Source organism: Nicotiana sylvestris, chromosome 3 (genome assembly GCF_000393655.2).
Source record: "Nicotiana sylvestris chromosome 3, ASM39365v2, whole genome shotgun sequence".
NCBI lineage: Eukaryota > Viridiplantae > Streptophyta > Magnoliopsida > Solanales > Solanaceae > Nicotiana > Nicotiana sylvestris.
The window spans coordinates 96,794,120-96,866,208 of record NC_091059.1 but is presented as its reverse complement, the minus strand read 5'-3'; the positions used below and the strand labels follow the sequence as shown (position 1 = coordinate 96,866,208).

The following is a 72,089-nucleotide window of genomic DNA, read 5'->3' as shown; positions in this document are numbered from 1 at the left end:
TTTTTTTTTGGGGATTTATAGTATGTTAATGACTTAAATTGAATTATTAAATCTGTTTAAATGAATTGGGTGTTGTGTCGGCTGGCCTTGTTTCATGATAGGTGTCATCATGATCGGGTCTGGGTTTAGGGTCGTGACACTTCTGCGGCTTGCTTCCGCATCTGCGGGAGTCGCACATGTGGCCTCCCAACCGCAAATGCGGTTATGACAGCAACCATAAAACTTCAGCTGCCAAACTCAACTCCAAACCTCCCGGCAACTCACAATAGCAGAAACAAACACGGAGAATGCAGTTAACAGGAGATCGGGGCGTTAATTCTTAAAATGACTGGCCGGGTCGTTACACGAACGTTGCAGCAGGTTTACCTTGAGTCTCCACCGTAACGACCGGCACGGCTACTACCGATCAAATACCTGGATCTGTACACAAAAATGTATAGAAGTGTAGTATGAGTACACCACAGCGGTGCCCAGTAAGTATCAAGACTAACCTCGATAGGCTAGTGACGAGTTACATTCAAGACACCTACTGGTTAGACAGATTAAACAGGATATGATAACAAATATCAAGATAAATGTAACGAAATAATAGCGACAGCAGGGATAAATCAATCTACAAACAATTGAAATAATAAAAGAAAACTCGGATGGAAACGAAAGATAACCAAATAAATCAACACAAACATAGTTGGAACATAGAGAAGTAGAATGAACTCAAGTAAGGAAAACAATGTCAACTCAATCAATCATATCGTTTTTGATGCACAACCCCAGCCATCTCAGAACTCGATGTCTCATATCATAACCTCAACTTCCAAACCTTTAGCACACCCGGCACCTTGTGTATTTTGTCTCAATTTGTACAACAACGTTCTCATATTACTCAGTACATAGGACCCATAACTAATGCAATTAAGATGTTCCATGAGTCTCATTTACATAACATAAAGTAGAGTAAAGTTTCTAAACCAATTAGGAACTCAACAAGAAAAGATGAAGTTATTTTTAGAAATCATTTGAATAAAGAAAGTACCATATTCAATTTAAAATACAGCATCGAATGAATTATTACCTTTAACATGTGATTTAATAAATTAACTTAGTAGAAATTCTCTTTTAAGTAAATTACAGCTTCAGACGGTTTAAGGGAATTTAATTGAGTAACTAATTGAATTAAAAATGTGACAAATTTTGAAATTTGAAGTATTAAAATATGTATATATAAATACGGCGAGGTATTGAAAACACTATGAATTCCAACACAAAGGATCACAGTAGTAAAGGAATCTAAACAGTTAAAACACTTGAATCTATAATAACAAATAAACACAGCAAACAGAAAGTGCACGACATCAACCTTCGTGCTTTATCTCTCGTGCTTTTACTCTCGTTCTCACCATAAGAATCAATATTCACTTTTATTCTTTCTTGTTGCGGCGTGCAACCCGATCCCAATCATATAATACTGTTGCGGCGTGCAACCCGATCCAAATCATATAATGATGTTGCGGCGTGCAACCCGATCCAAATCATATAATATTGTTACGGCGTGCAACCCGATCCAAATCATATAATGATATTGTGGCGTGCAACCCGATCCCATATAATATTGTTGTGGGGTGCAACCCGATCCCAATATACAAATCAACACCAATCACAAAAAAATCCCGGCAAGGGAACAATAGTATAACAACAACATCCCAGCAAGGGAAACAATATCATAAGCAATAACATCCCGACAAGGAAAACAATATCATAAACAATACATCCCGTAAGGGAATCAACAATAACCAATCTCGTTCCAACAATTAACTTCACAAAATGAATCCCAACTTGAGTCAATACTCAACAACGGTCAAATACCAAGGAATTACCTTAAGCCTGATCCAACATGAATACTCATCAAGTCAAGCATGAATAGTACATAATAAGGATCACGAAAAGAAAACCAAGAAGCAAACGAACCTTAACAAAGCAACAAGACATAATAAGCACGTGATAATTACACTGGTAACCACAACAAATGGACATGTAACATATTTGCACGAAGTCATAGAGGAACTCACAATCAAGAAGTATCAAAACAATAAGGAAGGCTTCACTTCGATTAAGGCAATTAGGGGTTAAGTAACACGTAAGAATTAGAGGAATGCTAGCAACATCATATGGAGCATATAGAGATAATTTAAGCAATTAGTAAACTCAAGCATGACGGAGTACTTTGCACATAATGAACATAAGGACCTAAGAACCCTAGAGGCAAATTTCCCACAAATAAGTCCGAGCACACACTCGTCACCTCGCGTGCACAGACTACAATTAGCATAGAAGACTCAAACCCTAAGGGGAAGTCCCCCACACAAGGTTAGGCAAGATACTTACCTCAATCTGGCCAATTCAATACTCAATTTAGCTTTTTCTTTACCGATTCATCAACGCTCGGCTCAATCTAGCCAAAAATGACTTGAATACATCAAACAATGCAAGAAAAAATAATTTCAATTGACAAAACTATGATTCTTATACAATTTGTAAAAAGTCAACAAAAGTCAACTCCCTGGGCCCGCACCTCGGAACCCGACAAAATTTATTAAAACCGAATACTCATTCCGCTACGAGTTCACCCATACAAAAATTATATAATTCTGATACCATTTGGTCATTCAAATCATCATTTTATATTTTTGCAAAATTTCACAATTTTTCCCAAATTTTCCTTTAGATTCTCATGAATTTGATATTAAATCTAAGATATAATCATAAAATATAGTTGAAAATTGATTAGAGACACTTACCCAATGATTTGGAGAAGTTTGGGTCTTTGAAAAATCGCCTATGGAGGTTTAGGGATTGAGAAAATTGAAAAATGAGTGAAAATCTCGTCAAAAATCTCACTTAACAGGCCTCAAATGTCGCATTTGCGACTTGCGAACCCTCGCAATTGCAAACAAGGCAGGGCTGGCAGAAGTCACATTTGCGACAAAAAGTTCGCATTTGCGAACTAGGCATCGCAATTTCGATGAAAAAGTTCGCATTTGCGACCACACCAGAAACCAGCAATTTTTCCCGACACAAAAATAAGCATAACTTCCTCATACGATATCCAAGTTCGTTGATTCTTTTTCCTATGGCTCCGTAATTTCGAAATGGATCTAATGGTTCAATAAAAACTGAATCTGGATCTTATTTGCTCAATGTCGTATCATTTTTGCTTGAAGAAATGACGATGAAGCATCCAAAACAAGCGCAACATAGCCTAAACCTATCAGAAACTCAACCAAGCCCTCGGGGCTCCAAACAAAACATGCACGCAAGTCTAAAAATATCATATGGACTTGCTCGTGCGATCAAATCATCAAAATAATATCAAAAACTATAAATTTAGCCTCAAAATTCATGATTTTCTAACTTTTCAACCGGACGTCCAAATCACGTCAAATCAATTCCGATCCTCACCAAATTTCACAGATAGGACTTAAATATCATAACAAACTTGTACCAGGCTCCCGAACCAAAATACGGGTCCGATACCAACCAGTTCAAACATTAAGTTATTTATTTATTTCCTATAAAAACCAGCACAATAATTTTCTTCAAAAATTATTTTCTAAGGCTAGGGACCTCGGAATTCAATTCCAGGCATACGCCCAAGTCCCATATTTTACTGCGGACCTTCCGGGATCATTGGAACACATATCCGGGTCCGTTCACCAAAAATATTGACCAAAGTCAACTAAAAATTAAATTTTAACTCTAGAAATTACTATATTTTTTATATTTTCACATAAAAGCTTTCCGGTTTCACGCCCATACTGCGGATGCAAGTGAATACACATAATTTGAAGCTACTCGTGACCTCAAACTGCCGAACCGGACGAAATTGCTCAAAACGACCAATCGGATCGTTACAGTTCGGGGGCGCAAGCCTCACATAACTAAGCCTCATACATGAGTCTCAGGGCGTTTTAATAGTGTCCCACCTTGAGGCGAGTCCCAGAAAAGCCTTTAAAACAGTGTATGAAATATGTTGAAACAGTAGAAGATCGAGTGGGTCTGCCAATAAGAGGTAAATAAACTCGAAGTAAAGATTATTTAATTTTATAGGATACAAAATTTTGGGAGCATTCTTTAGTTGGCCTAAAAATTTAAGTGATATATATGCATTCCAACTTACTTCGAATAAAGGCATAGCAATAAATAGTTGTTGTTCTAAGTATTTTAGCTGATGTGCACTTTCATCATTTTTTCATGACTTCTTAAGATATTTTAAAGAGCCTCGTTATGATAAGGCAATATACTATCCTATGTATGAAATGTGGAGCATAACATACTATTGTTATTCCTAAAAGAATTTATTTTGTTTGACTAAAGATTGAAGTAACTGTTCGTTTAGTAAAAATATTAAGATAGTTTTATTTCATTTGTTTATTAGTATTGGTGCATAGTTAATACACGTGAGTAAATTTTTTGGCCGATTTGCGTAGAGTAATAAATTGATGAGATGCAGGGAAGGATGCTATGTTGGGGATTTTAAGAATAATGAGGTTTAAAATAGGGTGAATGGGAAATGGAGGGAAATGAATTTTTTAAGTGAAATTTTAAGTTCTCCTGGACAAAGGGACATTGTCCCATATTGGAAGAGGAAGAGGTTTTTTATGGGTATATAAGCAATTGCTCTTCTTCTAGCTCTTAAAGAGTTGAGAAGAAGGCAAGTCTCGCGTCGTCGTCGTCGCTCGCTAGGCTTAGCGTTGGCTTTGGCTTCGGTCAATTGATTGATTGATTTTTTAGACCAAATTTATTTGTTAATAGTAAAATATTAACAGAAATGTTATTAAATATTCGTTTTAATAACAAAATATTAATATTAAATCCAATCCGTTTTTCAGTTATGTAAGTGAAAATTAAACTACCCTCTTTAATTTTTCCTCTTTATTTTCCCTCTTTATTGTTGAGTAAATAGTCATTTATGTTATGGCACTTATGCTATGACTGTTTTGCATAAACAGCCATTTTGAAGAGTTGCACCTCTTCAGATTTCAGCCTAACTTTGGCTATAAATACAAGTGTATTCTCTCAGAAATTCCATACGATTTTCTGAGTTTCTCTTCCTTCTTCTGCATTGTTTTAACTTCAAAAAAAGCAACAGTAAGTGTGATTTGCTATCGAACTTTATGTTCGCTGAACATTGGGGTTTGAATTATCACTACACCAGTGTGTAATTCGTTCTATCCTGGGAGGAAATAATTTATAACTTTGGGTACTAGGAGGGGATTAAATTCCTTAAGGAAACACTATTAAATTAGTGGGCTCGGATTAAATTCGATTTCCGTTTTTCATTTATGTTTATACGTTATTTTCATATTCTCCAGAATTATTTTACAAATATAATCTTGCTTATATAAGCACGCACACACAATTGGTGAAAATGTATGTGGTTGATCACATCAACTTATTTAAAAATTTAAATATATTCCGATTGAAAAATAACTTTATATAATTTAAACAAATGCTCTTGGAACATGTATACAGTTAAAAACTTATCATTTTTTATATGAAATTTAAGATAATCGACGATATAGAATCACGTGCGATGCACGTATTCAAAAATTAGGTTATATAAAATAACTCATAGGACAAGTTACAAAAGTATGAAATTGTAAAGAGATAAAAAATCACTTAAAGCTAAAATCACAAAAATGAAAAGTGTGTCTCGCAAGAGCTTCAAAGAACTTAAATATTATTATTTGACCTTAAGTGATCACATGGATTAGAAAGTTAGTCTTTCTTCTATAGTTTGTTCTTATACGAGGAAGAAAAATCTTCATTCTCTTGCAAAATAACTCACTGGAGTAAGAAATTGAAAACAGATAGAAAATTGCTTAAGGGTGTGTTTGGTACGACAGAAAATATTTTCCGGAAAATGTTTTCCGAAAAATGTTTTCCAATTTTTTCATGTTTGGTTGGCTTAAATGTTTTGGAAAACATTTTTCTTATTAACACATTTTCCTTATAAAGAGAAGGAAAAACATTTTCCAAAACTCCTTCTCAACCTTCCCCACCCTCACCAACCCACCCCACCCCTCTCGCTTTTTTTTTTTTAATTTCAGTTTTTCCGTTACCACCCACCCTACTACCCCTCCATCCCCGCAAAAAAAATATTATTTTTACCTTAATTTTTTTTTTACAATTTCAAATTTCTGTTTTTTTCGTTTTTCTGCACCACCCAACAGCCACCCCATCCCACTTCCTCCCCCACCCGCACAAAAAAAATTTACTTTTTGTTGTAATTTAAATTTTAAATTTTTTTCGTTTTACCCTGCCTCCCCCCCCCCCCCCCGAAAAAAAATTTATAAATATATTTTTCAATTTTAATTTCTTTGTTTATCGGTTTAAAGGTTTAAAATTTTACAAGTTCCAAAATTATGAGTTCGGAGGTTTATGTGTTTGGAAGTTTAAGGGTTTAGAAAATATAAAGTTTACGGGTTCGAAATTCCGCGGTTTTAAAAGTTTAGCGGTTCGAAAGTTTATGAAATTTGTGGATTCAGAAGGTTGTTGGTTTGAAAGTTTATAACTTCATGTTTATTATATCTAAATTATTTATGAATGCTCTTGATAAGTCATTTTCCTTAATTTACGTACCAAACACCGGAAAATGAATAAGATTACTACTCCCTCCATTCCAATTTATGTGAACCTGTTTGACTGGGCACAGAGTTTAAGAAAAAAAGAAGACTTTTGGAATTTGTGGTCCTAAACAAGTTAAAAAGGGGCCCAGAGTATTTGTGTGGTTATAAAGGATTCTCATTAAAGGTAGAATTGTAAGTTTAAGCTAAACTGTTTCCAAATTTAGAAAGGGGTCATTCTTTTTGGAACGGACCAAAAAGGAAATAGGTTCACATAAACTGAAACGAAGGCAGTACTTGTTTTCCAAGAAAACATTTTCTTGAAAAACCTTTTCCAAGGAAAACATTTTTCGTTATACCAAACACACCCTAAAGCTAAAATTACAAAAATGAATAGCGTGTCTTATAAGAGCTTCAAAGAAACTTAAATACTTTTGTTTGATATTCTCAATTAGCTTTTATAGTAATGTATTGCGGTGTTTTACTTACGTGTTGTATGTGTGTTTCTCTTATAATATGTGTAGACATATGTGAGCACGTGATTTTTGTTTCGCACGACAATCGCTCCAAAAGGAAATAAAAAAAAATAATTGGCCCTGCTGTACAATTTTCGGATTTCTGTGCTGCACTTTGTTGATTTATTCATGACTTTTACCCATTTTTATTTTTTCTTATTTATTTATTTAAAATACAAAATGTGTGTGTCAGGCGTAATTCGAACCGTAATCCGGTCGTTAAAAAAGAGAGAAATCATAAATAGGCATCTTCGTCTGTGATTTTGATTTGTTTGATTTTACCTGTTTTGAAATATTTTAGTGTGTGTGCAAATAATTGTATTGAGTGTGTATTTAATTTTAATTTTGATTTTTTTTGCTTAGTTTTGTTTTAAAAAAAAAAAAAAGAAGAAGAAAAAAAATCAGCAATTATTCCGGATTGGGCCAATTTTAATAAATTGGCCCAAACAAACAACGTTCAAACCAAGCCTGCCCGGTCCAGGCCACTTGATGCCCAGGACGTCCAAACGACGTCGTTTGAGTCATACCTGATCTGGGCCGTTGATCTCAGAATGATCAACGGCCAAGATCAATTCCCCGTAACTCACCAATAAACCCGACCCGTCTCACCCGGACCGACCCCAACCCTTTACCCTTGAAACGACACTGTTCCACTTAAGCTATCAGATCCAGACCGTAGATCTAGATTGATCTAACGGTCGAGATCAATCCACCCATTAACTATATAAAGCCATAATCCTACCCTGCCCCCCCCCCCTATCCGAACCCCAGCCTTCGTCTTCAACCTCATCCCCTTCAAACCCTAGAGCCGCCCTTGTATCCCCCACCATGAAAACCGGCGGCATGAACGCCGGTGACCTCGCCATGAACACCATAGAACCCCCTCACCACCCTGAACATAGACCTGTTAACCGTTTGGTTCGAATCACCCCCAGGTCCTCGAATCTTCATTTGAAGATTCGAGTCAAAACTCGATCTACACCAAACAACCCCAGCTTCATACCAGACACTCCCCGGACCTTCCTCGTGACCAAACCATACTTGGTTTGGTCCGAATCTAACCAGGGAAGCACGAATATTAGATCTGAGTTTTGAAACCACAAGGTCCCTCGTCACTGGTTCAAACCGGTTCAAACCAAAGAGTTTAAGGTCTGATGGACTTTAATCAAAGTGTTTCTCATTTGAGAAACACTTCGATTAAAGCCCGTTCAGCCTTAAGAAAGTTGTCCGAGTCCGAGTTTGAGGTTTTGATTTTTCAAGATTTAAGGTGAGTTTCTTTCTCTTCTTTATTTGTTTTGGCCCATTTGATTGTGTTAAAGTCTGTTCATGCTTTGATTTTGTGTCTTTGAATTTTGTCAACTGTGCCCCGTCCATTTGCCTGAACTTCTGTTTGTTTGAATAAGTCTTTCCATTTGCTCTGATAATGTATATAAATGTTGTGCAAGTAGCGGATTTTCAAGTTTGGACTGACTAATGACTCCTCGAGTGTATTTCTGCTTAGTCAGTATAATTCGAACCATGTTTAAATGTCTGATTTTGGCTACGATTGTGTATGTTAATGCTAATATAGTCGAGTCGACATGTGTCGTCAATTAGTTTCAACTGTTTGAGCAAAGTTAAATCGATTTGCTTCTATTGAACATTTGCATGAATCAATTAAGAGCCAGTTTAGTTCACTTATAGCTGTTTGATTGTTTGTGTTTAGATTCTGAATTGGAAGGCATGTGCATTCGTGCACAGCATGTGCATTAATGCACCTCATGTGCTTTGTGCATAGCCTGTGGCCTGCATAAAGGCCTTTGTTAAGTTTTAAACAATTTGACAGCATATGCTGTCAGATACATTCCACTGCCCATACTTGGCTTTAGTTTAAAGAAGTATTTAAACCTTTTAAAAGTGAAATCTGCCAGGGAATGTTGATGGGGTTTAATACTTAATTAGCTAAAGTTGGAAATGGAAGGCACATGGGAAGGGTACTGTGATTTCTGAAAACATGCTGTTTAAAAAGAGTAGGATAGAGGCTTATAAAAAGGGGGGATAGACATACAGAAAGAGCACGGGAACTTGGAGGGTTGTAAAAGAAAAATACTGTGAGGAGTTTGAAAAGGAGAGCTGAAATACATACAAAATAGATACACATAGATAGAGGGAGATTAAGGGATAGAAGGGATACAACCAACAATCAGAAACTTTCTTCCTCCTATTGTTATTGGGTTTTCAGTTGTTTCAATTTGTTCAAGCCAATTCTGATCCTTTGAAATCCCAGTTGTGTCTATTAGTTGAGTGCTTTCATTGGTTTACTACTGTTTTGATCTATCTGGAATTCTGATTCTACTCCACTGGGTGTTGCTGTTATTTGGCTATTGCTTTCTATTGGCCATAGTTGCATCACTGCACTCGAGCTTGTTTCTTGCTGTATTGCTTTGTCTGCTGCTATTCTGCCCTGCTGCTACTGATAGTGCTGTGATTGCTGCTGCATTTTGTTGTCATTATACTCTGCTGACTCCCCCCTTTCCTTCAATTGTCAAATATTTCCCCAGGTACACAACCTCTGAAACTTTGTATTGTTGAAAGTTTGAAGTTGAAGTAGAAATAAAGAAAAGAACAGTTGTTCATGTTATAACATTGGTGTTAAAAAATAGGTCGAATGTTATTTGGGATTGTATTTTTTACTGCAAACTGCAAACACTTTGTATAAACTAGCATACATTCTATTTGAGATGGACTGTCAGATAGCATTGCTCAATAGTAATGACAGTATGTCATAGACAGCATGTTTTGATTTAGTATATATTCAGTTCAGTATAACACTTGTTTGGTTTAGTTATGACTGTATAACATAGAGTCATGATAGGCACTTGTATGTATTTTGCCTAGACCACTGAATCAACAAAATTGTGGTACTGGGTCCGGGATAAATGTATCCCAAACAAACTCCCATACAGTCACATTAAGAGTCTGGCTATGAATGCCAGTTCTTCTGTCAGTTTATTCGCTCCAATGCAGGTTCGATACTGGGTTTCGGTATAGATTGTTTGTTTCGAAATAATGTGATGATTGTTGAGAAAAACTAATAACCATTTTTGAGTTCAATTAGTAGTAATTCCCCTGATAAAACAGTCGATTTCGTTTATCAATTTCAAATAGGTTAAAGTGTTAAAAAATAGAACTTGGAGGTCGTTAAACATAACTCAATATATGTTGTTAGTTTGTTTGCAATCTCACTTAGCGAATTAATAAGTTATCCACTCGATGAAGACAAAGCATGCGGTAACCCTCACCTTATGAACAATCAATCAGGTAATCAAACAAGTTTAGTTTCGGCAAACATAATAAGGATTCAGTCCGTATTTGTCCAAACCCGCAAAATTCGGCATCATCCTTCTCTTTAAAGATAAATGTAGTAGAAATGTAGTCATTGTAGGGTACCCTTCTAAAATAATGAGACGAGCCTCGCCGAATAAAAAATGCAAACTGCGGGGCCCTCAATAATTGATCACGATAAATACTTAGAATTTGGGAGGGACTGTTTAGAGAATTCCACTGCCTTCCCCAAAGATAATAACGCGTTTAGATTCTTTAGGCGCGACTTTAAGTTAAATTATATTCTTAAAATTCGGGTGCACATTGATGTGACCCAAATCCAAATCTCAGCGAAGTCAAAATGTGTTGACGATCACGGGTGCATTGATTGTGACGTGGTTCGAGACGCATCTTCACGACGTTGCAATTCTATAAAAATAAATGATAATGATAAAAGCGGTTTAAACTTAATAAAAGCACATAAGTCACAACATGTATTTAAATCAGATATTTAGCCATTATAACAATTTAAGCGACCGTGCTAGAACCACGAGATTCGAGGGTGCCTAACACCTTCCCTCGGGTCAACAGAATTCCTTACTTAGAATTTCTGGTTCGCAGACTTCATTTGGAAAAGTCGAAAATTTCCTCGATTTGGGATTCAAGATAAACCGGTGACTTGGGACACCAAAAGCCAAACCTTTCCCAAGTGGCGACTCTGAATTAAACAAATAATCCCATTTCGAATATTGTCACTTAAATTGGAAAAACTCCACCCGCGCATCTAACCCTTTGGGGCGGGGCGCGCAAAAAGGAGGTGTGACAGCTCTGGCGACTCTGCTGGGGAAAAACCCAGAACCACTGGTTCAGGGTCCAAGAATTCGAGCTTAGAATAATTGTTATATCTGGCTTTATTAGCTGATCTTTATTACATGTTTTGCATAAAAGTGCTAAATGTTGTCTTTTACCGCTTTTGATATTATCTGAACTGTATATAAACTGTGCCGAAACCCTTCTCTTCTTACCTCCGGGGAGAAGCTCGCTGGTCGAGACTCCCTTTTTCTGTTAGTGTCAATACCTGAAATAAGAAAGAAGTCGGACAAGTTACAAAGTCGGACGATCTCGCGGGTCCCTGGTACGTAGCCCCCTCCTCGACTCGAGCTGTCCGCTCGGGTACACAGTCTAGAACAAATACCAGGGTTTAAACCTAGTATAACGAAACTTCATGCCGGATCCCTAGTAGGAACGCTTATTTGCATCATATTGCATTTGACTTAGGGGACTCAACACAGGGGTTGGGTCCGTCTAGGACAGGCAGCCTGAAACGAAAAAGACCACCCTGGTGCATCCTATTTGTGTTGTGCATTTATTTGCTTCGGTTCCGCATGTCGACCGGTTCCTAAAAAGGGGAAAATAGCAGCGTAGGGGAGATAATTACTTATTTTTGGAAAATAAAACCAATGTCCAAGTAGTGTCAAAACCTCGCCGGAATTTTTTCTAAAAAAAACTGTCTTTTATTGAGAGTTATTAAAAAAAAATATAAAATCACTTTCAAAATCAAAAAAAAAAGAAAAAGTATTTATTTCAAAAGTAAAAAAAAATGGAAAATCCATAATTCAAAAAGTGTGTTGTTTCTTTTGTAGTACCCCTTTTATAAATTCAGACTAATGGTCCAAATATTGCAAAAAAAAAATATTTTTTCTTTAGCCTTTATCTTTTTTCAATACTTATTCTTGATTTCTAGGTTTTCTCTATTCATGATATGCCCGAACTACGCCGGTTTGATTCTCACCGGATGTGAGATACGTAGGCAACCCTCGTCGGGTTCAACCCCATTTTTCTAAATAGCCAAAAATCAGTAAATAAATAAATAAAAGATGTGTCAAATTTTTAATAGAGTCGTAAATAAGTCAGGTGACATTGTTTTATCATAAATAGCCGAATGTTCCCGAAAGGGACGCCGGAAGGCTGACTTTGCATAAACAGCCACCTTTGGGTCTTGTTCAGCGTTTTTTTTAGACCCGCACAGCCTTAAAATCTTTGTCTCTGAAGTGTTTAAAGGCCGTGGGCAAAGCTTGATCCTCTCTAAAAAAATATATATTTTTTGAGTCAGTCAATTTTGTTAAAATCACCTTAATAAATGTGCAGGATGAGCACGATGCAAAATGAACATTTTTCAATAATGACCAAAATCCCTGTCAAGTTACGGCTATGGTGGAATGATCTAGGTGTTGAAGGACAAAATGAGGTTAAGAAATATTTGAAAGGTCTTGTGGGTCTGTTGGAAATCCAGCCTCGGGGAGATATCATAAGAGCTTTGGTTACCTATTGGGACCCGGCGCACAATGTTTTCCATTTCTCTGATTTTGAGCTCACCCCAACTTTGGAAGAAATGGCCGGATACATCGGGAATACTGAACTTCCGTTGAGGGAAAAATACTTGGTCGCCCCAAGAGTCGTCACGGTACATCGGTTCCTGGATTCATTGAAAATACCTAGAACAGTCCACAACCCGGATCTAGCAGCCGGATTCTGTACTCCATGCTTCATATATGATAGATACGGTCACGAGGGGGGATTCAATAATCCAATCAACAAACTGTGCAGCAAAGGAGTTCGTCAGAAGTGGGACGAGCACAGACGGGTGGCGTTCATGATAATGTTTCTGGGTCTTCTGGTATTTCCGAGAAAAGATGGAAACATTGATTTGAAGATATCTGGGGTCGTCAGCACTTTACTCACGCAAAGTGGCAGCACTCTCGCGCCAATGGTGGTATCTGACATCTTTCGAGCTCTCACAGCTTGTAAAGCTGGGGGAAATTTCTTCGAAGGTTGTAACTTGCTCCTACAGATATGGATGACCGAGCACCTCTGCCATCATTCCGGGGTATTGAGCCATGGTTCCCCGGAAAAAACCCGCATAGAAGAATCTTACACGAGAACCAGAGAGATCATTTGGCCCAAAGGAGTCCTGGCATGGACCTCGTTCTTGCAAGCTCTTACTGCCAGCCAAATACAATGGACGTTGGGATGGTTGCCTGTTGATGAGATCTTATATATGTCGGCGGCTAAAACTCATTTCTTGCTGATGGGGCTTAAGAGAATTCAACCTTACGCACCCGGCCGAGTTTTGAGACAGTTCGGAAGGTGCCAGACAGTACCTCATGAGGAAGATCTTAGCACTCAAACAGTTGAGATAAGTCCTAACGGACAGTTCCCAGAAGCGAAGATTCGCCAAATCTGGAATGAGGGTCAATATTTGAAATCAGATACTTGCGTGCGGGATCGAGCCAAGGGAGAAACGGCGCCAGGTTACCTTGCATGGTATAGAAGGGAACTCGAGCATGAAAGGCCAGCTAAGAGACCCCACATCCGGGATTTCACCGAGTCATCGCAAAGGCATTGGGATTGGTTAGCAAAGGAAAGAGGTTATTGTGCCGAAATCAGCAGATTAAAGCAACAGGTAGAAGGCATGAAATACGAGCACAGCGTGCAAATTGCTACCGACCTGGGAGAGCGGAACAGGTTAACTCAAGAAAACGAGATGCTCAGAGCTCAGATCAAACAAATAAGGTTGGATGCAGATAGACAACCAAGGCGTCGATCGGACGAGCAGCTGATAAAAGGGCTAAAAGGTGAAATCAGGGAATGGCGAGATGGCTTGGAGAAATCTGAAAACATCATAGCAGAGTTCAGGGCACAGTGGGATACAAGAGCAGATAAGCATCGCAGATACCTGAATCAATTGGAAGGCGACCACGAGAAGACTGTTGCTAAAATAAAGAGAGAGATGACAGCACTTGAGATCAAAGCAGCCAGTCAGGCCAAGGATTTCCAAATTGAGAGCAGATACTGGTATGACTCAATAGCCCAGATGAAGTTGGAAGTACGGCGATTGAAGCATCAACACGTACAAGATGTTCAAATCTTCAAGATATGCAGCGATCAGATGAAGCACCTGCTTGTAGAGAAGAAGCAAACCAGAGATAGGATCAAAGACATTGCCCACGCCATCACCAGACGATGTCTACGATGTGAGAACATGTCCAGTGTTACTTTCCTCTCGGCAGTAATGGTTTATGTCAAGCAAACTATGCACGAGCTGGAGCAACTTGAGAGGGATCTCACGCCTAGGACCGCGGCAAGGCCGAACGATGCCCCGCGGAAACCAATTTTTAAAACCATTCATAGGTCAAATCTGTATCTTAGCATCTTCTGCCTGTTTTCCATCAGGGTGATTTTCAGTCTATTTTGAGACTAGGTTTATTTTCAAAGTTTGCTCTTTCTTTTGCAAATGTAGCTTGTAATAGAACGTTTCAACAATAAAGAGGTTGTTTCTTTTACGCTCATTCGTGTTTTTCGAACTACGTAATGATCTGATTCACGTAAGCATCGTGATACGTAGGCAATCCTCATCGGATCCGGTCGCATTTTCTTTTACTACAATAATAATAATAATAATAATAATAATAATAATAATAATAATAATAATAATAATAATAATAATAATAATAATAAAATAAAAGGAAAACAAAAGAGAAAAAGAAAAGAAAAGAAAAAGAAAGAGGGAAATAAGAGGAAAAATACTGGAATGACGCATGCTCTCGTAGCAGACATATAGTAATTCACTTAACTGTATAGGTGCATCATGCCCAACGTGAGATTAACTATCTGTTATTTGCTGCAAATTAACTGTGCGTTTGTCATTGAGCATTTTTCTAGGGTTTTTGAAAAGACGGTTGGTTTGGTGAAAGTCTGGCCTCGCACTCATACTTCACGAGGTCAAAGAGAGGTGTTCAACTACCTGTTGTTAGGACCAGAAGCAGTACTCACACTTACTTCACCAGGTCAAAAGGAAGTGTGGAAATGTCTTCGGAAATTCCATTGCAAACAGTCCCCGTCTCTGAGGAGAGCTCAATCTCAGCCGTCCTCACACCTGAATCCGCAACTGCGGAGGAAAATAGAATCCTACGGCTCCGCATGTTGGAAATGCTGGATGACTGGAACAATGGGAAAGAGCCGCCAAGTGTCGTCCCCGGCTTCCCTGAATTATTCTCCAGGTCAAGTGGGACTTCTAATGTCCCCATAAGTTACCCTGCTACCCCATTTGGGTACCCAGTCAACTCCGCCTTCTCCGTAGGATCACCTTCTGAGCCTCATCCCCGAATGTCGGCCACTGATGCAAGCATGAACATCTTTACTGCATCGCCTTGCCCAGCTACGGCACAGCCTGCCACATACAAGCCAAGCTTTGACTCATCCTCTTTTACATTCCAAGCACCATCGTTCTCAATGGAACCAACCAGGTTCGCTACCAACAATAATCCTCTACCGCCTCAGTGCGAACTCGCACCGGGACAGGATCAGAACCCCAGGATTGCAGAACAAAATGAGATTGCTAAGAGAATGAGAAGCCTTGAACAAAGTTTGAAGAATATGCAAGGGTTGAGCGGACAAAAGAGCGTCTCTTACGCCGACCTGTGCATGTTCCCTCACGTGCACCTGCCAACGGGTTTCAAGACCCCCAAATTCGAGAAATACGATGGGCACGGTGACCCCATTGCACATCTTAAGAAATACTGCAACCAATTGCGGGGAGCCGGCGGAAAAGAAGAACTGCTAATGGCATATTTTGGGGAAAGCTTAGTAGGGATAGCTTCGGAATGGTATATGGATCAAGAAATGTCCCGATGGCATATATGGGATGATCTCGCCCGAGATTTTGTAAAGCAATTCCAGTATAACATCGACATTGCGCCAGACCGAAACTCTCTGTCGAATTTGAAGAAGAAGCCTTCGGAAAGCTTTAGAGAGTATGCTATTAAGTGGCGAGAACAGGCGTCGAGAGTGAAGCCTCCCATGGATGAAGTGGAAATGGTCACTACCTTTCTCCAGGCTCAAGAGTCTGACTATTTCCAAAACATGATGTCGGCCATGGGTAAGCCATTCGCGGAAGCGATCAAGATAGGAGAGATGGTAGAGAATGGGCTGAAAACGGGTCGAATTCTGAGTCAAGCAGCCATAAGGGCAACCTCTCAGGCCGTCCAAAGCGGGTCTGGAGGGACGACAAGGGGGAAGAAGAAGGAAGAAACGGCTATGGCAGCCTCTGAAGCAAGGGAGTATCGTCATCCCAGGCCCCATTTTCCGGAAAGGGCCCCACAACACTACTACCCCCACTCAAATGTGGCATATGCTCATCAACCTTATATGGTCATGAATGCCCAACCTTATAACCATCCACCACAACAAGCCAACCGAGGCCCAGCTCCACCTCCCAGAAATCAGCCTCCTTACCGCAACCACTATAACCCACAACCCCCGCAGAATAACTACCGCCCCCAGGAGCCACCTCGACGGCGGACTTTCACGCCCATCGGTGAACAATACTCTACATTGTTCCCTAAGCTAGTCCAGTTGGGTTTCTTGCAACCAATTCCCCAAACGAGGCAAAACCCGACATCTCCTTCTTATAAAGCCGGAGTCAGATGCGCCTATCATTCAGGGGCCGAAGGACATGATACAAACGACTGCTGGTCATTGAAAAGAGTGGTCGAAAATTTGATAGAGCAGGGGAAAATAGTGCTAAGGGACGAAGAGATCCCAAATGTGACTAACAATCCATTGCCCGCTCACAATAATGGGCCGCTGATCGGCATGATTTGTGAAGACAAAGAGTTCGACCCTGCCTTGAAAGCCATAATTGCCATTGTCGACACAGGGAGGAGGCCTGAAATAGACCAGAAATCAGAAAGGGGGGAGGAGGCCAAGGCTGCAGAAAGCAAGCCTGAAAAGAAGGTGGAGAAGAAAGTGGTACCGGCAAAGGGTGGAGTTCTTTACATACCGCGAGGTCAAGCCAAGAAGACGCAGAACTTCGGGATCAAAAAGACAAAACCTATGTATGTGCCAAAAGGGGCCTATGTGGTCCGGGGGACGATTCAACCACCTCGGCTGAATGAGCCAGTGGTTATCGGACGCGTGCCACAAAAGCCAATGACCAACCCGTCCACAGTGCCGTGGAATTATCAAAAGACTTTGGTAACATACAAAGGTAAGGAGGTCATGGAAGAACTTCCAGAAAATACTTTCGTTGGAGGGTACTCAAATACCCAAGAACTGAACAACGCCACACAAAGGCGCTTCCCTCCAAAGGAGCCCGTGAGTGTTGAAGAAGCGGAAGTGTTCTTCCAACAGATGAAGATGCCGGATTACGAAGTGATAGATCAGCTGCGCAAGCACCCTGAGCAAGTATCCATGCTGTCATTATTAATGAGGTCAACCGAGCATCAAAAGATCCTGCTGAAAACCCTGAATGAAGCATATGTACCAGTTGAAACCTCGGTGGAGCAACTAGAGCGGATGACAGAAAGATTCTTCGCCGTCAACCAAATCTCTTTCAGCAAGAATGATTTACCCCCGGAAGGAGCAGCACACAACAAGGCCTTGCACTTAACAGTTAAATGCAAGGATTACTATGTCAAGCGGGTAATGCTGGATGGAGGATCAGGTGTTGACATTTGCCCGCTCTCCACGCTACAAAGAATGGAAATTGGGGCGGGAAGAATCCGACCCAACAACGTCTGCGTGAGAGCTTTCGACGGCATCAAGAGAGATACCATGGGAGAAATAGACCTGTTGTTGGTCATAGGACCAGTCGAATTTCGAGTAACCTTCCAGGTGATCGACATGGACACATCCTACAATTTCCTCCTTGGCAGACCTTGGATCCATGCGGCAGGAGCCGTGCCTTCCACTCTTCACCAGATGGTGAAATTCGAGTACGAAGACCAAGAAATCGTGGTCCATGGGGAAGACGAACATGCCATTTACCGGGACCCATCCATCCCGTATCTTGAACCGAGAGAAGGGAGCGAACATACGGTCTATCAAGCTTTCGAGGTGGTACTGGCAGAGCAGCACGAAGAGGGAGTACCTTGCCCCCAGCCTTTCTTGTCTAACGCTTCGGTCATGGTGGCCAAAGAGATGATCCGGCACGGATTTAGGCCAGGGAAGGGACTTGGACGAACCCTTCAGGGAGTAACAGAACCCATTACTTTACCAGTCGTCAAGAAACCTTTTGGACTAGGTTTCAAACCTACTTCAATAGACGAAAAATGGGCAAAGAAAAGGAGAAATGAGGGCTGGAAGTTGCCTCAACCACTGCCAGATTTATATGCGACTTTCGTCAGGCCAAGGTACGTTGAAGAAGAAGATGATGAGGTCTTCACAGCTGAGGAAATCGAGGAAATATGTGGGGCGATGAGAGAAATGCTTTACGAGGTCCACATGGTTCAACCGGGTGAAGGCACAAGCACTACTGAGATGCTGTACATGGGACCGAACGCCCAACTTCAAAACTGGGAGGCCACGCCATTCCCGACTAGACGGAAGTCCGGGTAGATCTGCCCTGCCACCTTTCCTGTATCACAAGTCATCTCCGGGACATAACTTGAACGTTTTCTTCTTTTCAATTGTTGTTTTGAATTCCCAGTTGTAAACATTGTTGTCTTCCAACTTTCCAAAGAAAATATACAAAAAATCATCATTGCTTTCCTATTCTTTCTTTTGCTTTGATTTTTTATTAGTTTTCCTTTTATCTTCCTTTTCAGTCCTAATAATGCGGCTTTGAATATGACATGCTTGCGGACTTCACGCCCAGATCACAATGAGCTATTTAACTGCGAATTAATGAACCCAGAACCAGAATATGATGCGGAAGAGGCTTTTAGGGAGATAAACCGAGAGTTGGAATATTTCGAGAATAAACCTAAGCCAAATCTGAATGACACTGAACCGGTAAATTTAGGAACCCCGGAAGAAATCCGGGAGACCAAGATAAGCATTCACACGGACAAGAAAACGCGAGAGGCGATAATTCAACTTCTTTTTGAATTCAAAGATGTGTTTGCTTGGTCATATGATGACATGCCGGGACTAGGTGTTGATCTGGTGGTTCATAAATTGCCGATTCATCCTGACTGTCCTCCAGTTCAACAAAAGCAACGAAAGTTCAAAACTGAGGTCAGTGACAAGATTAAAGAGGAGATCACCAAGCAGCTGAAAACGGGAGTGATCCGGGTAGTCCAATATACAACATGGCTGGCGAATGTGGTTCCAGTACCGAAAAAGGACGGGAAAACTCGGGTATGTGTAGATTACCGAGATCTGAACAGAGCAAGTCCTAAAGATAATTTCCCGCTGCCTAACATCCACATCCTCGTTGATAATTGCGCCAAACACGAGATACAGTCTTTCGTAGATTGTTACGCTGGATATCATCAGGTGCTGATGGATGAGAAGGACGCCGAGAAAACTGCTTTCACCACGCCTTGGGGCACCTACTGTTATCGGGTCATGCCATTTGGTCTAAAGAATGCTGGGGCTACTTACATGAGGGCCATGACCGCCATTTTCCATGACATGATGCACCAGGAAATAGAGGTGTACGTGGACGATGTGATAGTCAAATCCAGGACGCAGGATAATCACATCCAAGACTTGAGGAAATTCTTCGAGAGGCTAAGGAAGTATGACTTGAAGCTAAATCCAGCCAAATGCGCTTTCGGAGTTCCGTCGGGCAAACTTTTGGGTTTCATCGTAAGCAGGAGAGGTATCGAGCTAGATCCAACTAAGATAAAATCCATCAGAGATTTGCCTCCTCCAAGAACAAAGAAAGACGTGATGAGTCTGTTGGGCAGGTTGAACTACATCAGTCGGTTTATTGCCCAGCTGACAAGCACGTGTGAGCCCATATTCAAGTTGTTAAGGAAAGATGCGGCGATCAAATGGACACCTGAGTGTCAAGAAGCCTTCGATAAAGTCAAAGAATACCTTTCGAATCCCCCAGTCTTGGTCCCTCCAGAACCGGGAAGGCCACTTTTCCTTGTATCTGACAGTCTTAGAGAACTCTTTCGGCTGTGTCCTCGGGCAACACGACGTAACCGGAAAGAAGGAGCAAGCAATCTACTACCTGAGCAAGAAATTCACCGGTTACGAGGCCAAATACACACTGTTGGAAAGGACATGTTGCGCTCTCACATGGGTTGCTCAAAAGCTGAGGCATTACCTCCAAGCCCACACTACGTTCCTCATAAGCAGGTTGGATCCCTTGAAGTATATATTTCAGAAACCAATGCCTACTGGGAGACTGGCTAAATGGCAAATCTTGCTTACGGAATTCGACATAGTTTATATCACCCGCACGACGATGAAAGCCCAGGCGTTAGTAGATCATTTGGCCGAAAACCCGGTCGATGAGGAATACCAGCCATTGGATACCTACTTTCCAGATTAAGAGGTAAACACCGTAGAAGTGATCTCGGAGGAAGCTCATGTATGGAAGATGTTCTTCGACGGAGCCGTGAACGCCAAGGGTGTAGGGATTGGGGCGATTTTGATCTCGCCCTCCGGTCAGCATTATCCCGCCACAGCTAGACTTCGTTTCTTCTGCACAAATAATACAGCTGAGTATGAAGCCTGCATTATGGGCATGCATATGGCAATCGATCAGGATGTCGAAGACTTACTGATTATGGGAGATTCTGACCTGATCATCCGGCAAGTCCAAGGTGAATGGGAAACTCGGGATGTCAAACTTATCCCATACCGACAACATGTGGAGGACCTCAGCAAGCGCTTTACCTCAATAGAGTTCAGGTATATTCCGAGGTGTCACAATGAACTGGCAGATGCACTTGCTACTCTGGCTTCTATGCTACCCTACCCGGGCAACGCCCACGTCGATCCTTTGGAAATCCAAATCAAGGAAAGACACGGTTACTGCAGTGTAATCGAGGCGGGATCAAATACGCAGCCTTGGTACCATGACATCAAGAGGTTCCTGAAAACGCAAGAATACCCAGAGCATGCTACTGGAGATCAGAAGAGGACCATTAGGCGACATGCAAGTGGTTTCTTTCTAAGCGGTGAATTGTTATATAAGAGGACCCCGGACCTCAATCTCTTACGATGCGTCGATATCGAGGAGGCAAGAAAGATCATGCACGAAGTACACGCAGGTGTGTGTGGACCTCACATGAACGGGTATGTCTTGGCGAAGAAAATCCTTCGAGCAGGTTATTACTGGATGACCATGGAAAAGGATTGCTTTAGTTTCGTTCGGAAGTGTCATCAGTGTCAGGTGCACGGTAATTTGATTCATGCACCTCCCACGGAACTGCATCCCATGTCCGCACCTTGGCCATTTGTCGCTTGGGGCATGGACGTCATTGGACCAATTGAACCAAAGGCTTCGAATGGACACAGGTTTATACTGGTTGCCATCGATTACTTCACAAAATGGGTAGAAGCCGTCACTCTCAAGTCGGTCACTAAGAAAGCTGTGGTAGATTTTGTACACTCAAATCTTATCTGTCGCTTCGGTATTCCTGCGACTATCATTACAGATAATGCAGCAAACTTGAACAGTCACTTGATGGGAGACGTGTGCGAGCAATTCAAGATAACACACAGGAATTCCACTCCTTATCGGCCAAAAGCCAATGGTGCTGTAGAAGCTGCAAATAAAAACATCAAGAAGATTTTGAGGAAAACGATACAAAGTTCCCGACAGTGGCATGAGCAGTTACCTTTTGCATTATTGGGGTACCGCACTACGGTACGCACATCGGTGGGAGCAACTCCTTATCTTTTGGTTTATGGGACCGAGGCTATAATACCGGCAGAGGTAGAAATTCCCTCGCTTCGAATCATTGTCGAAGCAGAAATCGAGGACAGCGAGTGGGTTAAGACTCGGTTAGAGCAATTGACGTTGATTGATGAAAAGCGGATGGCTGCAGTTTGTCACGGACAGTTATACCAACAAAGGATGGCCCGTGCTTACAACAAGAAAGTCCGACCCCGAAATTTCGAAGTAGGTCAGCTGGTATTGAGGCGTATTCTGCCGCATCATGAAGAAGCAAAAGGAAAGTTTGCCCCAAATTGGAAAGGCCCATACATTGTAAGGAAGATACTGCCGCGAGGAGCATTGTATTTGGGTGATATCGAAGGAAATAACCCCGACACAGCAGTAAATGCAGATGCAGTCAAGAGGTATTACGTCTAAATCATACTCCAATGGTCTTGACACGTTGAAAATGGCGAAGGTGTTTATTCCCCACTACTCCCCAAACACTACCCAATCCTCTCTACAAGAAGAAAAAAAAAAAAAAACAAAACATTGATTGAGGCCTGAACTACGTTTGACTTGATTCCGAAAGGATACGTAGGCAGCCTCTCCTTGAGGTTCAGTCACACCAACAATAAAATCCCATTCACCCTGAAATTGAAAACCGGGGCACGTCGAGCAGTTGAGAAGTTAGTATCACTACCTCTCTTTACCAAGCACAAGCCTTCAAATCAATTACCAAATATGGTGGGGAATCAATAAGCGTCACAAACGAAGACCATCACACTCTGAATTGAGAGAGATAAAATGAGAGAGTCTCGGCGGTGAAAACCTTCGGGCACCACGAGGCGACGGGAGAAGAGAAACCAAAATGAGAGAGCTTGTTTAGTAAAAACTCGTAAAGAGTGCTATCAAGCGATGACAGGAAGAGAAATGAGAGAGGTCAGCCAGCGAAAACCCGCAAAGGGCGCTGTTGGCCGAAAAGAATGACGCCATCCCAAGAAAGTTTCGGCAGAATGCCACCAGTTTGGAATCACAGATCCGTTCTGGTTCAGGAAAACGCAAGCTCTTAGAAGGTCAGACGTCCAGTCCAAAAAGCATGTCATGTCATTGAAAGCCAGCATTATCTTCCTCAGATAAGTCTTTCTCATCCCGAAAAGGTTACTCCTTTTCTGATTTGTTTTCTCTTTTCTTTGTTTCTTTTCGAATCCCTTTCGCATTTTAACCCCGAGTTCAGGACACACCGGAAAGGACAGGTGGTAGGTTTGTTTGCACGGAATCCCGTCTCATGAAGGAAAGCACCTCATCTCGTTGATATGATTACCCAAGCATGATGAATCATGACGTTTGATGGTGTTCCGGAGTAAAGGAAAAAGAGAGAAATCTTGAAATCTTCCCCAGCAAGTCCACCTTCGGACAAATCCCCACAGAGTCTCCCCCTGTACAAATCCCAACAGAGTCTTGTACAATCTCCCACAGAATCTCCCCAATATATAAAAAAAAAAAAAATGGAATCTCCCCAGCACATCCCAGCGAGTCCTTTTGTAAACATTCCCCAACAAGCTTACCCCAACAAATCCTAGAAATCCCACTTTGAAATAAATCCCCAGCATGCCCATTGTACAAAAATCCACACAAAGAATCCACTTTGTAAATATTCCCCACAGAGCTTCCCTTTTGTACAAATCCCCACAAAATACCTCCAATAAAATCCCCGTTGATAACCCCCAAGCAAAACGGGACAAAAAAAAAGAAAAAAAAGGGGCCTTACGAAGCAAGTCATCACAGAATCCGGAAATACAAGTCTGTGTAGTCTAAAGGTTTCGCCATTCGAATCGAATCAATGGCGGGACTTCGCAACAGAAGTAAAGACGCAACAAAGCAATTGGGAACGATCAAGGTCACCAAACCGACTGTCATTTCCAAACTAACCCAGCATTAGAGTTTTAAACTCTAAACTGAGCTTTTCCATGCAATCAGCATTAGGGTTTTAAACCCTAAACTGAATTTTCTTTTAATCAGCGTTAGGGTTTTAAACCCTAAACTGAATTTTCCTTTCAGCCAGCATTAGAGTTTTAAACTCTAAACTGAGCTTTTCCATGCAATCAGCATTAGGGTTTTAAACCCTAAACTGAATTTTCCTTTCAGCCAGCATTAGAGTTTTAAACTCTAAACTGAGCTTTTCCATGCAATCAGCATTAGGGTTTTAAACCCTAAACTGAATTTTCCTTTCAGCCAGCATTAGAGTTTTAAACTCTAAACTGAGCTTTTCCATGCAATCAGCATTAGGGTTTTAAACCCTAAACTGAATTTTCCTTTTAGTCAGCATTAGGGTTTTAAACCCTAAACTGAACTTCTTCCTTTTCAGCCAGCATTAGAGTTTTAAACTCTAAACTGAGCTTTTCCATGCAATCAGCATTAGGGTTTTAAACCCTAAACTGAATTTTCCTTTTAGTCAGCATTAGGGTTTTAAACCCTAAACTGAACTTCTTCCTTTTCAGCCAGCATTAGAGTTTTAAACTCTAAACTGAGCTTTTCCATGCAATCAGCATTAGGGTTTTAAACCCTAAACTGAATTTTCCTTTTAGTCAGCATTAGGGTTTTAAACCCTAAACTGAACATCTTCCTTTTCAGCCAGCATTAGAGTTTTAAACTCTAAACTGAGCTTTTCCATGCAATCAGCATTAGGGTTTTAAACCCTAAACTGAATTTTCCTTTTAGTCAGCATTAGGGTTTTAAACCCTAAACTGAATTTTTTCCTTTCAGCCAGCATTAGAGTTTTAAACTCTAAACTGAGCTTTTCCCATGCAATCAGCATTAGGGTTTTAAACCCTAAACTGAATTTTCCTTTTAGTCAGCATTAGGGTTTTAAACCCTAAACTGAACTTCTTCCTTTTCAGCCAGCATTAGAGTTTTAAACTCTAAACTGAGCTTTTCCATGCAATCAGCATTAGGGTTTTAAACCCTAAACTGAATTTTCCTTTTAGTCAGCATTAGGGTTTTAAACCCTAAACTGAACTTCTTCCTTTTCAGCCAGCATTAGAGTTTTAAACTCTAAACTGAGCTTTTCCATGCAATCAGCATTAGGGTTTTAAACCCTAAACTGAATTTTCCTTTTAGTCAGCATTAGGGTTTTAAACCCTAAACTGAACTTCTTCCTTTTCAGCCAGCATTAGAGTTTTAAACTCTAAACTGAGCTTTTCCATGCAATCAGCATTAGGGTTTTAAACCCTAAACTGAATTTTCCTTTTAGTCAGCATTAGGGTTTTAAACCCTAAACTGAACTTTTTCTTTTCAGCCAGCATTAGAGTTTTAAACTCTAAACTGAGCTTTTCCATGCAATCAGCATTAGGGTTTTAAACCCTAAACTGAATTTTCCTTTTAGTCAGCATTAGGGTTTTAAACCCTAAACTGAACTTTTTCCTTTCAGCCAGCATTAGAGTTTTAAACTCTAAACTGAGCTTTTTCATGCAATCAGCATTAGGGTTTTAAAACCCTAAACTGAATTTTCCTTTTAGTCAGCATTAGGGTTTTAAACCCTAAACTGAACTTTTTCCTTTCAGCCAGCATTAGAGTTTTAAACTCTAAACTGAGCTTTTTCATGCAATCAGCATTAGGGTTTTAAACCCTAAACTGAATTTTCCTTTTAGTCAGCATTAGGGTTTTAAACCCTAAACTGAACTTTTTCCTTTCAGCCAGCATTAGAGTTTTAAACTCTAAACTGAGCTTTTTCATGCAATCAGCATTAGGGTTTTAAAACCCTAAACTGAATTTTCCTTTTAGTCAGCATTAGGGTTTTAAACCCTAAACTGAACTTTTTCCTTTCAGCCAGCATTAGAGTTTTAAACTCTAAACTGAGCTTTTTCATGCAATCAGCATTAGGGTTTTAAACCCTAAACTGAATTTTCCTTTTAGTCAGCATTAGGGTTTTAAACCCTAAACTGAACTTTTTCCTTTCAGCCAGCATTAGAGTTTTAAACTCTAAACTGAGCTTTTCCATGCAATCAGCATTAGGGTTTTAAACCCTAAACTGAATTTTCCTTTTAGTCAGCATTAGGGTTTTAAACCCTAAACTGAACTTTTCCTTTCAGCCAGCATTAGAGTTTTAAACTCTAAACTGAGCTTTTCCATGCAATCAGCATTAGGGTTTTAAACCCTAAACTGAATTCTTCCTTTGTTCGGCGTTAAGGTTTTAAACCCCAAACCAAACCTCTCCCCAGCTAGCCGGTGTTAGGGCTCCAGCCCTGAACTGAGCATGCATATCCTCTTTCATCAATCTTATGAACTTCCTGGTGAATAATTAATGAAATTTTCCTAGTGAAACTGGGGCAGAAAATTTCGTTCGTTTGTTTGTTTTCTCCCGCAGGTCTAACCTCGAGCCACACAGATCGAAATGACCCACGAGATGAGTCTCAACTCAAAATCAAAGAAGAAAAAGAGGTGTCCCAAGATTCGGATTAAATGGAAGGCGGATTGACTCCAGCATTTAATTAAGGTCCTGAACCCTGCCAGTCGCGCCTCACTCAGTATCCCAGAGATTAAACAGGTCACCACAACTCGCAAGCATCAAGATTCAGATCGGAGTCTACAAGCAGAATCAGCTAAGACCCAAGATCAAGTCGTAAAAGAATCATAGATAGGAATCTTGTAACTAGCAGTTGACATACACATAAGTAGTTAGCTCAGTTTCCAATTTCCATTTGGTTGTAATAAGGCGGTCAGTAACGTAGCAGTGACAACAGCAGCAGCAGTAGCAGCAAGCATCGCAATCCCATGGTAGTCCCAGCTACCAAAACTTCTCGAACTACATTGACCTGATTCCTGTTTAGCCCAGGATATGTAGGAAATCTTTGAAGCAAGATTCGGTCAGATCTTTCAAAAAAAACACATGCTTCATACGGAGTGGTCTATAGGCAAAAATCGCTCATACACGCTCACTTTATCTTTGCACGAAAACCCTTCGTGTTTCCGAACAAAGAGGGGCAGCTGTGAGCACGTGATTTTTGTTTTGCACGACAATCGCTCCAAAAGGAAATAAAAATAATAATAATTGGCCCTGCTGTACAATTTTCGGATTTCTGTGCTGCACTTTGTTGATTTATTCATGACTTTTACCCATTTTTATTTTTTCTTATTTATTTATTTAAAATACAAAATGTGTGTGTCAGGCGTAATTCGAACCGTAATCCGGTCGTTAAAAAAGAGAGAAATCATAAATAGGCATCTTCGTCCGTGATTTTGATTTGTTTGATTTTACCTGTTTTGAAATATTTTAGTGTGTGTGCAAATAATTGTATTGAGTGTGTATTTAATTTTAATTTGATTTTTGGCTTAGTTTTGTTTTGTTTTAAAAAAAAAAAGAAGAAGAAAAAAATCAGCAATTATTCCGGATTGGGCCAATTTTAATAAATTGGCCCAAACAAACAACGTTCAAACCAAGCCTGCCCGGTCCAGGCCACCTGATGCCCAGGACGTCCAAACGACGTCGTTTGAGTCATACCTGATCTGGGCCGTTGATCTCAGAATGATCAACGACCAAGATCAATTCCCCGTAACCCACCAATAAACCCGACCCGTCTCACCCGGACCGACCCCAACCCTTTACCCTTGAAACGACACCGTTCCACTTAAGCTATCAGATCCAGACCGTAGATCTAGATTGATCTAACGGTCGAGATCAATCCACCCATTAACTATATAAAGCCATAATCCTACCCTGCCCCCCTATCCGAACCCCAGCCTTCGTCTTCAACCTCATCCCCTTCAAACCCTAGAGCCGCCCTTGTATCCCCCACCATGAAAACCGGCGGCATGAACGCCGGTGACCTCGCCATGAACACCATAGAACCCCCTCACCACCCTGAACATAGACCTGTTAACCGTTTGGTTCGAATCACCCCCCAGGTCCTCGAATCTTCATTTGAAGATTCGAGTCAAAACTCGATCTACACCAAACAACCCCAGCTTCATACCAGACACTCCCCGGACCTTCCTCGTGACCAAACCATACTTGGTTTGGTCCGAATCTAACCAGGGAAGCACGAATATTAGATCTGAGTTTTGAAACCACAAGGTCCCTCGTCACTGGTTCAAACCGGTTCAAACCAAAGAGTTTAAGGTCTGATGGACTTTAATCAAAGTGTTTCTCATTTGAGAAACACTTCGATTAAAGCCCGTTCAGCCTTAAGAAAGTTGTCCGAGTCCGAGTTTGAGGTTTTGATTTTTCAAGATTTAAGGTGAGTTTCTTTCTCTTCTTTATTTGTTTTGGCCCATTTGATTGTGTTAAAGTCTGTTCATGCTTTGATTTGTGTCTTTGAATTTTGTCAACTGTGCCCCGTCCATTTGCCTGAACTTCTGTTTGTTTGAATAAGCCTTTCCATTTGCTCTGATAATGTATATAAATGTTGTGCAAGTAGCGGATTTTCAAGTTTGGACTGACTAATGACTCCTCGAGTGTATTTCTGCTTAGTCAGTATAATTCGAACCATGTTTAAATGTCTGATTTTGGCTACGATTGTGTATGTTAATGCTAATATAGTCGAGTCGACATGTGTCGTCAATTAGTTTCAACTGTCTGAGCAAAGTTAAATCGATTTGCTTCTATTGAACATTTGCCTGAATCAATTAAGAGCCAGTTTAGTTCACTTATAGCTGTTGGATTGTTTGTGTTTAGATTCTGAATTGGAAGGCATGTGCATTCGTGCACAGCATGTGCATTAATGCACCTCATGTGCTTTGTGCATAGCCTGTGGCCTGCATAAAGGCCTTTGTTAAGTTTTAAACAATTTGACAGCATATGCTGTCAGATACATTCCACTGCCCATACTTGGCTTTAGTTTAAAGAAGTATTTAAACCTTTTAAAAGTGAAATCTGCCAGGGAATGTTGATGGGGTTTAATACTTAATTAGCTAAAGTTGGAAATGGAAGGCACATGGGAAGGGTACTGTGATTTCTGAAAACATGCTGTTTAAAAAGAGTAGGATAGAGGCTTATAAAAAGGGGGGATAGACATACAGAAAGAGCACGGGAACTTGGAGGGTTGTAAAAGAAAAAATACTGTGAGGAGTTTGAAAAGGAGAGCTGAAATACATACAAAATAGATACACATAGATAGAGGGAGATTAAGGGATAGAAGGGATACAACCAACAATCAGAAACTTTCTTCCTCCTATTGTTATTGGGTTTTCAGTTGTTTCAATTTGTTCAAGCCAATTCTGATCCTTTGAAATCCCAGTTGTGTCTATTAGTTGAGTGCTTTCATTGGTTTACTACTGTTTTGATCTATCTGGAATTCTGATTCTACTCCACTGGGTGTTGCTGTTATTTGGCTATTGCTTTCTATTGGCCATAGTTGCATCACAGCACTCGAGCTTGTTTCTTGCTATATTGCTTTGTCTGCTGCTATTCTGCCCTACTGCTACTGATAGTGCTGTGATTGTTGCTGCATTTTGTTGTCATTATACTCTGCTGACTCCCCCTTTCCTTCAATTGTCAAATATTTCCAGGTACACAACCTCTGAAACTTTGTATTGTTGAAAGTTTGAAGTTGAAGCAGAAATAAAGAAAAGAACAGCTGTTCATGTTATAACATTGGTGTTAAAAAATAGGTCGAATGTTATTTGGGATTGTATTTTTTACTGCAAACTGCAAACACTTTGTATAAACTAGCATACATTCTGTTTGAGATGGACTGTCAGATAGCATTGCTCAATAGTAATGACAGTATGTCATAGACAACATGTTTTGATTTAGTATATATTCAGTTCAGTATAACACTTGTTTGGTTTAGTTATGACTGTATAACATAGAGTCATGATAGGCACTTGTATGTATTTTGCCTAGACCACTGAATCAACAAAATTGTGGTACTGGGTCCGGGATAAATGTATCCCAAACAAACTCCCATACAGTCACATTAAGAGTCTGGCTATGAATGCCAGTTCTCCTGTCAGTTTATTCGCTCCAATGCAGGTTCGATACTGGGTTTCGGTATAGATTGTTTGTTTCGAAATAATGTGATGATTGTTGAGAAAAACTAATAACCATTTTTGAGTTCAATTAGTAGTAATTCCCCTGATAAAACAGTCGATTTCGTTTATCAATTTCAAATAGGTTAAAGTGTTAAAAAATAGAACTTGGAGGTCGTTAAACATAACTCAATATATGTTGTTAGTTTGTTTGCAATCTCACTTAGCGAATTAATAAGTTATCCACTCGATGAAGACAAAGCATGCGGTAACCCTCACCTTATGAACAATCAATCAGGTAATCAAACAAGTTTAGTTTCGGCAAACATAATAAGGATTCAGTCCGTATTTGTCCAAACCCGCAAAATTCGGCATCATCCTTCTCTTTAAAGATAAATGTAGTAGAAATGTAGTCATTGTAGGGTACCCTTCTAAAATAATGAGACGAGCCTCGCCGAATAAAAAATGCAAACTGCGGGGCCCTCAATAATTGATCACGATAAATACTTAGAATTTGGGAGGGACTGTTTAGAGAATTCCACTGCCTTCCCCAAAGATAATAACGCGTTTAGATTCTTTAGGCGCGACTTTAAGTTAAATTATATTCTTAAAATCGGGTGCACATTGATGTGACCCAAATCCAAATCTCAGCGAAGTTAAAATGTGTTGACGATCACGGGTGCATTGATTGTGACGTGGTTCGAGACGTATCTTCACGACGTTGCAATTCTATAAAAATAAATGATAATGATAAAAGCGGTTTAAACTTAATAAAAGCACATAAGTCACAACATGTATTTAAATCAGATATTTAGCCATTATAACAATTTAAGCGACCGTGCTAGAACCACGGGATTCGAGGGTGCCTAACACCTTCCCTCGGGTCAACAGAATTCCTTACTTAGAATTTCTGGTTCGCAGACTTCATTTGGAAAAGTCGAAAATTTCCTCGATTTGGGATTCAAGATAAACCGGTGACTTGGGACACCAAAAGCCAAACCTTTCCCAAGTGGCGACTCTGAATTAAACAAATAATCCCATTTCGAATATTGTCACTTAAATTGGAAAAACTCCACCCGCGCATCTAACCCTTCGGGGCGGGGCGCGCAAAAAGGAGGTGTGACAACATATAAAATTTATTGAATTCAAATTCAATAAATAATTTAGATTATATTTTAAATATATTAGTCCAAATAAATATTTTGGGCTAATTTAATTGGATTAACTATATAAGACCAATATTATTGGGCTAGCCCATTTAATTGGGCTAAAGTGATGAGCCCACTTAATTAAGCTCAAGATGTCATCTTCCTAGAGGCCCAGTTTGGTGCCACGTGTCAAATGACGTGCCGCGCCAAGTCAAACGAAAGAGCCAATAGGATCGTGCCATGTGAAAATGACAAGGCATGCCCAGTCACACTAAAAGGCCAATGAAATCGTGTCACGTGTGCAAGTGACATGTTCTGGCCAATCAAATGTTGTTATGTCACACTTCAATTTGATTGATCGGAAAGAGTTTGTTCTTATCACAATTCTTCCCTTCGACAACTATAAATAGGGGTCTTTATAACTCAGAAAGGAGACCAGAAGTTATAACACGAAGCAAGAGAGAGCTCGTGGATCAAACGCCGCAAATTTCTCTACAAGTTTCAAGCTTCAAGCAATCAAGTTCAAGTTCAGAAAATCAAGGTCAAACTCAAGAACGAAGAACAAATCAAGATCAAGTTCAAGCAGCCAAGCTTAAGCTCAAGCTCAAGAACAAGATCATCGTTCGTGGAAACAAATAAAGATTCAAGATCAAGTCCAAAGGCCCTTGAATTTATTTACTATTGGAAGGAAGAATCAGAGGATTCGTAGAGATTGTAACACTCAAATATTTGAAATAAAATACTACAATTTTTGCGATATTTTTCGGTCTTGATCTTATTTTCTGACGCAAATTTATTGTCTACAAATTCTGGCACGCCCAGTGGGACAATCTCTACCTCTCATCTCAACCTTTCAATCACCAAAGTTCAAGAACATTGAAATGGCTTCGAAGAAAATCAACTCCAGATCAACATCCACCAAGGCTGCTAACTCCAGGTTTTATGCTAATGTGGAAAGCATCCTCGATGTCATCTTTGGAAGCTTCAGACCAGTTACGAGGAGCAAAGCAAGCTCTTTAGGACAACAAGCATCCCAAGTGTCGTCTGCATCAACCCCTGTTTTCGGATCTTCATTCTCAAAAGGAGCAAGATCTTCCACAAACGCATCTGAAGGAGGAAGCGATGTTGCTGAAAAGATCAAGAAAACTCTTGCTCTACTTGACCTCTCCGGCTCCAAGCACTCTGTTGTGAAGGAAGATGATGATGCTTCAAGTGATGGATCCTCCCCCACTTACACCACATAGCATAAGCCAATCAAGGATCAATTTGTGTGAAAATCCGTGCTACTCTCCGTCATCCACGACAATCATGCAAGCCATGGTGACAAACACTTCATCTATGGAGGAGAAGTTGGCAAACTTGACGGAAGTAATCGCTGGCTTGACCAAATGCATGAAAAATCAAGAGGCTAGAATTGACAAGCTAACAAACAGGGTGGGAATCTTGATGGAAGAAAAATTTACCCATGCACCCGGCAAGCTCCCAGAAGTTCTAGAGAGTGACTCTCCCCTAAGACAAGCAGCATCCACTAAGACTATCCCTGTCTCATCTGATTCCAATCGATCAACTGAAGGAGTTCATCGAAGGAACCATTAAGGACAAATATGAGGTTGCTGCCAAATCTTCCCTTACATATGCAAAGCCGTACACTGCAAGGGTCTATATGTTGAAGATGTCTGCTGGATTTCAACCTCCGAAGTTTCAACAATTTGATGGTAAAGGTAATCCAAAGCAACATATTGCGCACTTCATGGAGACGTGCAACAATGTTGGGACTTATGGAGATTACCTCATCAAACAGTTTGTCCGCTCGCTAAAAAGAAATGCTTTTGACTGGTACACGGACCTCGAGGCTGGATCTATCGATAGCTGGGATCAACTAGAGCAAGAAATCCTCAATCGCTTTTATAGCACAAGACGCAAGTATGATAGAGCTTACAAATACTCGTCAATGAAAGGGGGAACCAGTTATCGACTTTATCAATCGTTGGAGGAACGCAAGCCTCAAATGCAAAGACAGGCTTAGTGAAGCTTCAGGCATAGAGATGTGCATCCAAGGCATGCATTGGGGATTGCACTACATCTTGCAAGGTATCAAGCCTAGCACATTTGAAGAACATGCAACTCGCGCCCATGACATGGAATTGAGCATGGCCTCCGCTGGAAATGAAAGGCTACCCATCTATGAACCTCGCAAAAAAAATGACAAGCAATAAGTCAGGAAGTGGAGCAAGTTCGCACCCAAGTCTGAAAGCAAAATGTCAATACGTCACCTATGAAGTTCACGATGAAGGTGAGCTCAGAGTATGAAATCCACTTTTTTTCAGGACAAGCCAAGTGGAAAGTTGACTCTAAAAGAAATGCAGGAAAAAGAGTACCCATTCCTGGATTCTGATATGCCAGCCATTTTCGAAGAACTCCTCGAGTTAAATCTTATTGAGCTTCCGGAGATAAAGCGACCAAATGAAGCTGGGAAAACAAATGACCCAAACAACTGCAAATATCACCGACTTGTAAGCCACCCTCTGGAGAAGTGCTTTGTCTTCAAGAATAAAGTCATGGATTTGGCTCGCGAAAAGAAGATCGTGCTTGAAGATAAGAAAGCAATCGCAAACCAAGTCTCTATCACCTTTGGCTCATTCAGTCAGGATGACTTACGTGGTTTTAAAGAAAGTAAAGATGAAGAATTACTGGAGTACAAAGTTGAAGTCAATCAACCTAATGATGATGAAGGTTGGACATTGGTGACTCATCGTAGGCACCACAAAAGGAGCCCACGAAAAGAATCAATAGAACAACCGACAAGGAAGATGATGGTAAAAAGACCAACGAAAAAGAATCCAGTTAGGCATTTCAAGAAAGCAAAAACGGAGATGCATCATTCTCAAAAGCCACGAAATCCAGTGACCTTGGAGGAGTTTTTACCAAGTTGGTTCCGCGCGAAGATTTCCCATGAGGACATTGATGCCTCTTGTTGCAATGCTGACAAAGGGGAAGAAAAGAGCGATGACCTACCGTTGGCACCAGCTTCGGAAAATCTCACTGAGTCCACTCCTCAAGAAATTAATGCATGTGAGGAAAAAGTCACGTTCACAAATGACGATCTTCTGCTAGGTGACACTCCTCATAACCGCCCATTGTACCTGGTTGGCTATATGCGCGACGAAAGGGTAAATCGAATTTTGGTTGATGGAGGATCCTCGGTGAATATTTTGCCAATACATACTGTGAAAGAACTTGGTATTCCCATGAACGAACTCTCAAAAAGTCGTGTGTTGATCCAAGGATTCAACCAAGAGGGGCATAGAGCCATAGGCGCGATTAGGCTGGGAATCACTATTGAATATATGCAATCAAGTGCATGGTTGCATGTGATCGACGCGGAGACTTCATACAATGTTTTGCTTGGGAGGCGTGGATATATGAGAATAAAGTAGTTCCATCTACCTACTATCAATGTTTAAAATACTACGAGGGTGAAATCGAGAAGATGGTAGTTGCTGATGATGAGCCATTCACTAAGGTTGAGTCACACTTTGCCGATGCAAAGTTCTACTTGAAGAACCGCGTTATGAAGGAGCTGAAAGCTGATGATGGCATGAAAAGCAAGAATAAAGAGCCCTCAACTAAAAGAGAAGAGGTGACTACTGGTGAAGCCAAAACTGCTAGTAAGGAGGTACAACCCAATGCGAATAAATCTTATAGAGGGAATATTACGTCTTATGGCAAGAAAGTAAGTCCGACGCTCCAATATGTCCCTAAAAGGAAGAAAGATGAAGGTGAACCATTTAATCGCCAAGCTAACATGCTAAAGGAGTTAACTCTTCCGATTAAATGAATTGAGGTAGTAAAGTCGTCCTCAATGCCGCTTGCAGGGTTTGTAGCCCAAAATCGTTTGCAGAATGTGGCACTTCCTACAAAGCGAACAGAGGAAAGTTTTGACCCTAACGCTTACAAGCTATTTGCAAAAGCTGGATATAATCCCAATGAGCCGTCAAAGTTAGGGAAGCTCCCATCAGAAGTTGCAATGAGGCAACCACGTGAAGGTTTAGGATACAAGCAATCGTCACCAGTGTGCATCTTAATAAGAAGGGCGACCAACAATTATATCACTGTGGAAGATGAATCAGTCGCTTCTAACAAGCCTGCTGTCTTTGATCGATTTGGAAAATCACCTGTGAGGACCTCCGTGTTTGAAAGATTGGGTCCACTAAAGAAGGGGAACAAGTTCTGGAGAAATTTTCAAAGTATAAGAACACCTGCTTCACCCAAAATCCAGGAGATCTCCAAGGATTTCCAAAGTTTGGTTCCTTCTAGAATGAGGCGACAAACAAAACTTGTGGTTTCATGTAAAGAAGTACTGAAGGTAAAGCCATATACTATGGTCTATACTAAGGAACGTGATGAAGACGAAGAAAGTGTGGGTTCTTCGTATCATGTTACTGTACAAGCCGAGAATGGCATTCCATCTTCGATGGAAGATAATGCAGAATCGAAGGATATTTCGCCGTGTTATCACATATCCTTCAATGATGGGGAACCTCAAGAAGATGAAGATGCGAAAGATGCTCCACCTGAACTTGAAGAAGGAGTGAAGACGACAGTTGATGCCTTAAAAGAAGTTAACCTTGGCACCGATAAAGTACCAAGACCCACCTACCTAAGTGCTTTACTTAAAGCTGATGAAGAGAGCACTTATATTGAGTTACTCAAAGAGTTCAGGGATGTCTTTGCTTGGAGTTACAAAGAGATGCCTGGCTTGGACCCGAAAGTAGCAGTCCATCAACTTGTAGTCAAAAATGGTGCTCGTCCTGTTAAACAAGCTCAAAGGCGTTTTAGGCCGGACTTGGTTCCCTTGATTGAAACAGAAGTTAACAAACTCATCGAAGCTGGCTTTATTCGTGAAGTTAAGTACCCAACATGGGTTTCAAGTATTGTCCCTGTAAGGAAGGAGAATGGCCAGATTCGAGTATGCGTTGACTTCAGGGACCTCAATAATGCATGTCCCAAAGATGAATTCCCGCTTCCTATTCCAGAGTTGATGATCTATGCAACTACTGGTTACGAGGCAATGTCTTTCATGGACGGTTCTTTGGGCTATAACCAAATTCCCATGGCACCAAAAGATGAAGAGCTTACTGCGTTTCGCACCCCCAAGGGTATTTATTGCTACAAGGTAATGCCTTTTGGCTTGAAGAATACTGGTGCTACTTACCAAAGGGCTATGCAGAATATTTTCGACGATCTTCTCCACAAGAATGTCGAATGCTATGTTGACGACTTGGTGGTGAAATCAAGAGAGAAGGGCGACCACATGAAAGACTTGAGGATGGTATTTGAATTGCTCCGGAGGTACCAACTTAGGATGAATCCGTTGAAATGTGCCTTTGGAGTTACCTTTGGAAAGTTCCTTGGTTTCATTGTCCGACATCGAGGGATCGAAATTGATAAAGCCAAAGTGGATGCCATTTTGAAAATGCCTGAGCCTCGAGATATCCATGAATTGAAAAGTCTGCAAGAAAAGCTAGCATACCTTAGAAGATCCATATCAAACCTGGCCGGGAAGTGCCAACCATTTAGTCACCTCATGAAGAAAGGCGTTCCTTTCAAGTGGGATCAAGCTTGTAGCAATGCCTTCGAAAGTATCAAAACCTACTTGATGAAGCCTCCAGTTTTAGCAGCTCCTATACCAGGAAAGCCATTGATACTATACATTGCGGCGCAGGAAAGGTCTGTTGGAGCATTATTGGCCCAAGAAAATAGTGAGGGGAAACAAAACTCTCTTTACTACTTGAGAAAGATGATGACACCTAACGAGTTGAACTATTCGCCAATTGAAAAGTTGTGTTTGACGCTAGTCTTCTCAATTCAAAAGATGAAGCACTACTTTCAAGCTCATGTTGTCCGTCTTATTTCTAAAGCAAATCCCATCAAGTTCGTGATGTCAAAACCTGTTCTTAGTGATCGACTAGCGAGATGGTACCTCCAATTTCAACAATTCGGGATTTTGTACATCCCTCAAAAGGCTGTAAAAGGACAAGCATTGGCAGACTTCTTGGCAGATCATCCGATACCTGATGACTGGGAGCTAACTGATGAACTACCTGATGAGGAAGCAATGATCATTGAAGTTCAACCTCTATGGAAGATGTACTTTGATGGTGCTGCGCATCGTGGGGGAGCCGGGGCTGGCGTAGTATTTGTCACTCCTCAAGGTGAAGTCTTGCCCTACTCCTTCACCTTGGCACAACTCTGTTCCAACAATGTTGCTGAATATCAAGCATTAATACTTGGGCTTGAAATGGCCGTTGATATGAAGCAATTGCAAGTCTTTGGTGACTCCCAGTTAGTGGTCAATCAGCTTTTGGGTAGTTACAAGGTCAAGAAGCCTGAACTACGCCCATATCATGATTATGCAAAAAAGTTGATGGGGTGGCTCAGCGATGTGACTATTCAGTATGTACCAAGGAAAGAAAATAAGAAGGCTGATGCTTTAGCTGCTCTAGCATCATCATTAGCCCTGCCTGACCAAGTGCAAGTTACCGTCTGCCAAAAATGGGTAGTACCGCCGCCAAATGAGGTCGAAGGTGAAGATAACGAACTCAATCATCTTGTTGTTGTTTCTGAAGGTGAGAAAGAAGAATGGCGACAACCCATTATCGACTACTTATGCTATGGGATACTTCCAGAAAATCCGAGGAGAAGGACTGAAATCCGTCGTCGTGCACCTCGCTTCCTTTACTATAAGGATACTCTATACAGAAGGTCGTTCGAGGGAGTACTCTTGCGATGCCTAGAAGAAGAAGAAGCTCTCCAAACTTTGCAAGAGGCAAATTCTGGGGTATGTGGGTCACACCAGTCCGGACCAAAGCTCCACTTCCATATAAAAAGGATGGGATATTATTGGCCAACGATGGTAAAAGATTACTTGGACTAAGCTCGAAGATGCAAGGCTTGTCAATTCCATGCAAATTTTATTCATCAACCTCCTGGGTGTTGCACCCGACTGTTGCATCCTGGCCATATGACGCTTGGGGATTGGATATTGTTGGACCACTGCCAAAGTCCTCTGGTGGGCACCTATACATCTTGGCTGCAACTGACTACTTCTCAAAATGGGCTGAAGTTGTTGCTCTTAAGGAAGTAAAAAAGGAAAATGTTGCAAGTTTCATCCGAGTAAACATTATTTATCGCTTTGGCATTCCTCATTACATAATAACGGATAATGGAAAGCCATTCGATATTAGGTTGATGAACAATATTTGTGATCTCTTTGGCTTCAAGCAACATAACTCTTCGATGTACAATGCTGCCGCCAATGGTCTAGCTGAGGCATTCAACAAGACTCTATGCAACTTGTTAAAGAAAGTTGTCTCCAAATCCAAACGAGATTGGAATGACCGTATGGAAGAAGCTCTATGGGCATATAGAACGACTCATCACACGCCAACACAGGCGACTCCTTATTCACTCATTTATGGAGTCGAAGTCGTCTTGCCACTTGAGCGTCAAATACTTTCATTATGACTGGATATTCAATAAGGGATCATTGATGAAGAAAATGCTCGACTTCGATTAACAGAGTTGGAAGCTCTTGATGAAAAGAGATTGGAAGCTCAACAGAGTCTTGAATGTTATCAAGTTTGATTGTCTCGCGCCTTCAATAAAAGAGTTCATCCGAGATCCTTTCAAGTAGGAGATCAAGTCCTTGGCGTACGAAGACCCATAATTACTTCCCATAAACTTGTAGGGAAGTTCACTTCAAAATGGGATGGGCCATATGTCGTACAAGTAGCTTATTCAAGTGGGGCTTACAAGTTGGTTGATGCAGATGGTGTGGGAATCGGCCCTATCAACGGTAAGTTTTTGAAGAAGTATTATCCATGAAGTTGCAAGTCATGATGCTCCTCGACGTACAAGCCTAAACTGCAAGTCATGATGCTCCTCGACGTACGAGCCTAAACTGCAAGTCATGACGCTCCTCGACGTACGAGCCTAAACTGCAAGTCATGACACTCCTTGACGCACGAGCCTAAACTGCATGTTGTTACACTCATAGCCCGCATGAGTCTAAATTGTGTACGCTCCCCCCCCCCCAAAAAAAATCCGCTAGGTTGAAAATCTCAAAAGAGTCGGCCTAGGCAAAAGTTAGGACATAAAAAAAAATCTACCCAGTCTGAACTACGGTATGACTTGATCCTCTTCACTGAGGTACGTAGGCAGCTTAGAGTTTCATTTTAAGTTCAGTCGCATAAGTTCAAAATATACATATTGCCCCAATTGTTGTTCGAATAAAGTATAAAAGAATGTAAGATCAAGCTGAAATGCCATCCTCCTACTGAACTTTGACCTCATTTGATTTAAAGGGGGCAACCCTCCATGGTAAATTGATATCTTCGATGGGCCAATTTAAGGAGGATGTCAAGTATTTGCATTGAAGTCCAGGGATTCTCTATGTCTTCAGGTTCGCCAAACCTTCAAGTTTGTTGGTGTCCAAGTCCGCCCTCTGCCTTATAAAAAAAGGGGAAGAGAAGAGAGACATCAAAAAGGAAACACAAGTATAAGGAAAGGATTGCTTGGCACAACGTTTCAAATTCAGTGAGACTTGAACTCAAGATATTTGTGAGAATATGGCTCTTAAATTTCGATTGATGGCAAGTAAGACATCTTCTAATTTCGACGTTCCTACACCAAAATATGAAAAAAAAATTGTGAGACTGCGCAAATCTGGAATTGATAGCGTGGTGCAATGTAAAGTTGATTTCAAAATATTATCTGGGACGATTCAGAAGTTATTTGATTGAGAATTTTGGATATATTCTAGGTCTTGAAGTCTAGTTTTCTTGAAATTAAACGGTTTGCAATTTCGATATTTCTACACCGAGATATGAATTTTTTGGTGAGACTGTGCAAATCTGGAATTGATAGGGTGGTGCAATATAAAGTTGATTTCAAAATATTATCTGGGACGATTCTGAAGTTGTTTGATTGAGAATTTTGGTTATATTCTAAATCTTGAAGTCTAGTTTTCTTGAAATTAAACGGTTTGCAATTTCTATATTTCTACACCGAGATATAAATTTTTCGGTGAGACTGCGCAAATCTGAAATTTTTAACATGGTGAAATCTAAAGTTGGTTTCAAGATATTATCCAGCGTGATTCTGAGTATTGGATATATTTTAGATATTGAAGTCATCAAACGATTCATTATTTGGACTCTCCCATGGCAAGATATGAATCATTTGTTACAAGCACGTAAAGCTAAAAATTATGTGACTAAGATAAAAGTCGAACAATGTAAAACAAAAGAGAAGCTGAAATATTTAAGCCCTCGAAGTCTCCAAGTTGAAGTCTTCAAGTGTATTCAAGTTGAAGTCCCCAAGTTGAAACCTTCAACCACGTCGGTCTTCGAGTTGAAGTCTTCAAATCCGTTGATCTTCAAGTTGAAATATTTAGGCCCTCCAAGTCTCAAAGTTGAAGTCTTCAACTCCGTCGGTCTTCAAGTTGAAATCTTCAAATCCGATGATCTTCAAGTTGAAATATTTAGGCCCTCCAAGTTTCAAAGTTGAAGTCTTCGAGTTCGTCGGTCTTAAAGTTGAAATATTTAAGCCCCCCAAGTTGAAGTCTTCAAGTCTTTCGGTCTTCAAGTTTCAGTCTTCAAATTCGCCGATCTTAAAATTGAATTGTTTAAGCCCTCCGAATCTTCGAGTTGAAGTCTGCAAAGTCCGCCAAATCTTCAAGGTTTTCCAAGTATTCAAGTCTATGTCGTCTTCGAGTTGAAGCTTTATAACTTTCCAATCTTAAGGTGGACATATAAGTTCCTTTGCACCTTAAGTTGGCCTCGTCGTGGGTTTGCCCTTAAAAGGAATTATAACTTTCCAATCTTAAGGTGGACATATAAGTCCCTTTGCACCTTAAGTTGGCCTTTTCGCGGGTTTGTCCTTAAAAGGAACTATAACTTTCTAATCTTAAGGTGGACATATGAGTCCTTTTGCACCTTAAGTTGGTCTCTCCGGTAGTCGAGCCACTTTGAGAGTAATCTCTCCAAGAATCGGGCCACATTGAGAGTAATCTCTCAAGAATCGGGCCACATTGAGAGTCATCTATCCAAGAATTGGGCCACATTGAGAGTAATCTCTCCAAGAATCGGGCCATTTTGAGAGTAATCTCTCCAAGAATTGGGCCACATTGAGAGTAATCTCTCCAAGAATCGGGCCATTTTGATAGTAATCTCTCCGGTAGTCGGGCCATGAGAGTAATCTCTCCGATATTCGGGCAAGGATGAATACTCATCCCTTCACACCCCAAGATTGTATTCTTCATGCGTGGATCATCTTATTGAAGAAGAACATATCTTTCTCGCTTGATCTACAAAAAAAAGACAACAAAGAAGAAAGCACAAGAAAAGAAGAAGAAATTACCTTCCCGTTAATGCTTCCGAGTCCACAAAAAATAAACTCAAGTGGCTTGCAAATACTGCGAATTGATGCTAACAAATACGAGCATATGAGTTTATATAGGCATGGGAGAGACGACTTAAAAGAATAACTTCCGATGTGGGATCACTTGTTGAGGCGGCTCCAAGAAGTAGTTTCCAACTTGAACTGGAATGTAGTAATTTGACTACTGCTCGAATAGTAATATACGTATTTCATAATTCAAGTAGGGGTCTAACTAAGCATTTGAATGAAGTTGGATTCTTAATGGAGATTGCACTATTTTTTAGAAACAATTCAAGACCAACGTGACTTGGTCTTGGACTCAAGTCCATGCTAAGCAAAAGTCATGTTTACGTAAATTTTGCCTAAGGGAATCCATCTGGTACTTGGATTCAAGAATTGTTTACTTAATCTTGAAAGCTGCGTATTGAGATGTAAACAAAAAATATGACTTTCCTTGGAAAAAGAAAACAAAGGGGTGTTAGTCGTAATACTTCAATCCTTGTCTTTCAATATTTGACAAATATATCCGACAAGACTTGAAGCAGGGGACATTTGTAGGCATATAAATTTATTGAATTCAAATTCAATAAATAATTTGGATTATATTTTAAATATATTTGTCCAAATAAATATTGGGCTAATATAATTAGATTAATTATATAAGACCAATATTATTGGGCTAGCCCATTTAATTGGGCTAAAGTGATGAGCCCACTTAATTAAGCCCAAGATGTCATCTTCCTAGAGGCTCAGTTTGGTGCCACGTGTCAAATGACGTGGCGCGCCAAGTCAAACAAAAGAGCCAATAGGATCGTGCCATGTGTCAAAATGACAAGGCATGCCCAGTTACACTAAAAGGCCAATGAAATCGCGCCACGTGTGCAAATGACATGTTCTGGCCAATCAAATGCGGTCATGTCACACTTCAATTTGATTGGTCGGAAAGAGTTTGTTCTTATCACAACTCTTCCCTTCGACAACTATAAATAGGGGTCTTCATAACTCAGAAAGGAGACCAGAAGTTATAACAAGAAGCAAGAGAGAGCTCGTGGATCAAACACCACAAATTTCTCTACAAGTTTCAAGCTTCAAGCAATCAAGTTCAAGTTCAAGAAATCAAGGTCAAGCTCAAGAACGAAGAACGAATCAAGATCAAGTTCAAGCAGCCAAGCTTAAGCTCTAGCTCAAGAACAAGATCATCGTTCGTGGAAACAAATAAAGATTCAAGATCAAGCCCAAAGGCCCTTGAATTTATTTACTATTGGAAGGAAGAATTAGAGGATTCATAGAGATTGTAACACTCAAATATTTAAAATAAAATACTACAATTGTTGCGATATTTTTCGGTCTTAATCTTATTTTCTCGACACAAATTTATTGTCTACAATATGTATTGTACCGATTATGGATGGGTTCACATCTAGTTCAATTGCTAATCGAAAATATAAGAGATCTTTTGTGTTTAAGAAGTATTTATGTTTTAGCTTTTGGTAAAAATGGCGTGTAGTAGCCACTAATTAAGGGTGTCTTTAATTTTTATCCACTAATTATAATGCTCAGCAAAAATAGCCATTACTAATAGAAAAAAGACAATTTTACCCTTTCTTCCTCTCTTTTGCGTTGCATTTTCATCTGGAATACCCAAGGTGATTTCATGGTCAGCCTCCTCCATGCTTGGTCAACAACATCAATCCCTCAATCCCTTATCTGTGCACATCAATCCCTCAATCCCTTGTCTCTCTCTCTCTCCAAAAGAAAATGTCGGAACCCTTCTTCATTTCACACACTATTGCTGCTTCTCTCAAGCACAAACTTCAACTTCCAAAACCCAGAAACTTTATAATAAACCCATGGATGAATTGCAGTTCAGTTCGACTCACAACTACTGCCGCTGCCACTAAGTGTAGTGGAAAAGTGAATAGATGGTCCCTTTATGGCATGAATGCTCTTGTAACTAGTGGCACTCGAGGCATTGGGTACTTTTTCATTTGCTAGTTCATGATTTATGTTCTGTTTCAAGATATTTATAGTCTTCAGTCCATCTACCATTAAAAGCAACTATTATGCATATTGTTTACATCCTACAAGTCAAGAGAATGGGAAACAAAGGACATACGTTATAAAACAATCCTTGTAGAATTAAGAACAGGTGTACTGTAAATGCAAGACTAAGATAAAGACTGCATGTCCTTAACATTTAAACATGGAATTAAAAGTTAAGGACTTCCAGTCCTTAACTTTTGAACAAGTAATTAAAACTTAAGGATTGTCTGTCCTTAACTTTTGAACCAGAAATTAAAACTTAAGGACTGCATGTCCTTAACTTTTGAACCAGAAATTAAAAGCTAAGGACTGCCTGTCCTTTAACATTTAAACATATAATTAAAGTTAAGGACTGCCAGTCCTTAACATTTAAATATGGAATTAAAAGTTAAGGACTGTCAGTCCTTAACTTCTGAACCAGAAATTAAAAGCTAAGGACTGCATGTCCTTTAACATTTAAACATGTAATTAAAGTTAAGGACTGCCAGTCCTTAACATTTAAACATGGAATTAAAAGTTAAGGACTGTCAGTCCTTAACTTTTGAACAAGAAATTAAAAGCTAAGGACTGCCTGTCCTTTAACATTTAAACATGGAATTAATAGTTAAGGACTGTTAGTCCTTAACATTTAAACATGTATTTAAAAGTTAAGGACTGTTAGTCCTTAACATTTGAACCAGAAATTAAAACATACAATTTAAAACTCAAGCTACAGGACTTTGTATACATAAGAACAACAACAAAGTGAAGGACATTTTGTCCTTAAGTTTTTTTATTCAATTTGCAAAATGAGGCTAGTAGAATCAAAGTTAAGGACATAGTGTTCTTATTTTTTTGAATTCAATTTCTAAAATGAAGACACTAACTGCTGCTGCTGCTCGCTTCTTCTCTTTGTGTAACTGCTGTTTGTGTTGATAGCGTAGGTATAAGTTATACCAGAAGGGTATTTTCGTCCAGTCAGGTATAAGTTTTTTAAAGGAATGGCTAAAATCTAAATACATTGAAAACAGTAGCTTTAAAATAAAAGCCACTGCTTTTAGTGGCTATTTGTGCCGTTCGCCCTAGCTTTTGCTAGTAAGTAAGCCCAGCAAATAGGTTAGTATACCTCATTTCTATATGTCAATGCCTTTACAAGTACAATATCGTATCCAAACTTAAAAGATTACAATTAATAAAGATGCATGATCTAATTTATTTTAGGGAAATTATCAACTATGTCCATTTATAGGTAGCTCATTACAAAAATCAGCCAATTGATAAAATATTACTAATATTAGTCAAATTAGCCAATTAACTATTTGTAGCAAAAAAAAAAAAAATTTTGCTTTGTTTTGAGTGGGTGTTATTAGAATAGATTGGGCACAACTTAAGGAGCTTGAATCTCAATTTTGGGATGATTTGGTGAAGTTTTGAGGTGGTTTGAATTGAAAATTCGGTAAAAACCGAACATGAAAAAAATGATATGTGTATCACACTGTGTATCATTTGTGTATCACCTATGTATCATATTTGTATCTATTGTGTATCACATCTATATCCATGTATACCTGTGTGTGAGATACATGCGTGATACATGTTTGATACATGTGTCACATAAGACTTTTTTGTACTCGATTTAATTACGAATTTTGATACAAAACCAGTCCAAATCACCTCCAATCTTTCTCAAATTTTATATATTGACTTATCTATATATTTTCAATGAATTTCAACTATACCCATTGAAAAAGTTCCATTTTTGTTTAGATTTTTGGAATATTGTATATATTTTTTGTATTTCATCACCTTATTTGCTACCTTATCTATAAAATTTCCTTTCCGTCTTGTATCTAGTGTTGCTAATCACGCTTAAAAATATGGAAAGTGATTTTTGCATGTGATTCTTTGAGAGAAAGAACCCTATTATTTATTTTTTCAATTTTTGTTGACTAATTTTGGTAAGTCTATGATTAATGGCTAGAGGTTGATAAGCTGAGATTTATTTGGGACATTTGTGTAAGTTCCCTTTATTTTACTTAAGACCTAATACTCTTTCGTGGTTCATCAAGTAATTACCCCAACATGTCAACAACAAAAATCTCTAGATAGCTTTAGGAATAGTAAAAAATATATAGTGGTGACAATCATAATATTTTTTGATTTTTTCTTTCTTATAAATATTATCTCTCAAGTATCGAGCATAAGAAAAGACTAGCCAACTACCTTCGCATATTCAATATTGTAAATTCTTATTTAAAAATTAAAAAGTTTCTTATTTTGTTGGTCGTAACTTTTATTCTCCCGTTTTAAGAACCAAAGAATCATCCTCAAATAACAATTATAAAATAAAAGTAAAACACCAGTTCAAACAAGGTCAAGTCATTCAAAAAAAATTTGAAGAATAAAAAGGATACTTTCAAAAATTAATTCTACACAGAAGTTGAGAATTTCAAACTAAACATAAATAAATTACTGGGTTCACCATCATCCCAAAAAATAACTATGGAGCTATAAAATAATCTTTAAAAATGGGCTTATAGTTATCTTTTCAACTTATAAAGAAGATGAGAAACTCAATGATCAAATCAATGTGTCAAGATAAACATCCAAATAAAAAGTAAATTGAGACAAAGAGTAAGAAAAATATCTTTTTCTTCCAATGACACGTGCCTTTTTATTTTTTTTCGTCCTTTGACACAATATTGACATGTAATTTTCTCGCACTTGATTTTGCTGTTTCGTGCATTTAACAGGGGCATTTCTATCGAGTTGAGGCGTTTATTTGATCATTATTAAGCTAGAGTATCTAATTGACAAACATTGCTAAGTTTAAGGGGTTATCTAGTTATTTTGCCTAAGTCAAAACCTCAAAATGTAAAATATTCCTGAATTTTAACTTGATTCCAAAATCCAAGATTCGGATTAATACAAAGCCCCCCCGGGCATCCCACTTTCTCCACCGAGACTGCAGATTTTCCATAGCCCTGAATCTTTGGCTTATGTCAACTCCGTTCCTACACATTTCTCGTCCTCTTTCTCCACATGAGTACAACCATAACCTTATAAATACTGAAATCTCATAAATAGCTGTGACTTGTAATTGACTAACTAAGCCCATGGCTTCCAACTCTTCCTCCCATAGCCCTCGCACCGTCGAAGAGATCTTCAAAGACTTCTCCGCCCGTCACGCCGCCGTCCTCCGTGCCCTCACTGCCGGTACTTCAATTTGTCCCTTTTTCTTATGCTTTGTTAAATTGATTCTCTTTTTTTTTTTACTTATCAAAAAGATTGATTCTCTTGTTTTGCTTGCAATTCTCAGATGTGGAGGAATTTTTCTCACAGTGCGATCCAGAGAGAGACAATTTGTGTTTGTATGGACATTCAAATGAGACTTGGGAAGTTGCAGTGCCAGCGGAGGAAGTTCCGCCAGAGTTACCGGAGCCGGTGTTAGGTATCAATTTTGCAAGGGATGGGATGGAGCGGAGAGACTGGTTGTCATTGGTTGCTATGCACACCGATTCGTGGCTGCTCTCTGTCGCTTTCTATTTCGGTGCTCGCCTTAATCGCAACGAAAGGTACCGTCTTTGTATTCTGTTAGCACATTGAAACTTTAACAAACCACTTCATTTTCCCGATTCAATTATTTTCTGTTCACTGTAGAAGCAGAAAATTTGACTTGGATTTTATTGAAAGGAATACTTCTTAAACTGATGCCTTTTCTTTCACATACCACGAAATTGTAATGAGTCGTCTAGTGCGGCGGATGTTATTATCAAGTTGGCACAAAATTAGGTGCTTTTGTATTGTCGGACGTGCACATCATATAAGTTGTTATTTGGGAGAAACTTTTATCGTTCCCCCTCTGTGAAAATTAACTCTAATGTCTGATTTTTAACATTTCTGTCATGTTTTTGGGCAAGTTAGAGATTTTACCGAGTAACTTTAGCCTAGTCTAGGAAAATGAGAATGCAGATCAAATTTACGGACTTTTGCAGTTCAAGATTGAAAGGAAACATTCGCAAAGAAGAATTATTTGAATTAAAGGAAAATTTCTTGAGTACTTCTCATTGGGTTGAACACATTGAGAGAAGGAAGAGTTTCGTCGACAAAGCTCAAGAGATGGACTTCTCTATTTGTTGGAAAACGAGCCGGAAGACCATGGCTCAACCCAAAACTTTTCTCCAATCAACTTTCCAGCAATAACAAACCTTTTATCTCTAATAACATCTTTGCTTTTGTACTCTGGGCAGGGTAGCAACATCAACTGGTGGGTGTTAGGTTTTTGATTTGCGGAGTAACTTAACCGTAGCTTATGATGACGAGAAACATAAATTGAAGGCTCCAACTCTTTTCCATTGGGCAAAAGCTACCTGTTCATTGTCGGAAGGAAATCCTTCGACTTGGAAGAGACGAATCGGATCCAGTGTTGGTACATACAAATGGGTCGAGAGGAAGAGAAACTTCATGTTCAGTATATACGTCAGTCAGAGCCTACTTCTGTGGCTATGTTATAGGTGATGAGACTAACCTCGGAAGGAGTTGGAGATATTTGTAGGAAGCGGCGGAAGAAGGAGCAACCGCACGAGTATCATGCATACCAAAAGTTTATTATGTAAGGTTGATATATACGGATTATTTTGATGCATGGGAAGAGGAAAAATCATATCATTGTTCCAGAATTTATCAGTATTATCAAAGGCGTGCTTAAGCCCTGAAGCGAGGCTCAAAACATGTTGAGCGCTTCGCCTCGCTTAACGGGCGCTTCAGTATTGTCATCAAAGCTCTAAGGCATACTTTTCCTTGCTAACAAGCGTAATCCGGAAGAGACGACACTAAACAATTGATACTTCACTTTATCGTAAATTTTCTTCAATTTCTTTGTCCATATATTTGGTGCATTTATGCTTATAGATATTAGTCTTGGACTACACATACATATTTGTAGTTTTTCTCCATTTTTGCTTTTTTTCTTTAAAGCCCACGCTTTATTTGCGCTTTGTGCTTAAAGCCCCAACATACCTTAGAGCTTTTTTGCGCTTTTCACCTTTAATAACATTGGAATTTATGCAAGACTCAAGTTGGATAGGTCTTGCAGTGAATATCTAGAGTTTTGTGGAAAAAGGTGAGAACCTCGTTAAAAGACCAAATGAGATAATCAAGAGCACCTACTTAGAAGTGGCAAAACTCTACCACGGGCCAGTGACATCCCTGTTAACTCACACATTGAAGATGACCATATTAGGTTAGGTGGGAGGCAGTAAAAGCATGCAAAGAATTTATGACGAGATGCCTAGCTGCTGAGGTTGTAGAGTCAAAGTGTCACTAACTGAATAGCAATGAATCGAAACTCTCATTAAGAAGAACAATAAGTTATCAATGGACTTTAATGTATCTGAATTTGTTGGAGATAAACCCCTAACTGGATTTCCCGCGACAACAGAAGCTGATAGAGTGAAGGTGGGAGCTTGGTTCTATGAAGGACATGAAGTGCTACTACAAAGCTTATTACCTTCTCTCATGCACAAGGATAATATTGTGGTGAAGTAAGGCTATTGGGTTCGACTAAATAACTTTTTTGTTCAGCAGATAATATTTTCGAAGCAATAGGGGAACAATGTGGGGAATTTATGGAGCTTGATCTTGGAGAAAGGTTAAGGAATTACATGAAATAGGTTTTTATTAAGATTCCTAATTCTCAAGGTCAGACCCCAAAATACATTTTTATTAGTGACATGGCTTCAGAAGTAGGAGTGGAGAAAGAGTGTGCAATTGCGATGCAAAATCAAGGGTCAGGTCAGGTTGTTGAAATTTTGCTGGTGGATTTGTAATGGTGTTATCCGGTAAAACAAACTTTTCACGTGAGAGCTGTAATGGGTCCTTTTGGACATGTTGCAACATGTCAAATTCAAACTTTGTAAGAGACGCATTGGAAGAGAACTTTTGTGATTTGGTTTTTGAAGATGTCCCCATAAATGGCGAGCTCGGAGAATATGTTAAAGGTATGGGCCAGGCTATAAAACCCAAAATAGGAGCTATCTCGAGGTGTGGAGATAATTCTTTAGAGGCCAAGTACATTTTGGCAACAACTGCTAAATACACACTTTGACTATGCCAATGACACAATAGACATCTTTTCTCAGCGGAAGTGTGTCTCGTAGACATAGGAGTCCTACAGACCATATGCGTGAAATATAATTGCCATCGACTAGTCAAACACACGATTTGTCGAATAACACATGTAATTTGAAGAAAAGGAAAAATAAACATGCATAATTTTTCTTAAAAAAAAAGTAGAAAACCCTCGACTCCCTCCTCTTTTTCTTCTTCTTCTTCCAAGCTTCCTAAAATTTGGCAATTCTTCCCCCTCCTTCCCTCATTTTCTTCTCATTCTCCTCTTCTTCCTGTTCCTCCCCATTTTCTTCAATTTTTTTCCCTTAACCACATCAAAATCTTTCTTTTCCTAAAATTCTTCTCTAAAACCCCAAACCAATAATGTAGGTAGTAAACTTGACGACAGATTCCGGTGAGTTATAGTCGAAGTTAATTCCGGTGAGTTATAGTCGAAGTTAGGCTATCTTTTGGATCCTGGAGGTTTCTTACGATGAGTCTGGCCATTCTTCTCTGATGAAAGATTCCTCTGTCAATTTGACAACAAAATTTCAACGATCAGCTTGGCTTTCCTCCGCTTATGGTAGTGAAGAGCTGAGTTTTTCTCCAAAGCGGTGGTGAGTTTCTTATGGAGAACATAATAGTAGAGAGGTGAGATGGTGGTTACTCTGGTTGCCTTTTTTTGTCTATTCTATGACGTGTGAGAAGGTTGGCTGGCCAGTGGTCTTGAGGGATGAATAAGATGGTCACCACTACCATAACTATGCCACCACCAACCACCATCCTTTGTCGGCACCCATAACCACCACCTTTAGCCATCACCACAACCACTACCACTACCAACCACCATATAATTATTTAAAAAAAATATTTAGTTGATAAAGTATTAGATTAATTAGTATTTTGTTTGTATTATTTATTAATTTTTAAATAAAACCGAATTTTGTATATAAGTGTTGAGAAAACAAACATGTCTTAATTTATTTAGTTTTCAGATCTCAATACAACATCTCAATATTCAGATGTATATTCAAGTTCAGATGTCTTAATCTCAATGCACATCTTAATATTCAGATTCAAATGTTTTAATCTTAATAAAAACAAATGGCACATTAGACAACTCAATAGAAAAAAGATATTAAATCCAGACAAGGATGAAGGGAAGATACTTGTTAACAGATGATGTTTTTGATATGAATGGGAAAGAAAGTGTTAGAATGACAATAGGGAATGGAAGAACATATATTATTTGGTCGGAGGATGTAAGGTGTCAGTGGAGAGTTGAAACCTAAGTATGTCTAAATTAGTTTCTTGTGTTCCTTTTTACGCAATTCCAAAAATATAGAAAAATAACTATAGTCGAAATCTCTAGGGCGTAATGGCCCAAGTTAAAATGAGCGAAGAGGATTTATGATTGAGCTAGCAACTGTAAGAGTTGTTTGGTATGGATTGTGAGAATGCACACGAAAATATTTTATTCACATGTGATGACAATGATACAATGAGCTCTCTCTCTATATATATAATACATGTCCTACTCCTAATACATATGAGATTAGAGTTATTTACTATTATTTAACTACCAAACTAACACTCCCCCTCAAATTGGTACATATAAATCATATAACTAATACGATCATCGGTGAGAGACTTGGTGAAAATATCAACAAGCTGATCATTCGACTTCACAAGTTTTTTAGCAATATCTCCTCAGAGTATCTTTTCTCTGACGAGTGACAATCAATCTAAATGTGTTTAGTCCTCTCATGGAACACCAGATTTGATGCAATATAAAGGGCAGCTTGATTATCGCACACAAGTTCCATCTGGCTGATTTCACCAAAATTTCAACTCCTTGAGCAATTGTTTGATCTAAATTAGCTCACATGTTGCCATTGCCATTGCTCGATATTGTGCTTCTGCACTAGATCGAGCAACTACATTCTGTTTCTTGCTCTTCCAAGACACCAAATTGCTTCCTACTAAAACACAATATCCAGACGTAGAACGTCTGTCAGAAGGTGATCTTACCCAATCAGCATCTGAGTATCCAACGATCTGCTCATGGCTTCGATCCTCAAACAATAACCCTTTTCCTGGAGCCGATTTTATATATCGAAGAATGCGAACAACTGCATCCCAATGACTATCACAGAGAGAATCCATAAACTGACTTACAACGCTCATAAGAAAGGAAATGTCAGGTCTAGTCTCTGTGAGATAATTTAATTTACCAACCAACCGCCTATATCTTGCAGGATCGCTAAGCGGCTCCCCCTGTCCTAGCAGAAGTGAATTCGAATCCATCAGAGTGTCAATCGTTCTACAACCTGTCATTCCTGTCTCCTCAAGAATGTCTAACTCATACATCCATTGTGATATCACAATACCTGAGCTAGACTGAGCGACCTCAATACCTGAAAAAACTTTAGTTTGCCCAGATCTTAGTCTGAAAGTGTTGAAAGAGATGTTGTTTCAATTTAGTAATACCATCCTGATCATTGCCGGTAATAACAATATCGTCAACATAAACCACCAGCTAAATATAGAGATCCGAAGCAGAATGCCGATAAAACACAGAGTGATCAGCTTCACCCCGAGTCATGCCAAACTCCTAGATAACTGTGTTGAACTTACCAAACCAGGCTCAATGAGACTGCTTTAGACCATAAAGTGACCGGCGCAAGCGACATACAAGGTCTTAAGACGAGTATATCTGAGTATATCCCTTGGCAACAAGACGAGCCTTAAGACTATCAACCTTTCCATCCGGACCAACCTTGACTGCATATACCCAACGGCAACCAACAGTAGATTTACTTGAAGGAAGAGGAACGAGCTCCCAAGTACCACTCGTATGTAAAGCAGACAACTCGTCAATTATAACCTGTCGCCATCCTTGATGAGACAATGCTTCACCTATAGATTTAGGGATGGAAACAGAGGACAAAGAAGATATAAAAGCATAATAGGGTGATGACAGACGATGATAACTTACACCGACATAATGGCGATTAGGATTAAGTGTGGTCTGTATACCTTTCCGAAGTGCAATCGGTGTAGTAGGAAGAGACAAGTCCGCAGTAGGAGCAGGGTCAGGTACAGGATGTGAATCAACTGGGCGCGTACGACGATGATAAGTCAAGAGTGGTGTTCCTGTGGCTGGGGATCTAGGAAGAGCCACGCTAGACTCCCAACAGTTGGAATGGGTAAGACTTCTGTGGCATGAGTCAAACGACTGCATAATAAAAGAATCATCAATAAAATATATACCACAATGCATGAGTCAAACAACTAATAGATGCAAGACTAAAAGGACAACCTCCCTTTTGCTTTAGTTTGAGATCCATTGGCTAAAGTAACAGCGGGAAGAGACTGTGAATACACAACATTTGACAAAAGGAATTTATTACCAGAGATATGATCAGAAGCGCCTGAGTCCACGACCCATGGTCCAAGAGTACTAGACTGGGAAATACAAGCAAAAGAATTACCAGCAACAGAAGTATTAGTCTGAGCTACAGAGGCTATTTGTGGAGATGTCTGCTTACTTGCTCGATACTGAAGGAACTTATTATATTCCCCTTCAGATAAAGAAAATCCCTGGTTACCTGTAGTCTCAGTCTGAGCAACATAAGCATTTTAGGGTGGACAGCCATGTAAAGAATAACACACGTCACGAGTATGTCCAAGTTTATGACACTAAGAGCATTTGGGTCTAGTTCTTCCAAAGCGACCTCCTACGCGTCTATTCTCCATAGTTTGAGATGCCCGATTGTCCACCGTCTGGGATGCGAGAACAGACGAGTCAAGTGTCTGTGATGAGATCACTGGGTGACTTGGTGCTGCAGCAAGGCGAAGTAATTGAGAGAATAATTCATCAATTGTGGGGACAGTCGGACTAGCCAAAATCTGATCGCTTACTAAGTCAAGATCATTAGGAAGTCCAGCAAGAGTAAGAACTAGAAATATCTTTTGTCGCTGCTCTTATTACTTTTCAACACTAGCAGAAACTAGCATCAACTTCTCAAATTCCTCCGTGACTGCCTATAATTGTCCTAAGTAAGTAGACATATCTAATTCATGTTTCTTTAAATTTGTCATCCGCGATATCACATCATAGAAACGAGATATGTCATTAGTGTATAAGGAATGGACGAAACAAGGGCTCAACTTGGAATCAATAGATCGCCTCAGAATACTGCATAATTGAGCATCGATTTTCTCCCAAAGTGCTTTGGCTTTTTCATCTCCTTCGCTAGACTTCCTGATTAAATGATTTTGAACACCTTGACCTTTACACCACAACTCGACAGACGAAGCTCAAGATAAGTAGTTTGAACTTCCCATTAAAGGTTTTGAGGTAATCATAACACCGAAATTGCCAGAGCCCGGGTTTTTAGACCCGAAAGCATCTACTCCCAAAAACATCGTCGGATTGAAGAGAGGTCTATAAAATTATCACCAAATAACAGAAAGAATCAATTAAAAACTCGCTGAAACAGATGAAGTAGACACTGTTTTAGCCGGAAAATTACTGTAGCTGCCGGAAAAAATCAGTGGAGTCACCGGAAAAACTCAAAGTGGTCAGAATCAAACGAAAACAGTATGGGTGGGGTCGGAATTAGTAGGCGACCCAACTCTTATGTAGAAACTTTATCAAAAAATGGTCGAAAGTGGTTGTACTTGCCGGCGCGTGAGCTCATGTGCACGCCGGAACCCTAGCTTCTGACGGCGCGTGAGGGCGCGCAAGGAGGCTTCTGCCGGAGATTTTTACTTGGGTTTGGTCGCCGGACGATGACGGATCTTGTGGTGTTAGATTTTGCACAACACTGACGGAGAGAGATGACGCAAATAGCCTTGAAAAGTTGCCGGAAAATTGAGACACGGTGACTTCTGACTCTGTATTCTAGTTCCCGGATGTGTCTCACCACCACGGCTCTGATACCAAGTGAGAATGAACTGGAAAATATTTTATTCACATGTGTTGACAATGATACAATGAGCCCTATATATATAATACATGTCCTACTCCTAATACATATGAGATTAGAGTTATTTACTACTCCCTCCGTTTCATATTAGATGAGGTACTTTCCTTTTTAGTCTGTTCCAAAACAAATGACACATTTCTAAATTTTGAAATAATTCAACTTTAAACTCTTCATTTTTCCCATTTACCCTTAATGAGAAGCTTTTGTAGTCACATAAATGTCATGGCCCCACAAACCTTTTACCCCTTAAGCTTTTAAGAACACAAGTTTTAAAAATCTTCTTTTTTCTTAAACTCCGTGCCGAGTCAAACTACCTCATCTAATAAAACGGAGGGAGTACTATTTAACTACCAAACTAACATCGACCATGAGCAATTTGTGACAACTTTAATGTCACTAGTTTTCCTAAAAAAAGAAACTCAAAGGAAAGGTCCCTCACTTCATAATTGTTTTGATTTGGTTGAAGCGTTGGAATTTGTCGACCTCTATCAAAGGGAGCAAATATGCATTTGCTAGAGGGTCTATCAGTGAACATACTGGTCTTGAAGTAGATGAACATAGTAGTCCTGAAGCAGATGCTTTTTCTTCTATCAATTTTGATTGGAAGATGAAACCACCAGAACTAATTATATTGGAGATGGTAAGACTTCACTATAAAGGATCCACAAAATCTAGAAAAAAGTGAAACTAAACAAAATTAACTGTCAAATCAGATGGAACATGGCCTTGGGTAGTAGGAGGTGACTTTAATGTCACCAGATCCACTGACGTTAGAAAGGGAGGATGGAGATTGTTCGGCTTAATGCTTTATTTTACAGCTTCATACAAGACCTGAAGCTGATAGATTTACCTTTGCAAAATGAAAGATACACTTGGTTCAAGGGACAGAATGGAGGTGCAGTCTCGAGGATAGACTAGTTTTTTGTTGATGGACAAGATGGAGCCTTCAGAAATATAAGTTGAGCTCCCTAATCTATTCTCGAACTGTGCTCCAATAATGCTTGAGTATGGTGAATAGAATAATAAATCTAATTTCACATTTGAGAATCAGTGGCTCAAAGGACATGATAAAAAACTTACAAGACCATAATAAATCTAATTTCACATTTGAGAATCAGTGGCTCAAAGGACATGATAAAAAACTTACAAGACCAGTCGCAAATTGTATGAGGGTGGAGGGCACACCAGATGTTTTAGCAAAGGAAATTGAAACTATTGAAGAGGTACTTAAAAGAGTGGAATGCTAATGTTTTCGGCTTTATTCACAAGGAAAAAAAAACTTTTCAGAGTACTATTGACAGTCTTGACGAAAATGGAAGGACATAGGGAATTAACAGAAAAAGATAGCATAGAAGGATGTAATGTTGGCAGAAGAAAATGAGATTATTAAGATGGACTAAATCTCATGGAGGCAAAAGGCAAACTGCTTATAGTTTATAGTGGGTGATACTAACACAAGAATTATTTAAAAAAAATGACAAACACAAATGTAAGAGACAATTAACATAGGCATGCTAAAGGAGGATGTCACTGTTGATTGAGGATGAGGCACATTTGGAAAGTTCAACATGAAGAGCTATCTACTGAATCTTAAAGCTAAAGGCCTAACTGGAAATGTGCTGACTTATGGTCATAAGTAGAGAAATATAGAAAGGTTGCAGGGTCAATTAACTTAAGAAGGGGTGAGATAGTCATTAAGGGTAGTTTAGATAATAAAGTTAGATGGATTATGAATAGCTCTTTTTAAAAATGTTGGCCTATTGTAAAGGCAGATACAGCGAAAACCTTCTTAATGCTATTTTTATAGCGTTGATATCAAAGAAAAGAGAGGCAGTGGAATTAAACAATTGTAGACCCATTAATAATACAAATTAAATGTGCAGATATTGAATAAGAAGTCGAAAGATGTTGCTGCATGACTAATCTTGGGCTCACAAAATGCATTCATCTTCATTTTTTTTCTTGGTAGGTACAAAATGCATTCATCTTTGGCAGACATATTATGTATGTATTCTTAATTTTCAGCGAGTGGATAGATATAAGATTGACGCAGAAGAAGCTGGCGTCTTATGGAAATTGGATCTTGAGAAAGGGTATGATCATATTAATTTAGGCATTTTTGTTAAAATTAATGATAAATATGGGGTTAGGGAGAGATAGCTAAAATGGATCATATTCTGTGTCTATCGTAAGCTTTTCCATGATTATAAGTTGGGAAGGTTTTTCCATTGTAAGAGGGGGTTGTGACAGGATGACGCCATATCTCCATTCTTCATTCATTATACAAACAGCTTGATTTAGCAATATGTTAAGAATAAGAGAAAGAATAGGGTTGATTGTTACTGTCTCACATGATACCCTATTGTTATATAGGTCAGGAAATACACAAAAAAAATATCTCTAAGTAGTACTCTTGAATTTTAAGCTAAGTTGCTTGGACATGGGTGCGGGTGTCCGGATATAGGGGTGCTGATCTAGAGGTCGGATCCTTCGAGATGTAAATTCTAAGATTTGGGGATACGGATCCTAGTACGGAAACGGGTGCGGAAATTCTGCAAAAAATAATGCAAAAAAAAAAATATCTCTAACTTATGAGAAATTTTATGGAATACTTACGTATAGCTTGTAAAGCGTTGATTTTTTTTTAATTCTGAAGTTGTAGATAAGTAAAGGATTGATTTCCTAGATAAGATATACTATTTTCTTCAAATTTATCCTAGTTTAGGTTTTGATCCTGGAAACCAAATTGTATCTCCTCTCGAATTTTTTATCCGTCGAGGTCAAAGTACCCAAACTTGTTTGGCCAAATCCGGTACGGATCCCATACCCACACCCATATTAGTGTCGTGTCGACACGAGTGCGGCACCTAAATTGCCATGTCGGAGCAACTTAGATTGTAAGGATGTTTTAGGTTTTTACACAACTTGAAGAAAAGTCTCATGTTCCCTCTGAATGACGTTAGAATGTAGAAATATGGTAGAGGTACTAGACTAGGTTGCGTAGTTGAACACCTTACTGAAATGTATCTCGGGCTTCCTTTGGTTGGAAAATATAGGATGAAACTGATATTGCAAGGAGAAGTTTGACAGGAGGTTGAAAAAACCAAAAACGTAAAGGGCAGCCTGGTGCACTATGTTCCCGTTATGCGCGGGGTCCGGGGAAGGGCCGAATTACAGGGGTGTATTGTACGCAGCCTTACCCTGTATTTCTGCAAGAGGTTGTTTTCACGGCTCGAACCCGAGACTTCTTGGTCACATGGTAGTAACTTTACCCGTTATGCTAAGGCTCCACTTCTCAAAAAACCAAAAACATAAAAAACCAAAAAAAGAAGTTTTGGCTGGAGGTGACCACCCTGTTGAAAAAGGTTTTGACCACATGGAGGGAATAGTTTTTATCATTGGATGGAAGAGTGTTTGAGTTGAATTGGAGAGGTGTTTAGGTGGAAGAGTAACACTTATAAATAGTGTTCTTGACAGCATCCCTACATATTGAATATCCGCCTTTCCTCTGCCAGTAAGTGTTGAAAAACAATTGAACAGAATAAGTAGCAATTTCCTATGGGAAAGGAACTCCGAATGCAGAAAGTTTCATTTAGTTTAATGGCCCGGCCTTTGGTGACTGCCTCAAAACGAGATGATGAACTGGGTAAAATCTTAAGACTGCAGAATAGGTATATTGCTAATGAAATGGCTTTGGAGATTTACTGGTGAACATATATAACTAAATAAGGGATATCAAGTGATATCTACCTCAATCAGCTGCAGTAATGGCCACTCATATCAACTCTGAAATAGTAATTTTTTCATCTTGTTAGCTATGAAATATTCAGATGCTTTTTGAATGAGTATTTGGCTGATCTTGTAATACTATATGGTCTACTGCAGTGTGGTATGATGCTAAGCATAGCCGCATAGGTCCCATTAACTATTTCTTTTTGCTTTTGGGTCTGTTGTACTTATTTTATATGAGCTACACCTCTCTTGGATGTGCCCCACAATAAGCATCTTTTACCTTTCAAAAGGTTACACACTCAAATGGGCCACCAGTGAGTTCTATGGTCAATCAGCTTTTCCTCGCAGTCCAAAATAATGTAGTGATGTATGTCCAGTTCTTTAAATGGGTCACACCTACATATATCTGGTTGAACTTCAGGTCTCAGAATTGTTTTATTTGGTTTATTTCCTTGTCATTTCCTTTTTTACTTTCAACGTTTTACTATTTGCATGCTTGGATCTCTTTTAGTGTCCACCTTGTGGCAAGATATAATAAACCAAATTACACATTCGTGTATCTTCTTTAGTAGTTTTCCTTTTACGGCCTAATTTACAAAAATATCACGTGGATCGTCCTGTACTTCAGTTCACATTGATACCAAAATGTGGCTGGTATACAAGTAATCGCCTTGAAGATATTCTTTTGTATATTCTGATAAAACTTTTCCTTCATGATGGTAAAGCTATCTTGGTTACGGTTTATCTCACCGAGCCTCCCTGGATTGAGAGTGGTTTGCAGTCTCAGCAGGCTTGACGATTTACACAGTGCAAACTATCTACCTTTGTTTAAATGAACTAAACTTCTAGTCCCTAATGTCATTTCTTTTGGTGGTGTTTTTTGGCTAAACAGGAGTCGTCTGTTTACCCTGATAAATGATCTGCCAACTGTCTTTGAAGTCGTGACAGGGAGGAAGCCTTTGAAGGACAAACCTAGTGTTGATAGTGGAAAGAAATCAAAGAATAACACAAAGGTACTCTATTCAATCATTTATATTTGTGGATCACCCTTTTCCATGTATAACTTAGATTACGTTCTTGCTTGCTTGCTTGCAGAGAGAAAAACAAGTTAAAGCAAATCAAAGGCTACGTGAGGAGAGTGATGATGAGGATGAAGGGAATGAAGACGAGCATGAAGAAACTCTATGTGGAAGTTGTGGAACAAATGGCAATGCAGATGAGTTCTGGATTGGCTGTGATATTTGTGAAAGGTGGTATCATGGCAAGTGCGTGAAAATAACGCCTGCAAAGGCTCAAAGTATCAAGGAATACAGATGTCCCTCTTGCAGCAATAAGAAGGCAAGACATATGGGTTGAGTTAAAAACTCTAGGAAGACTTGAGTTCATGTTGACAAAAATTGAAGATACTTAAATCTGCAGATGATCCCCCTAACCTGCACAACCCCAATTCTGCAGCGCCTTACTCTGTCTTACATATATACTTTTCTAGTTCCTTTTTTACTTTTTCTCAGTGTCTTATGTTTCTTGTAAGTTTATAGGTGTAGCTCTTTCTCGGAAGGGACGAAATCAAGTTCCTTGTATCGGTTGGCATCTTTAGTTCCTTTTCTTGCGACTGTTCAATTGAAGAATTCTGCATTCTTCCTTCTTTTCTTCTTTTTATTCGTTTGGTTTATATCCTGTAGTTCACTAGTATGCTCATATTAACTATTATCTAGCGTATTATTTTTTTCTGGTGAGCAATGTGTACAGGCTAATGCTATGGAATTATAAAATTGTTTCCCTAATATGCGCTCTGGATTAATATTGCTTTTTGAGAGCTTGCCGTGCTAACCTCCCAAAAAGGGGAAGATATGGATTTTATGGCAGTCTTTTGAACTCATCCTGGGATCTAGAAAATTGAAGCCAGATGACAGTTTTTGAGGGAACGGTATTTGCTTATTTGCTCGACTTAGTTGTGCGTACATAGTGCATCTGATTTTGACCATAAATCACTGATTGTTGCTATGAGGGAGCATCAAACAGCTTGTAATCATGACATTTGTGGGGCTGATTGGTGATCCGCGGAGCTGCATACTTTCTTGGTTTATGCACATTACTCTCTTCGTGAGTCAGAGTCATAAAAAGAATGAATGATTGCTAGAAGTGGAAAAACAATAGAAATTGGTTTCCTGTATTTTACCTTTGGACTTCCTAAAACCGACTAATAGCCTGCTTGGCCAAATTTCGAAAATCAGTTTATTTTGAAGAGTATTTTGTCAAAAGTGCTTTTCAAAAGGTACTTTTGTTGAGAAATAGTTTGTTTGACTACTTAATTTGAAAAGTACTTTTGAGCAGCAATTAAAGTTTGATCAAACTTTTAAAAAGTATTTCTAAGTGTATTTTTCTTAAAAATGCTTTTCAAAAAAATGCTTTTGTGGAGAAGTTACTTTTTTTTCCCTGCTTCTAACAAACTGCTTTAATTTCTATGCAAAAATACTTTTTTCCTTCTAAAAGCTTGACCAAATACCTTTGGAAGAAGGCATTTTTGGCACAAAAAAAACCCTTTTGGCCCAAACAAGCTTCCAAACATGCTGTAATCCTTTGATGCAAGTTATAGCTGTCCTATTATATTTTTTCAAACCTTAGCTCGTACTACTTGAAGATTCCTTCAGTTCTTCTTTTTCAAACATAAATGTTTATGCGCTACATGGGTACTTTCTAGTTTCTCGAGAGGCGCTAGAGTTGAATGCTCTCCAAATTATCAAGTGTGATGATCCGATAGATTATTTATAGTTTAAACCCTCAATTATGTGATTCGAGACCTTGATTAGCTCTGCTTAGCTTTCGTCGATTTGCGTGCGTTGTCCGTGTCTTTTTCTGGAAGGTTTTCTGTGAAAAATTGATTAAAATGTGAAATCGTCCTTTAAAATTCACTACTTAGGTCAATGTTTTGAGCAAACGGATCCAGATTCATATTTTGACGGTCCCAGTGGGTCCATATCGTGATTTTGGACTTTGGTGTATGCCCGGAATTGAATTCGGAGGTCTCTAGCTTGAATTTCGCAATTTGTTGAAAATTAGAAGTTTAAAGGTTGAAAGAAATTTCAAGTTTGACCGAAGTTTGACTTTGTTGCTACCGGGTTTGGACTCTGGTTCCGAAACTTGGTATACGTTCATTACAGTATTTATGACATGTCTGCAAAATTTGGCGCAAAAAAGAGTTGATTTAACATGATTCGGACGTCCGGTTATTAAAATGAAAGTTCTTAATTTTCTTTGAAAATATCATTCGTTTTGGCATTCGATTCGTAGTTCTAGGTGTTATTTTGGTGGTTTGATCACTGCAAGTAAATTCGTATATTATTTTTGGACTTGCGTGCATGTTTGGTTTGGAGCGCCAAGGGCTCAGGTGAGTTTCGAATAGGCTTCGGAGTGGTTTGGACTTAAGAAAAATAGCTGGTGAGAATCTGTTCTGGTGCAGGTCGCTGGCGAAGAATCAATTTTCTGTCATGTTCGCAATTGTGAAGAAAATCTTCGCATCTACGAAGAGGGGTGTGTCAGTTGAGATCGCATTTGCGGAGGATCATAGTTCGCATTTGCGAACAAATCATCGCAAATGCGATGATAGCAGAGATGGGGCTTCTTCGCAATTGCGAAGCATGTCCCGCATTTGCAGGGTACGTAATTGGTCGCAATTGCGATATCTGCACCTGGTCAAAAGCTGAGATAGACGGGATTTTAGCTCATTCTTTCAAATTCTCAACCCTAAACACCTTAGAGGCGATTTTTTCAAAAGCTTTTCTTCCTCAATTCATTGGTAAGTGACCTTAATCTACTTTCCTTCATTTATCCATTACATTTCATAAGTTTTCATCATTTAATCTAGGATTTTCTTGGTAGAAATTATTAATTTGGGTAGAATTTGAGGTCGAATTTCGAATAAATTACATAACCGGGCTCGGGGGTGAATGAATGATCGAATTTTGGTCCGAATTTTATATTTTGACCAAGCGGGCCCGAGGTTTGACTTTTGTTGACTTTTTCAATAATGACCTAAATTGAACCTCTTTCATTCGGGGGTAGTTCCTAAAGCTTATTTTGAATCGTTTGGTTAATAATTTACTAGATTTGGTTAGTTCGGAGGCTTGTTCGAAAGGCAAGGCCTTGGTTGAACCTTGATTCAATTGCGGAGTGAGGTAAGTGTCGTGGTTAACCTTGACTTGAGGGATTATGATTTTTTGCATATTTGCTCCGTGTTTAATGTGTGGTTACAATGTATATGTGAAGTGACGAATACTTATGCATTGTTGTTGGGTTAAAGCATGCAGGTAGACGTTGTTCTTTGTTATTTATTGCCTCTTTAATTATGACATCCATACTTAGATTGGATTATCACTTACTTGATCATTCCTTCAGTATTTATGGATTAACTATGATGGTGGATTATTTTGGAAGTTGAGGTTCGGTATCTTGGAATTATTATTGACGTAAAGTTTATTCTTGCATTATCGATCTCCCGAATTTTATTATATTTATTACTACATGGTAAGGGAGAGTGTTAAAGCACGAAGTGTGATGCCGTACAAGGTTCTTATTTCATTTATTAATTAATTCATAGTGAGGAAGAGAGATAAAGCACAAAGGGTGATGTCTTGCCATCTATATCAATTATTCATTGTTACATAGGCAAATCGAGAGTAAAAGCACGAAGGGTGATGTCGTGCCATATTTATCGATGGTAAGTTTGAGAGTAAAAACACGGAGGGTGATGCTATGTCATATTCATCATTTCATGGAAAGGTTGAGAGTAAAAGCACGGGGGGTGATGTCGTGCCATCGTTATTTTGTATGTTTATCCGTCTTTAATGGTTGATGATTTATTCGATTATCTTGTGTTGGCATTCCTATTTTAGTTATTGTATCTTGTTCCCCTTTAGCATGTCCCCTCCCAACCGTACATATTAAATCTCTATTTTGTTATTGTTGGTTTATATATCTATGTTTCTACAAGTTTAGTTATGTGAGTGTCATGTCATAGCCTCGTCACTATCCCGTCAAGGTTAGGCTCGACACTTATGGAGTACATTGGGCCGGTTGTACTCATACTATACTCTGCACTTCTTGTGCAGAATTTGGTACTGGTCCCAGCTGTACGTGAGGTGTACAATATCAGATTATCACATTCAGAGACTTGAGGTAGATCTGCCGACGTCCGCAGACCTTGAAGTCCCCTTCCTGTTTCCCCTTTTACTGTTTATTTCATTCGAGACAATTTTATTTGTTTAAGACTCTATTTGTAGAACTTCTAGTAGCTCATGACTTGTGATACCAGTCCCGGGGTTGTACTTAGATATTTTTGTTTTTACGACTTTTCGCACATTATTCTAGTTTTATTTTAGTGTAATTGGTTTTAATTACTTGAATTGTTTAAAAATGACATGAGAATTACTCTAACGTTGGCTTTCCTAGCGAGTAGAATGTTAGGCGCCATCACGATCTCGAAGGTAGGAATTTTGAACCGTGATAATTTGGTATCAGAGCACTAAGTTACCTAGGTCTCACGAGTCACGAGCAAGCTTAGTAGTGTCTGGAGGATCGGTACGAAGACGTCTGTACTTGTCTCCCAGAGGCTATGAAGTATAGGAACAATGTCACTTCTATTCTTCTCTGTCGTGCGATTTTTATTCTATCATTGATGATTGAACTCTTCTATTCCTATTCTCTCACAGATGGAAAGATCACGTACTACATCTACAACATGACAGCAGCCGGAGCCCCTAGTGGCAGCCCCTACTAGGGGCAGAGGTAGAGGCCGAGGTCGCGCCAGAGGTCGAGGTAGAGCTCAGCCTAGAGCTCGGGCAGCAACACTAACAGTGGTGTCTTATGTAGATTTTGATGAGGATGGTCCAGCTTAGACTGTACCTGTTGGACCAGCTCAGGTCCTAGAGGGGTTCATAGCCACTCTAGTGCTTTAGGATGTTCTAATCCGTTTGGTGGGCCTTAGGGAGAGTGTGGCCCAGGCCGACACATTTTCGGTGGCACCAGCCATCTCTCGGGCTGGGGGAGGAGCACAGACTTCCGCTACTCATACTCCGGAGAAGATGGCTCCCCAGTACCAGACTCCAACAACCCTGCCAGTTGGGGCAGTTCAGCTAGTTGTTGCGGCACAAGCCGACGATACACCCGTCATGTCTTCTAAGCTTTATTGAGATTGGACAACTTTACCAAGCTCTTCCCAGTTTACTTCAGTGGCGCACCTTCTGAGGACCCATAATATTATCTTGACCGCTGCCATGAGATGCTGGGGGGCATGGGTGTAGTTAGACCAATGGGGTAGATTTTTCTTTGTTTCAGATGACTGGTTCCGCCAAGAGGTGGTGGAAAGATTATGTTGACCAGACCATCTAGGTCGCTTGCACTTACTTGGTGTAAGCACGTGATTTTTTGCTCTGTATGATAATTACCCCCAAAACAATTCAAAAAAAAATTAAAAAAAAGGGTTACCTTCGGGTACAATTTTGAGAATCTGCGTGACATTTCAATAATTGTTTTGTCTGTAAATACTCACCTTGCTATAGTTAAGAATACAAAAAAATATGTGTCACATGCGCATTTACGATTGAATTGTGCATTTAGGAATTAATTAAACTTTAATTTGGTTTTAAGGAAAATCACAAAAATATGCATCTTTTATTCTATTTGTTGTCATTAAGTGATTTTATTTTATTTTAATGGTTAATGTGTGTGATAATTGTTTGTTTAAGTAATAATCAATATTTGTATAAGTTTTATTTTTGATTTTACAACTTAGTTAGGAATTTTGTTAAATTAGAAATTAAAAGAAGGAAAAGAAAAGGGTTTTAATTGGAGGAAAATCCGGATTTGGGCTCAAATTTGAGACCAAAATTAGGCCCAAAACCAAAACAGACACAACCCAACCCAGGCTGCCCAAGCACGGCCCCCAAACGACGCCGTATCGGCGTCCTTGTTTTGATCCGTTGATGTGATTCAAATGAACGGTCCCGATCAGGCCGCTCATTTAACCACAACGACGCCGTTTCAAGGCGTTAGATCTGAGCCGTCCAACCCCTTGATCCAACGGCCAGGATCTAAACCCTTAATCCGTATATAAACCTAAACCTTTTACCTCGCCCCCCTATCCAAGCCCCCACCCCGTTCCTTCATCTTTCTCAGAAAGGACCCCAAAATACCCCGAACCCTAGCAGCCGCCATAGCTCCCCTTTCATCTGAACCCGACGACAACAACGCCGATGACCACCAGACTAACACCCTTAAGACACAAGACCACCCTCAACCCCGATCTGGTAATGGTTTGGCTCGAATCTTCCTGGAACGTCTCGAATAATCATTCGAAGGTTCGAGCCTAAACCCTAAATCACCGGATGAGTCCCAAATTCACCCTAGTCACTCCCCTGACATCCCTCATACCCTAATCAACTTTGGTTCCGGTCAAATATAAGCAGAACTCTTCGAACCCCAAATCTGAGTTCAAGAACCCTAAAAGCCAAACCTGGTTCTTTTTGAGGTAAGCTTCCGGTTTATTTTTCTTTTCTTTCCTTCTGTCTATGTGCTACTCATATGTTCGTAGATTTGTTTCTGGATTTTTGATTATTTTCTGCCAATCCCCCCATCTTCAAGACCCTTTTATTTGGTCGATTTCTTTTCCTTCAGTGTTAAGTATATGTTATGAGATGTCTATTCGCTTCGATTGATATTGTCGACTAGTTTCGTAAAATCCATGCTAAATATCCCGAATATTGAAATAATTTGGTGCCCTGTTTAGTCTATATTGTTTGTCGATTGTTTGTTACGTGTAATAGTCCGTATAGTCGACCTGAGTAACGTCGTCAAATAATTAAGTTTCGTAAGTTCCATTTTGTCCGAAAAATGCCTGAATCACTCAGTTATTCTGTTTTGATTCTAGTTGATTAGCGACTAATTAGTATACGTTATCTCGCGAAGTCGACTCGACACATGTTGTCGTTTGTTTTGCAGTATTAAATGGCAACGACTTGACTCTTACTGGCTGATTTTGTTGAATGGTTGTGTTGGACTGATTATATAGGTTATGGTTTGTTAGATGTGGGGGTTAGAACTAGTTCTCAAATGGTTATAACTAGCAGATTCAATAGAATGGAAGGGGGGGGGGGCAAGGCAGTAATGATCAAGGGTCTGTTGGGTAATTTTGGTTGGGCAAAGGCTGATTAAATGTTCAGGATTAACGGGCTATCAATTGTTTAAACAAAAAATATTATTAATCTAGCATTAGTGGGGACAAAACATAAGAGCATGGAAGTTTAAAATGAATACTTAAATGAACCCATGACTCTTGATTAGAGCAATAGGCCAAGCATGGGGAACCAAATGACTTGCATCAAGAAGATGCTTAGGCATGGGAAGTGAAGGGTATGGGCAGACCTGGAGGCTGTGAAGTTCTAGGCAGACCTTAGGGGGGTCTCTTTCAGATTATAAATAGGGCTATTTTTGGCTAAGGGTGTGGACAGTTTTAGGTTGGAAAAAACTGAAAGAAAACAAACAGAAAGAAAATTCCAGAACACTGTAACTAAACACTGTCTGAAAACTGCATAAGAGATTAAGTTGGTCAAGCTGTCTTTGCCAAGTCAGTTATTCTAGTTGGGCTGTTACTATTCCACTAGGATATTCTGATTTTCTCTGCGGGATTACTACTATTCTGGGCTTCTATATGCTGCTAACTGGTTCTGGTCTTATTGCTATTTGAAGTTGTTGTTGGTTATTTGCCGAGCTTTTGTGATTATTGAACTGCTGTTGCTATTGCATTGAGTATTCTGGGTTTTTCTGCTGGTTTGCTACTCTGTTTCTGGGTTTGTTTTGTGGTGCTCGACCACCTGCGGGTTATCGTTATTGAACTGCTGTTGGGTGTTCTTGAGTTAGAGGTTGCATTGTTGCTGTTTGCACTGCTGTTTTACTGCTGCTTGGTTGCCTGCTGCTGATATTCTTCCTCTTCTTCTTGTTCTTGTTGTCTGAATCCAGGTACACATACTAAGTCGATGTAATGCCATGTTTGAAGTTGACATTTGAAGCATGAATACACACATGAAGAATTCGAAGTTATAAATTGAATTTAGTTGTTTTATTAATTGTACTTGAGCCCTTTTGTGTATCATTGATATGTAAATCCTGCCAAGAAGCTGTATAATTAGACCGTCTTTTAGATATGCCGTTATTTAGCTTGTGAATTCCCTATGTAGGTCCTTAGTTAAAAGAAGGATATAATGTTAGAAAGCACCCTGCTTACTTCAGTTTGTTATAAAGATGCATGTTAAACTAGAGTTGGGTAAATGGATTTCTAATTGTCAGGACAGTCTAATCTCAGCATGCAAACGGTTCGAATTAGGATTAAAACTTGATCTTAAAATCCTTTCATGACAACAGATCGCCTATTTTAAACTTACAACAGACTGTTAAATAAAATGGTATCATTTTTATCTGTCAGCTTTGCAAACTCACGAATAGGCGTAGAAATAAGCAATTAGGCTAATATCGGAATAAGGGCAGCCAAAGTCCAGTATAATACCCTACGCAGACTCAAGCCCACGATTGGGCAAACGGATGGCCCATACGTGCCCTTGCATTTGAAATCTCATAAATTTTGTCTTTTGTTTGGAGTTCGACTATAACAACTTTAAGTATGTAATGGGACTAGGATCTTTTTCTCTCTTTCATTCTAGAGACGGACAAAAATAGAAAAATGTAGTCGCTTTAAGATATCCTTTAAAAAATAAAAATGAGATGAGCCTCGCCAAATAAAAATACGAAATTGCGGGGCCCTCAGTAAATATTTGCTTTAGAATTGCTTAGGCTTCGGGATGGACCGTTTTAGCAAAATTTCACGGCCTTTCCCAGAATAATGACACGCTAGTCGCTTTAGGCGTGTATTTAATAATGTTATCTCCTTAAACTCGGGTGCACATTTATGTGACCTAAATCCAAATCTCAACGGGATCGAAATGTTTCTCTAATCACGGGTACATTGATTGTGACGTGATTTGAGATGCATTTCCGTGACGTTGCAAATTTTATTTTAGTAATGAATGAGACGAGCCTCGACAAAAAAAAATGCACAAGCTGCGGGGCCCTCTAAATGTATATATTAAAATACTTAGAATTCGGGACAGGCCGTTTTTAGCGAATTTTACGGCCTTCTCCAAAATAACAATACACTAGTTGCTTTAGGCGCGCCTTTAATAATTTATTTTCTTTAATTCGGGTGCACATTTATGTGACCCAAATCCAAATCTCAACAGAGTTGAAATATGCCAACAACCACGGGTGCATTGATGTGACGTGGTTCGAGATGTGTTTCCACGATGTTGCAATTCTTGATAAAAATAACAGTAAATGATAAAAGCGGTTAAAAGTTAAATTTTGCACATAGGTTCAACATGTATTAAATCAGATAATCAAGCCGAATATGACAGTTGAGCGACCGTGCTAGAACCACGGAACTCGGGAATGCCTAACACCTTCTCCCGGGTTAACAGAATTCCTTATCCAGATTTCTGGTACGCAGACTGTAATATGGAGTCATTCTTTTCCTCGATTCGGGATTAAAATTGGTGACTTGGGACACCCTAAATCTCCCAAGTGGCGACTCTGAAATAAATAAACAAATCCCGTTTCGATTGTCCTTTAATTGGAAAAAACTCCTTTACCCACGCGGGGACAGAAAAAGGAGGTGTGACAACTCTGGCGACTCTACTGGGGAACGAACCCAGAATCTCTGGTTCAGGGTTAAGAATTCGAGCTTAGAATAATTGTTATTATTTGGCTTTATTTATTATCTGATTTTATTATATGTTTTAGCCTAAATGTGCAAGATGTTGCTCTTACCGCTTTGATATTACTTGGACTGTATATATAAACTGTGCCGAAACCCCTCTCTTCTCTCTCTTGAGGAGTGCACGCTGGTCGTGACTTCTTTCTGTTAGTGTCATATACCAAAATAGAACGAGGATTCGGGAGTTGCAAAACCGGATGGCCTTTTGGTTACCGGTACACAGCTCCTATCCTCGGCTCGAGTTGTCCGCTCGGGTAAGCCAGGTCTAGAACAAACACCTAGGTTTTAAAACTTAGTATAACAGAGCCTCATGCCGGATCCCTAGTAGGAACGCTTATTTGCATCATGTGCATTTGACTTTGGGGACTCAACACAGGGGTTGAGTCCGTCTAGGACTAGCAACCTGAAAAGAAAAGACCATCCTGCTACATCCTGTTTGCTTTATGCATTTACTTGTTTCAGACTTGCATGCTGACCGGCTTTTTGAATATCAGGAATGTTGTGAAATTGGAAAAGAAAAAGAAAAAAAAAGAGAAATAGCGGTTAGGAAATTAATTGTTTATTTTTTGCCCAAATACTGTCGAAACTCTGCCGAAATTTTGAGAAAATGAAAAACGTGTCTTGTTAGTTTGTTTTATTAAAAGCAAAGGAAAAATAGAAAAAAAAATAGTCTTAGTTTCAAATAGACAAGGAAAATAGTCTGTCATGAGAAATATATTATTTCCAAAATTCGGTTTATGTTCTCTGCCCGAACTACGCCAGTTTGATTCTCGCAGGGTGTGAGATACGTAGGCAACCCCTATCGGGCCCAACTTACTTTTTCAAAAAATAATCCAAAAAGAACAAAAGTTTTGAAATAGTCAAGGTGACGTCGTTCTTTTCAGAAATAGCCAAATGTCGTTTTTTAAGGAAAGAAAGGTGTGTCGATTTTGTATTTGAATCAAATGAGTCTGGATCTTTGCTTAATCGCCCCAATAAACATGCAGAATGAGCACAAGTCCAAGTTTGCCAGTAACAATTAGGAGCAAAATCCCTTTGGAGTTGCGATTGTGGTGGGAGGATTTGGAAAAGTTAGAGCAAGGCAAGATCAAACTGCATCTGGGAGGTCTGACTAGTTTGTTGAAGGTCAGGCCCAGATGCGACATCATAAAGGCTTTGGTTACATTTTGGGACCCGGCCCACAACGTATTCCGCTTCTCGGATTTTGAACTCACCCCAACCTTAGAAGAAGTAGCAGGTTACTGAAGGAGCTGTGAATTCACACAAATTCATGGATCTACTGAAAATAAGCAAGGGAGTCCCATACACTGAATTGGATAGGGGTTTTTCTACCTTGAAATTCACATACCAGAGGTACGGGCACATAGGAGGATTCAATGATCCGTAAAGTGGTGTCTGCAGCAGAGGGAATCTGGCAAAGTGGAGTGAACATAGGCGGTTCGCTTTCATGGTAGCATTCTTGGGCATTGTGGTGTTTCCCCGGAAAGATAGAAATATCGATCTGAAGGTGGCTGGAATCGTCAAGGTCCTGATTACCAACGATAAAAGCATTCTTGCTCCTATGATAGTGTCGGAGATATACCGAGCCCTCACAGCTTGTAAAGACGGGGCAGATTTCTTCAAAGGGTGCAATTTGTTATTGCAGATGTGGATGATCGAACACTTATGTCGTCATCCTCAGTGTATCCGTTACATGTCTACAAATGAGGACTGCATCGAAGGTTATAACCTAAGGGTTTCAGGTCTCAGATTACCATAAGGGTTTGAAGAATGGATATCCTATCTCTGTGCCATCACCGCAAAACAAATAAATTGGACATTGGGTTGGCTTCCTGTGGAAGAAATTGTGTATATGCCCGCCACTGGTCCTCACTTCCTCTTAATGGGACTCAGAGGTATTCAGCCTTATGCCCCTTACAGGGTGATGAGACAATTAGGAAGGTGTCAGGTGGTACACCCGGACGAAGATCTCAGTATTTATACAGTCGAGGTCAGCAATGACGGCCAATTTCCTGAAAAGATAGTTCGTTGCATATGGAGTGAATGCCAGTACTTGACGGTGAATACTCGAGTAGGTGACGTGTCTAGAGGTGAAGTCTCACCGGCCTATCTCGCTTGGCATAATAAGAAAAACACTGCAAGAGACGAACCAGAGCGGCCAACCAAAAGGCCTCACCTCCAAGATTTTGTTGAGTCATCGCAAGAACAATGGGGCTGGCTTGCAAAAGAAGAAGGCTACCGGGCTAAAATCGGGAAGTTAAAGCAACAAGTTGAAAGGCTTATATTTGAGAACAACGTGCAAGTCGCCTCCGAGCGGGGTGAAAAGAACAAGTTAGCCCAAGAGAACCAGACACTAAAGGCCCGCATTCGCCAAGCCGGTAAGAGTAACCTTGACCGACAGAAACGTCGCTCTGACGAAAGATTGATAGCAGATTTGAGAAATCAGGTCAGCCAAAGCCGAGAAGAATTAGAATAGTCAGAATCTTGCATAGCAAGGATGAAGGTCAGATGGGCAAAAGGCACAATGGCCCGGAGGTAGCGTCTGCAACAAGTCATAAGGGATTATGAAATGAGCATCGGGATATTAAGGAAAACGAACTCCACGCTTCAGGAGCGGATCTTCAAACAAGCACGAGATGCCCAAGCCGACAGAAGGCGCTGTTACGATGCAATGACCAGAATGGAAAGGCAAATGGAGATGTTCCAGGACCAACTTGCCGACAATGCTCAAGCACTGGGATTAAAGAACCGACAAATAAGGCAATTGTTCGTTGAAAGGGACAACATTCGA

General features: G+C 39.7%; 1 protein-coding gene across 1 annotated transcript; it reads left to right on the top strand.

The window, feature by feature from the left end:
- The first annotated feature begins 46,567 nt into the window (after positions 1-46,567).
- On the top strand, positions 46,568-60,124 carry LOC104220989 (PHD finger protein ALFIN-LIKE 2-like). The gene is made up of 4 exons (XM_009771961.2): positions 46,568-46,861; positions 46,965-47,220; positions 59,372-59,492; positions 59,575-60,124. Exons 1-4 carry the CDS (start codon positions 46,762-46,764, stop codon positions 59,833-59,835), a joined length of 738 nt encoding a protein of 245 aa, XP_009770263.1. The 5' UTR covers positions 46,568-46,761; the 3' UTR covers positions 59,836-60,124.
- Positions 60,125-72,089: the final 11,965 nt, after the last annotated feature.

Excerpts from the sequence above, each read along its gene's own strand:
- LOC104220989 (XM_009771961.2), top strand. The coding sequence starts at position 46,762 with ATGGCTTCCAACTCTTCCTCCCATAGCCCTCGCACCGTCGAAGAGATC. Across the intron at positions 46,862-46,964 it reads CCTCCGTGCCCTCACTGCCG|ATGTGGAGGAATTTTTCTCA; the intron begins GTACTTCAATTT and ends TGCAATTCTCAG. Across the intron at positions 47,221-59,371 it reads CGCCTTAATCGCAACGAAAG|GAGTCGTCTGTTTACCCTGA; the intron begins GTACCGTCTTTG and ends TTGGCTAAACAG.